Genomic DNA, 72,089 nt, shown 5'->3' with positions numbered 1-72,089 from the left:
CGATTTCTAATTTATTGTTAAAATCGAACGAATAGTGACAAAATGAAAGGGGAGAGAGTGCCGTATTTGTCCAAATTTATTTCTTAGCAAATTAATTAGTACTTACACGTCGATGTGAATCCTACAGATTACCTTACAATAGGTGGTTCCAGATCCAATTTCACAAGTTCTGCTAGTTTTAGACATTATGGGATTTAGGTCTACGTGCAAGGTTTACTTACATCCAAACTTGAAAATCATAACAATGTGCAGAACTGCGCATCTTTAAAATATGAATATCTGACAATGGAAGTGCCCCAAAACCACATATAAAACAATTTTTTGGGGCAAATAATTTAGTTTAGGTGAAATTAAAATAGTTATTTAGTAGTATGACCGTATCAAATCATTTAAAAAATGCTAGAAATGGGGATAATTGTTGGAAACTATTTTACTGCACTTGCCATACAGACCTGACCTCTCGCATCGGCAGCAATGTAACCAATTAAGATAATATATACATGTATGCCTTCATCTAATCCTATTTAGGCAATATATACATGAATTCATTCATCTAGTACTGTTTATGCAATTTAGACATTAATGAATTCATCTAAGTAATTTTCTACAAGATATACATACATGCGCTTATTAAGTCATGTTACGGCAATATGTACATGCATTATTATGTATATGTAAAATGTATTTAATTTGTGTGCAAGATTGTAGATTATAATGACTATGTGTCAACAAAATATTACATGCCTATTCTTTGTCCATCAAGCTATAAAGCTATACATATGTTGCTTCTATGGATATGAATTCTAGATCACAAAAATGTTTTCATTTTGGTTACGTGAAGTTGCGGGATTGGACAAGTGACGATATGCGACATGAATCGTATCAATTTTTAAAAGGAAAAAGAAATGAAATATTTTTTAATCCTAATACTATTCATATTACTGTTTTTTTCTTTCTCAGTCTGCAGAAGCATTTATTGTTGTGTTGAAATTTAATAAGAGAGGATTCATTTGTTTCAATTTGTTTTGATTTACAAAGTGATCTGTTTTGGATTAATACATATTTTCTGATTATTTTGTATTCATTCAAAGTAGTTCTGGACAAAGAAACCGGTGACACAACAAGAACGTTGCCACTTCAGAACATTCAAAGCCACTGGTACTTGACCAATTTCAAAACCTGGAATTCATTCAGGGCAGTCTTTTCGTCTGGATTTGTGATAAAACCTTTAGGATTCTTTTGGATTTAATTACCGTTATTGTAATTTTGAATTAAATTTTCAATTTGTAACTTAGAGAATTAAAATATGTATTTAAGTTTTACTAAACTTGCTGGCTATGCCTATTTCTGTTACTTAGTTCAAGACCATAAGGTAGGAACAATATCCATTAATCTTCATTTAATACCTTCATGTAATAATTTTTAGGCATAATATGCAAATAATATGCTGGACCATTTTCAGTTTCATATGAAATGCTGAAACATGTGTTAGTATCCTGTCTGATATTCTGAGATATCGTTCAATACAAAGTCTTGCATTTGAGATATTGTTCAAATACTCTAAAGATGGTGTCTTTCTTTACATTTATTTTAGCCACAATATATTTGTTGTTAATATCATATTGCCCAAGATGGTTTCTGCTTTTCTCACTAAATACCACCGATTACGGTTTGTTCTGTTAATTGTTTTGATATAAATTGTTATAGATTTTTAAATCTGGCCAGAATCTTTCTGTTAGGAAGAATCCCAAAATTACACACGGCATGATCCCCTAAACTCGTTTGAATTAAACAAAGTTTGTATTTCTAGTTGACGAAAGTTTGTCAGAGGGCCTTAGAGTTTACTCAGTGAAACTATCATTATATTGTTTTTAGTGAATGATATGACAATGCATTGTTATAGATTCTGGCACTGATTCAGTTGCAGTGGCAATTATTAGAGATTTATCAGTTGTAATAAACCGTGTACAAGTATTTGTAACTTGTACAAAGCTTACCATTTACCATTTTCATTAACATGAAAAACGGAATTATAATATTTGATAGAAGAGATGCTTATTTGGTCAGATATACCAGATTTCTGAATACCGGAAGGACATGTTACATTTGAACTAGAATTTTACAGATATTTCGGCTATCCAAAGACACCCTAGTCATCAAACCCAATCCTAATAAAAGTAGATTGTTTTAGTTTGTGTAATAGAGGATTAACAATCCGAAATTTACAAAATGTTCCTACCTGTAAAATGTAAAATTCACGAAGTGTGACACTGATTTCTATACTAGGATCTTCTATTGTACTGTATCGCAGGTTTACCTACAACCAAAAATATAAATCTTGACATAAACACTTAAAAAACAATACTATAAATTCTTTACAATCTTTTCGCAGTAGAGAAACAATCATACAAAAATATATTCATAACAGGACATATAATTTACATCCTAATAATCAGAACATATAAAGAAGGAGACATCATAATCAATATATCGAAGAGAGTTTAATTTAAAACAAATGTTGAAACGTCCCTAAACCGAACATTACTAATTTGATTATTTTAGCTGCTTTTTCAGATTGGTGTATATTGCAGAGGCAACTCGTCAGGAAAGTTTCAATTAAAATAAAAAAATACAGTCATGTTTATCGGGTCAGTTGCATACAAGTAACTCTTAAATATTCTTTATTTGGGTGAGGAAACAGAGTATTTAAGGTCATGTGTGATTAAGCTTCGTTCCATTCCAAGTAGTTTACTTTTTTCCTGTAAACAAAATTAAAGCAGGTAAATTAAGAGGACGTTAATGTGTTCCAAGACAACATAATCATTACTTACGCCATTAATGATGTGTGAGTATACTTCTCTGAGTTTTCTTTCGACCTCACCAGGCATTACTAGGGCATTATTTGTTTGCATCATCAAAGACGAATAGCTGAAAACAGATGGACAATGCCAGTTCATGGACGCTTGTATGAAATTATGGCATGATTGTCTTATTATCCTCCCAGATTGTTAGATGGATAAAACATGTCAACATACTTTGTTCTGAAGCATTGTCTGAGACAGATATGTGCATAGGTAAAGAGCCAAGCGCCAATGAATCTATATATCCGAATGACGCCTGCACAATGTTTGGTAATAAACTGGAGATAAATTATAAAGTTAAAGAATCAAGGTTCGATACAGTCCGTACAGTCTAAAAGTTTGTGTCAGCTCCTAAATGATTGATCTAGTATATTGCTTTTTTCTACTTGACCAGACGATGTTCTGCTCAATACGAATCGCTTTAAAATGTATACACTGTTGTTTCTACTAAAATCCTCATTTAAATGTTTCAAGTGCATTATTAGACGTAGGTCCGAAATTTAGTACCTCTGCCCTAGCACTTAGCTTTATTTCGGTTTCCGCAACATGTTCCGTTTTATAATTCATTCAGTTATATTTTGTTTATCACTTGAAATGTGATTTTTTTAAAAATGTACATGTTTTCAAAGTTTTTCTAAGTTTGATTTATTTAGGATATCACACAGTTACATGGGAACTTGACTAATGGCATATTCGTGACAGCATCTCTTCAAAGGAGTTCAAAATAGAGAATGTTGTCTTGTCTTCAAATAAACTACATGCAGATTTAATCAAACTCTTTTGCAGCACTCCTAGGGATGGATAGATAACTGTAAGTAGGGTAAATATGTAGGAAAGTAGTTATTGGTAGTCATATGTGAGGATGTAGATACATAAACAGAAAAACAATTATCCTAAAAACAGGTGATTTTATTTATAGATAACACTTACAAGTCCCATATTCCTGAATCGAGCATTACAGCGATCTCAACATAGTAGACTTGCTTTAGGGTATCTGTGAACAGATAAAGAAACATTCACTTTGCATGTTTCCAGTTTTCCGTTGGCCTAAATGATTAGAACGATGGTACCCCGACCGCGTCATACCAAAGCCTTATAAAAATGATACTAGCAGCTGCCTCGCTTGCCGCTCAGCATTAAGAGGTTAGTGTTAGGACTTGTCGGCCTGGTGTCATAATAATGTGACTGGGTGGGACATGATGCTACATGTCAGAGGCATGATACCCCAGTGCTAGACATAGCTATAAAATGCCACACTACAGACATCGTAGCGATATGACTGAAAAATTGTTAAAGCTACGCTAAAAATCCAAATTACACACACGTTGCTCCAGGCTTCAAACGGTATAATGTTTTAAGAGATAAATTTATCTTTATTTGTATTTCTAATTCAGAATGATTTGGTGTACTTGTGTTCGTAATAGTTTCCATGTAAACTTATATTCTTCCACACTAAGGTGTAGTATGAAAACTCATGTAATGTTCAAGAACATTAAAGCAATCTAACAAAACGGAACAAAATTCAATTGTTAGTTGAATTTGGCATTCTCATCCAGGGTTACCTATCCATCTTTATATCTAATAATATCATGACATCAACTTAAATTGTTCTCACCTCTATTATGTAAATTTGCTCCTTTTTGAGAAAATACTATGGAATTTGGGAAAGGAAATTGCTTTTGCACATTTGGAAAATGTCGGAGTAGGCCTGCAGCGTCTTGTTCTGCGTGATCCGCATTGAATGTTGTTGCATCTGAAAGATGAGATAATCCTTATTACGAACCAATATAGAAAAGTGAGATGAATTTTCTTTTCCTGCATTATGTGACTGAGTTCTATCTTCAAATAAAACAAAATCCAGCGGGAATAAAAACAAAGCTCCCTCGTTAAAGGAACAAATTTATACTCACACTGAAGTTTCCTGAAGTTCCCTTGATTTCATCTCTAATTTAAATGAAGAGGGGGAACCTAACAGAAACACGTTGCAAACAAAGTAAACGTAAGAATGGAATCATTATGTATATGTATTTATACTCTTGATATTTTTTATTACTGTAGCTGTGTTAAGAAAACATAGTTACCATTGTTACAATGCAATTAACATCTCAAAATATACGCATAGTTTATGCTCCAAATATGATAAAGTCGTACAAACCTTTATGTGTGACTGAAATATCTATTTGGCCATTTGGTTGATCACGCAGAACATATGGAGTACCAAGAAGATATGGAACATCAACCAAGTCTCTCGATGTGATATCAGTCCTCGCTGGTTGAAGATCGTAATTTCTTCCATCTATTAGTATATTTCCGTTCTAGTTGAAAAATTATATATAATTATGTGTCTCAATCAGATATATTTTCCCCTGTCTCTAGTTTTCCATTAGCCCTTTATCTGGTAGGTTTAAGCAATAGTGTCAGTGGAGCCCAAAGGATTGTATAATTGTTTCTTACGCTGTGACTGTAACAAGAATATGAAGAGGAAAGAGAAACTACAATCAAGCACTAGAAGAAAATGATAATTATGTACATTAACATTTATTATATCAGCGAAGAAAATGAGGCCGTTAAATTAAAATAATTCTTTACTGAAGTTTAACAAATGCTTTTTGAGGATACTAAAGACCTTAAAAAACGGCTTTTTCAAGTTATATGATAAATCTAATTTATCGCTTAGGTGTACACACACACACACACACACACACACACACACACACACTTCAGTTACGACTTTTTCAACACACTGTTATCCTAGGTATTAAGAAAAATGAATCACTTTAAATTGATTTTCAGGAAATTGTCATCTATCGCTCTGATCGTCACTGTCTGAATTCTTTGAAAAACATAATTTAATTTTATTTAATGAATGCCACTAATTTTTCTGCAAAGAGCATCCAGCGTTTATAAATTTCCCAATTCATGTAAACAAAAGGCTTAGATGTCAGTTTTACATTATTAGATGTGATGACTACACTACATGAAATATGGCATGTTTAGTACAAGTTGACCTAAGATTATTAACTGATTTGCGAATCACAATATATGTCTCCTAAAATAATGTTAATTTCTTAAGTCAGCATTTTTGTATAGGCAGAAATAAATATTCTATAATTGTTAAACCTGGTTTTCGGCAAAGTCAGAATTATGTATATTGTTCTTATTAATCTTAATTAATGAAATATCATGTACCACTAAAGTATCCAAAAGTGACCCTTTTGTAGATAACACATAACAACTCACATCCATAAATGGCACCCAAAGAAAGCAAAAGAAATACATGGAATATATTGAAGTACAGTACAAAAAAATGATAAAAATGTCATAAAATGAGAATAACACTATGTGCTGAGAAACATAGACATCGTTTCATGCGGACTAGAATCATCTTGATTTTGATGTCAAGAATGCCACGATATATCGTGTTTCTAAGCATGTTGATAATTTCTCTGCTGTGGTATCCAGGCAAATAATATATGTAATTCTCTTCCATCTAATATATCACTGCTGGTCAAATGTAGAAAATAGACTCAGATTTCAAAAGTCTAAATTCAATTAGTGAGATCTTCTGTCATATAGCCTAACTTAGATTAGATTTCTGGTGTAAGGAAAATGATATGCAATTATACAGAAACAAGATTGAATCACCAATGCTGACGTTGATTATAAATTTGACCATTCTTCCAATCTAAGTAAAGTTTGTAGGTAGAAAATGGTTTGTTAAAGAAGATATTTGACATAAACTGTTCGGTGAAATAAACACAATGGTAGGTGCAAACGAACTTGAAATATACAGTCTCGAATTAAAAGGTGCTTCCCTAAATTCAGTCAAGGAAGCCGCTCGTAATTCAGATATATTTTCTTTAATTCCGGGGTGCTGCAACCGCAGTGATGTGACACTTTCTCAAATAATGTAATAACAACAACATTCTCACGTATCGCACAAATTAATCTCGGGGGTGGGGGGGATGAAAAGTGGCAGTCCGATTTTTAAGCGGATCTAGGAAGAAAAAGCGTGCACTGAATAAAAATAATCCTCCGGTGAATATTGGTGATCAACTTGGACTTGAATATTCAGATTATCATTATCATTATTACTTTAATTGTTATTATTATTATTATTATTATTACTGGTATTATTATGAGCAGTAGGTATACTTGTAAATAGGCCCTTTGACCCACCTTGAATATAAATAGTTAAAAATTAATTGATAATTTTTTTTAAATAACATGCCAAAATACCTTATCACAGTAATTACATGTCATATTTAACTTATAAAGGTCTCAATCGAAAATCAATAAACTGTTGTGTGATGTTAGCGGAAACAAGACCAACCATACAATCATCGAAACCTCACATGATTTCTGAGGAGCCGACGTTGTTGATCAGACACCTCAAACAACTGGATACAAAGCTATTATAGCAAAGTTTTTTAAAAAACCACACATAGACAGAGTCCTTCGTTAACAGATTCGTTGTGTATCGAAATGTATTTTAATGCATTTTATGAAACCGAATTGACTGCTTCTGAAGAACTAAGACCAATTAAAATATCTGAAATTATATTCAGCAGTAAAGTAAAAAACATAATACTTGCAGAAGTATGTGTCATATGTGTGGAAAAGGTTTAAAAACCAACATAAACAACAAATATGTGAAAAGGCTTTGACAAGAACGAAGGCAAAACCATCAACAACTACTCAATAAGAGATCATGATCAGTATACTAAAGAATACAGATTCCGTTCGCCTCTAAAACGTACTTTTCATCATAACCATCGAAGGTGTATTCTGCTATGCATGCATTATGATTTACATGTGTTCTCGTTTTCTTTATTAAAGACATAATGTAAAATATATTTGTTTGTTATAATGCTTTAGTTTTGTTTTGAAAAATAGGCCTGTAAACACTGCTCTCTCTCTCTCTCTCTCTCTCTCTCTCTCTCTCTCTCTATATATATATATATATATGTATGTGTGTGTGTGTGTGTGTGTGTGTGTGTGTGTATGTATGTATATATCTATATATATGTATACTTGATGGATGCATAAAAAGAGGCTGACAAGGTTTTTGTAAACAAGAATAACTATGGGTGTAGAAAAATAATGGTCAGTGGGCTAACCAATAGAGCAATTTGCATGAAAGTATAAATGTAGACAAAGTGATGGAACAGTACAAATAGTTGTCATCAAAGACAATTGTGGAATAAATACATATAAATACACGTGAGCTATGTCATTATAAAGAATTAAGAAAAATTGAGCTACCACCTGAAAAGGATCCAGAAGTCAACAAATCAAGAATTAAGTGCAAGCGATTATCAATATGGAAGTGCCGTGAAGCATTTCAAGCTAAACGATCTTAGCGACCTTCACTGCTACAATATTAACAGCGATAATTTAATTTATGCTTAATATGAAGAATTTACATCGGTGTGCATGAAGGATTTTAAGCAAAACAGATCATACACTTTATCTGCACTATGACCAGCTCAAGGTGCTAGTTTGAAAATTATAAATTTCGAATTATAAGTGTTAACATATTATGTTATGTTTCAATGATGGAATCAGATTTTAGAGGAGGAATGTGTATGATAGCTACTCAGGTGTGTTATGGAGAAAATAAAGAACAATTCTAAAACGAGAAATGATAGTGTAAGAGATGGAGCAAGTTCAAGGTCACAGCATTATTTCTTGTACTTAAATACCAACTATAAAACTACTCGATTTGTTGGCAGATGTTCGTAAGACGCAAACGTAGGTAACATAAAGAAATGAAACACAGTTGAATATCTAGGCGTGGTGATTCAAAGCCTAATGCAATCTTATAATTAGCTTCACAACGACCAACAAGAATATTTTGTCTGGTACTTAAAAAGCTATTGACTAATTATTGACAGTACACAACAGGCAGCTAGGAGAAGAAAAAGGTAAATGATCTTACAGTATATAAATATCTTCAGTAAGGAATATAGCTAAATCAATTAATAGTAACGAAGCGTTAAATCAACATCAATAGAAACAAGTTATATTGAACTTAATACATCAATCTGAATAATGAATAACTCTGTATCGTGATATAGATGAAAGCTTAAGAATGAGAACTTACGTTAATGAACATACTGAAGAAAATAAACAGTTCTAAAGACGAATTAGAATTGATTGATTGAAGTAGTCTACAATAGACGATGGTGGATACCTGACGGATAACGAGGAAAGTACGTCGCAAACATTAAGTGTACAAGTGAACAATCCCAACAACCAGACCTACAATACCATGAACAGTACATACAGTTTGGACGTCAGGAATCACCGTAATGTACTTTCTGGAATATATCACTTAGCTAGCTCATTGACTGTCTAATCAGTAAACCAACTACTGATACGCTTTAATGTTAACCTCGGACCGAAATTATAGGCGTCAAATTTTAAGTCACTTCGTCTGAAATGAAGAAATACATTACAAATCTGTTTGTCTTTTGCATAAGGATCTACAATATATCTTAGTTGACTTACAAAAAAGTACTCAGTTTGCTTAGATGCTCTGTACAACAGGGCGTTGACTAAAACATAAATTCAGGCTAGGCTTAATTCTTTGAAGAAATCAAATAATTCTGCCGAATGTAAATTGCATATGTCTCATCTTTCATGAATCTGTTATTTTCTATACTATTTGGGATTATTATGCAGTGGACTTTACCCTCCACTACTTGGACCTGCACAAAATCAAAGGTTGTTGTTTGACAAGGATCTTTGAGATTTATTTTTCTCCTCCATGAGACAGAAATCTAGCTATTTTGTTAACCTTACTTTTCCTATCTCAGTCTAGTCATATCGACCAGTCGTCTCAGTCAAGGTGTCCACACGCTTAGAACTACTTTTAAAAAACAAAAGCTTGTTGTCTTCTGTCTGCCGTAGCTGTTCTAACATTAAACAACAACAACACATATATAACAAAAACATAGTAACGTACCTTCAATCCATCCTGGAGAACAACCTATACAAAAGTATTTCGAGAGAGACAAAGACACACGCATACGATGTCGCGTTTTTGGTATTATGCTTGTTCGCTTCATATAGCGTGGTCAATTGGATCCTATATGAAGGCCTAGCTCAGCACATTTTCAGGTTAGCGTCATTAAAAGTAGTTAAAGTTACCGAACTAGTTTTAAATACTTCGTGTGAAACAAAGTATATGCTGTTATCTACACTTAATGACGCTGACCCGAAAATTTACTGTGCTACAGATAGGATAAACTTCTCAATCCGATGTGAAATGAACTATGACAGAAAACACTGATCGATGCACATAGACTATAGACCTATGCACTTCATAGCATTCCAACGCTCATAACAACTATGGAAACTTAATAACGGCCAAAAACATATTATGTCAAACATGCTTTATTTCATTTTTGTTAAGAAATCATTTATCCGTCAACATATTAATTCATAAGCAAATTCATCAGCAAATTTCATTGTAGCACTTGCTTAATTTCCAAAACATAAAAATAAGTTTTCAAAGAATCCGTGAACTTGAAAGTTTAGCACTTGACTCTCCGCTAGGGTCAATATTTGGAGGGTATTTGATAAAACGGGGTTAATTTTACAATCAATACTAAGGACAAGAGAAATATGTCACAAGTAGTTTCACATCCTCTAAAGAAAAGGAGAGTTATATACAATAATGACACGGATCACTAATTACCCGTGAATAACCCAAGCACGGACTCTGATTCTAAATGTAACTTTTATTTATAGTAATAGGCTATAAAACTACAACATATGTGTGAGCCCAGTATCATTTCTTTATTTACAATATAAGTTTCTAAATTGGAACTGATGAAAATGAAACATGTTCTTGTAATAAATATTAACTACTTTGTTAACTTCATTTAACATCCATATATTAAATGTGATAATACCTAAATACTATGCAACGTTTTAAGTTGTTATTCTTTTGGCTCACACATAAAAAATGTGTACTTTATACGACACGGTCACGACACAGCCCCCATAAACATAGTTGTATTAATGCACCGCTTGAAAAAGTTTGCACGTGAACTATATTGCAAAATGAGTTCTCTTTGACTTTGTCAGCAATTATTGAGTGAGAAAAAGAATCTACGCTTGGTTTTGCACGGAGGCAAGGAAATCCCAGTCGCGGGGTTACATGATATGTCTCCCCCTCGGCAAGCTTCGAGGGGAGACAAATAATGCAAGCCCGTGACTGGGATTTCCTTGTCTCGGTCCAAATCCCAACATAGACTCTATATTTACCTACATCCAGGCTATGGTGATAGCTGGATTTATTTTTGTTGTTGTTCATATAATAAAGGACCAGAGCCCTCAGGATTTACAGCTAACAAATTCGTATGTACATTGTATGCTTGTTAATTTCAGAATATACATACGATGACTCTGTCACTGTCCATTTGATGATACTTTCTATGTCATACTGATGATACTTACGATGACTCTGTCACACTCTCCGTTTGATCGTCTGACACATCTGACGGTCACGAATGCTCCATTCTTTCTATCCTGATAGTAAGCCAGATCCTATTCAATCAAAGAGGTGTAAATTTAGATCTGACGAGAAACAGGAGGTAATTATTTCAAACTATCTATATTTCTTTAAGAGGAAAGGTAAAAGTGCATGAAAGTTGGATGTGGATAATTGAAGTTTACAGATATGGATTGATTAAATATGTGCTTTGCTAGATCAGCCGTATTTGAGAGCATATATATATTTATATTTTCTTCAACAAATTCAAGAGGATATCAACCAGAAAAAGTAGGCTAGAAGGGAAACGCAGAAAAGGGTGGGCGGAGGATGCGTTGGATACTTCTTTCAATTTGGCATTGCACTAGATCATTCAGAGAGAGAGAGAGAGAGAGAGAGAGAGAGAGAGAGAGATATGTAAACAACGACTTTAAAGTTCAAGGAACCGGGATGGTGGAAGTGGATTCAAATGGAGAAAGGACTTCGAGTCATCCGTTGAATCGGATTAACTCGTTAAAGAACTTTGAATTTGGTATTTGAGAGATTCGAAAAGACTCTTTCAATATGTCATCACAGGATCTATTTGGAGACAGAAGATGTAAGAAAGGAAATGAAGTGAGATAAAAACAATATATGTGGGGAGAAGGAAATAAAGTAGGAAGAAAGTAATATAAGTGATAAGAAATGAAGAAGCAAATGAGTACAAGAACGGTGAGAGAAACATTGACTCTTTTATAAATAGTCAGTGGACTTTCTTTTTATGAGCTAATATGCTAAATGCCAATTCGTTCGAACAACTATGTTCAACATTATGCAATGTTGTATTGAATAGAGATTGAATGTATTTACTAAATAGACTCTTTAAAATTTGTACTTTTTATATCTATTGAGTCTTGAGTCATTACATGCGTTTAGAGTGTAGGGTTAAGATCAATGGGGTCTCGGAATTCTTAATGCACCCATTCCTGCCGTCGTTTCGCAACAGCCAGCAGCCAGGTCGTAACAATTTGATATAGCTAGCACCTCTACAGTCCGATAACTGCTAGAAGTGAATATAGGTCGACAGGGTGAGAGGAGTAAAGTGCAACATATCGTCTTTATCCCTACCATTTTTTGCCTGGCAAGCAAAACTAGGGGAATATACATGACTTGTGCTAAAGATAACGTCATCTAGCTCGATCGTCGCGCATTCAATCAAGCAATGCCGCTCCTGTACGGTCACCAGTCTGCACAGATAAGTGCCTTACTGTAGTTGCAGTGAAAAGAGTGTAAGCATCGATGGTCCTTAGGTATGTTACGTGTTTAGGCTCGAATAAACAGTAACACTAAAAAGAGTGAAAACAACAAGCTTTGACAAAAATATAATAATTTATTTCCCTGGAAACTTTTGTTAAATTGAAAAGATATGAACTTACGGTTTCAAGCATCAAAGCCAGAAATGATCCAAGAATAATACAGGAATAAAATTTTGGGAGTCCTAATAATGAAATGTTCTAATGATTCAAGTTCGAGTCCCGACGAATAATCAAAAATGGAAGACGATGACGTATGATATAATCTGTAGAAACAAGAAACATCCCTCCGGATTTGGAAAACTGAATCAATTTTTATAAAAGCTATCCCTGTTGAAGAATTTCATGAGAACACATGTATTTACCATGAACAAATAATCATTTTGATTCCAAGTAATTTTAAATAGCTCCAAAAGGCACAACAGTCACTTTCCAGTGTAATAGCCTCAACTCAGAATATCTCTCCAAAATAAAGTTTATATCATATTCTAAAACACAAAAGGACATGTTTCAAAACCTCGTCGAAATTATTTACTTGTTAAAATACACGTATACCCAGTGTGGCCCTGACGAAAACCAATCACTTTACGTTAAGAAATAAATTAAAAGAAATTCTTTACATCGTACACACGTAGTCCTACTATGACCTCGACAACAACCAATTATTTTAAAATAAAAATAGAACATATTTAAGAGGTTGTTACTAATTCTGAATCAAGGTCAAGATCTAGGTCAACACCTGGTGTTTATAAAAGGATCAGTCAAGGTCAAACTATTTCCTGGAAAAAGTATCATCTCCAGTAAATAAATTTACATTATCATAGCATGTAATGAAAAAATAAATAAAATTTTAAACTGACAAACAAACAATTAAATTGAAATAAATATATATTAAATCAGATATAACTAAATCAAATATACATAGCATGTACCATTGTCCATATTGGAACTTTAACTGTCAGAGCACTGTTGGAATGTGGTGCTGCGAGAAGGCTAGCAATGGAACTTGAACGCATGGACTTTACAATATTGGGTCTGCAAGAAGGTACATAATTATGTGGTCAGACGGCGACCACGACGAGCCGAGACGTGGCTGAGTGGTCATGGTTGTCTCGCACGATTTTTCTTTCATGACTATAAATAAGCACAGGACATGTCGGTGTCATTGTCGTATACAACAAATGAAATTGAGCGAGATGGTTTAAATCAGATATTGGAAGTCACTATGCATGTGGTCAAATGAAAATAACCCATACGGAAGTGGAATAAGATTGACATATCTATACGAGAGGAACCTGATAATTCGTTGACACCTCGTTCAAGCGACCATAAATTCAACACAAGGAGTGGATTTTAAATGAAGATCAACAAGTACAGATATTAATCTCGTTCTCTTAAACATAAATTGAAAGTTATTCTTAATCTGCTGGGTCTTCCGCTCCTTTGAATTTAATGCTTCATTGCTATGATGTCAATCTAACTGAGATGTTGCCTAATAAGTTTACAAAAACGATCTGAAAACTTCCTTCGCCACTGTGTAGTATACGTCCAGATCGGATTCCGAAAATGAATGCAATTACAAGCTGTCTTTGACGAATGTAATGAACAACATAGGCAAACTACATTTGTGCTAAGTAAATAGCGGTGAAAAAGACTGCTGAATCTCGAGCAGGACGCTGGATGTCATTTAGTCAAGAACAGTTACCATACTCCAAGGTAGTTTAGCAGCCTATTGCAATCTCAACATGATCTGCAATAAACAACAAGCATTGGAAAAACAAAGCTGGGCTAATTGCAGGTTACAGAGAAAAGGGTTTAGCCATATGCTGTAGCAGAGACACTGTTGCTAAAATCAAGGACTTATTCGGACAGTGTTCTGGATCGGCACTTAGCAATAGAAAGAATCTTCGACTGCTTAAGAGGCATCTCGCCACCCCATGTCAGAGCTCGAGAACGCCACCAGTCTAGCTGTATCATGACATAGCATACATGTTAGTCCTCCAACGCAGATTGAAATAGAAGCAGCATGTTACAAACATGAAACGCGATATGCCGAAATATAAGCGAACTACAGAAAACAGTAGGCGAGAGCTGTATTAAGCTGCTAACGAGGGCATTGTATGTTTAACGATCGAAATGTCAGATGTAGAGAATTTTCGTGTGCTGCTATAAAAGAGAGAAAAGTTAGCGAGACTGCAGCAAGTAATGTGGTCTTACCATGCCGTCTTTATCCGGAAATACGCTCGACAATATTTTCATAAACAGAGTGAGGAATTGTGGGACCGGTCAATGATATGACAAATAAATAAACAGATCTACCTTACACAAGGGAGATGAACCATTGCCCAGCATCCATACGGTTAGCACACTAATGCAAACCTGCAAGAATTTCACTCAACGAATCTGGATAGCTCTCTTTGCCTAAAATGTTGATTTTTATTCGGGCGACTGAGCAGCCATTTGACTTTTAGTCAAGAGCAAAAGATTCCTTCCTTGTCGATACCGTTTGCTGCTTCGCTAGTAAATCTTCGTAATGTTTCAATATTAACAGCCACGTTCATTTGGGATGTAGTATAAGCCAGGACATCTTTTAAGTCACCAAAGGAATAGACGAATCATGTCGAAGTTAATCAAGTAATGCCGTTATTGATCATGCTCTACTGTATTGGATATCGCATAAGTTGGGCATCATGCAGGGAAAGCAACCATTGCAGCATCGAGATCAACTGAGTCAAGACCACATTTCACACGACCAGTCCACATACCATGATGACGGCAAAAACACAACAATGGCACAACATCGATGTATCTGATGCATTTAAACAATCTCCACTTAGTCTACAGCACAGCCGGTATCGAAACAGTTATCAAACACCGCATCTAAATTGCGTGTAAACGCCATGGATATATATCTGCCTCTCAAATATACACAAACGACTCTCATATCATAGATGTAATTGTCAGAGAAACCATTAAGGTCGGGAACCTCAGATTGCACATTCGATGGTGAAGGCAAAAACATAGTACATATAAGCATCTAAAGAAACGACGTCCGCTGTACGCTAATGATAAGGATAATGATTCCTGTCTGTTACACTCTAGAATAAACGGTACACATAATGCTGACAAAAGCAAATTCCTGAAAACTATAACAATATCATCATTTGATTATTAATTTGGCTCTCTTACCCGTCATAAACGTCCCTGAAAGCGACGACGATATTAAGCAGTAATGAGCTTTGATTGCACTGCACTTGGGAAATAGTTACTTCCACAGGCTTCAAATGTCAGGAGATATCAATTAAGTTATAACAGTACCATTAAGACCAATTCATAAAAATCCGTCCATCCATTCATCCATCCATCCATCCATCCATCCATCCATCCAGTCATCTATCCATCCATACATTGCATACACGCACACACAGTCCACACACACACACATACACACACACGCACGCACGCAGGCACGCACGCACACACACACATATATAAATATATCGTCTGGTGTATATTTATAATTCTCTATAATTAGTTATATTATTGATTTCTTGTATAGGAATCCGGAATGACTGTACATATAGATGAGAAATAATTATTGGTTTCGTCATATGATTGTGTCTGCTAAGCACGAGTGCATATAACACCGATTGAGTGGAATCATTTTTGCTGAAGTTTGCGTAGTCGTGAGGGAATATGGGCTTGTGTGTACATTCAAGGAGATGGGTGCCGTTTACCTGCGGATGTGGGTTCCAATCTCCGTAGAGTACGAATTAAAAATCCCCTAACCTGTACGATAGTGTTATTTCTATTAAATATTACTTCTGCCTACTATTATCACGCATTCTTGTATAGAATCCAGGGATAGCACTTTCCGTTCTTTCTGGTGTATTTTTTATTATTCTCTATAATTAATTATATATACATTGATTTCTTTCATAGAAATCCGGAATGACTGTGTAGATAGATGAGAATTAATTATTGGGTTGTCATGCCAGTGTGTCTGCTACACACGAGTGCATATAACACCGATTAAGTAGCGTCATTTTTGGTGATGTGGGCTTAGTCGTGATGGAATATGGGCTGGTGTGTGCAGGCAATGTGACTGGTGCAGTTTACCCGCGGACCTGGCTTTAAATCTCCGCAGAGTACGAATTCAATATTATACAGGTTAGAAAATGTTTAATACAAACATGCGTACATGCATACATAGATTGAGGCTTCTGAGGCAATTGTTGAATTTGTAAATCAGATTCCTGATTGTCATCGTTCATATTGCTATGGAGATTCAAGATATATGAAATATTAGATAATATAATATCTTAAGATAATTTTTAATAATTCGGTACAAGCGAATCCAGTCAAATCAAAATCTGGTAATGGTCCATTTATCGATACTCTGGACATCTCGTGTGTGGGATGTCCAACTCGCTCAAAATACTTAGAACACTCTCCCATTCTGAGGACATTTGCGGTATAACATGCAGCCATATCAACCGAAATAACATCCCTGTAATAGTAATTAGTATCCCATAATTCACAGTGTCCGTATTCTGCACAACTGCGTTGTATATCTTCAAGAAAATTGGTTTCCACGAATTTTTTTCTCTAGCAAAATGAGCAGCAACTGACGGAACGGTAAGACAATTGCTCAATAACTGTTCAACGTCGTCATGGGTATATTTCAACGCATGCTTTTCATTTCTTCATCGAGAGATTCGGTACGATAAATATCCCCATTAGGCCGTAAAAATTGATCATAGTTTCCGTTATCTGAACTTTCAAACAGCCACACGGATACAGGATCATTCTTTCTTATTTCGTTAATAAAATCAAATATATCCCATTGGTAAAATTTAAGAATTCGATTTCGTGGAAATCTTGTTCATGCATTAGTCAAATAATTTAAATCGAAGCTTTCGATTTATAGTTTGATTTGTATAAAATCTCTACAGTTATTGTTCTTACTCTTATCGGGAATTATAATTTCTTTCGTAGCTCAGATACTTCATTGACAGATGCTCCAGTATCTTTAACTCGTTTATTATTTTACGTATTTTATCCGTCAACCCATTTACACGTAGCGCGTTTGTAAATTGTCCCATTACTCGTTTGACTACACAATTTATTTTTGAAAATTGCATCCATTTTATACTGTTGCGCTGGGTTTATCATTCAGCGGACAAATTCAATAAATAACCGTGGTTACATGATACGCTCTTTCATAATATGGTTTGTCAATACCAGGTCCTAGTCTGTAATTGTGATTTAATACGGCAATTTAATAATTTGTTTTTCATTATGAAGGACAGGATCTTGTTTGTCATTGATAATCCAAGTATTATTGTCTGATTCTGCTAATACAATAAACTTTACTCTGAAAAATTATCTTCGATTGTCGAGATAATTAATAATCGTTGCCGCTGTTGGTCGTTCGTTATTGCATCGGTACTGTGCATGCTATTAAATGCTGACCCCACTTGGCATGCACCATTGTTGCTAAATTCTTTCTTGGTGTCATGAATAATATTAATCTAATTTGTATTCGTCGGATGAACCAAATCTTGTATAGGCAAGTCAGAGGATATTCTGACAAGATTGAATTTATCGTTTGAAAGCTTAATCTTAATCGCGGATAATATCTCATCCCTATTATAAGTAAGACAAGTATATATTTAAATTCACACACACACACACACACAAACACACACACACACATTTGTATATATATATATATATATATATATATATATATATATATATATATATATATATATATATATATATATATATATATATATACAATGAGTCAAACAAAGAACAAATGGTAATAGCTTATTATAGGCTCTACGACTCCTTGCGACAAATCTTGTGTAAACGAATTATGCAGATATCATTTACAATGTGTACAGAGGGAGTGTTTAGGAACTAAACCGTGTTTGAAATGTTGTGTTGGGGTTAGAGAAAACACGCAGTTGTTTGTGCAATGTGGTGGTAAAATTTAGAGAGCTGAAAAGATAATATGATAACAAAATAACACTGACAATAATAAGGTTATAAAAAATGTGAAAGGTTATCGTACTAGATGTTCAAAATAATAATTTAGACAAATAATTATTGAAACAAAAGATATTTATATATAAATGGAACAAAAGGAATTAGTGAAACATCCAATCATCAAAGCTTATGAAGCATCTCTTGATAGTATTACATGACACTGTCGTCTAAAAAAACCAGTCGGTGATGTCAATAAATTTGGATATCTCAGATTCAAAGTAGTGGGAAATAATATGCATTTCTGTTATATATGAATGTTGTCATGGATTAATCGAAGACGGCCTTGGGATCGATCATATTAATGGGTAAAAACTCAACAACTCTTTAGATAATTTACGAGCCATTACTCAGAGCCAATATTGTAGATCTGGTAATACTGGCTGTAATGATAAGATAGTCAGATCAGTTTTATCTTCAAATGTAGAGACGGGGGAAAAAATTAATTTCAATCGACATATGCAGCTGGCAGATATTTTGATATTTGCAGGTATTCAATATACCTTGTCGCAAATAATATTATCAGACAGACTTTCACTAAGAAATATAAACAAAAGATAATTTTTCATTACTGTTGAAGCGAGAAAACTCCGGTAGAGTAATTCAGAAGTTACTTTGGTTGTTACTACGTATTAATCTCAAGAAGGGAGATAACTCTGTAGCATATCTTTCTCCGGTAGAGCTTAAATTTTATTATCGTAACTAATTATATACATGTATTCAGTAATTTTAACAATCTGTGTGATAATTAGTATCAGTGAAGTAATATAATTTTGTGTAGTTCAGATTAGTAGGAGGATATTTACGGTTTCTAATTTATCGATAAAATCAACGCACAACAGTGGTTGCACTCGCCATTACATTTACAAAACAGTTAAGCTAATTTTTTATACTTCTAGGTAAGCAGTATACAGACCTACATGTATCTTTACCTTGACAGAGTCAAGGGCAGAAATATGCATGCCAATTGTTTTAAAACTGTGTTTTGAAACAAATAACTCCGCGCTGTAATTGTATTCATTACTGTATAATATTCATCTGCGTCAAACCAGCATAGTTACCTTTATAATAATTCATGAAACGTCTATCTGATTCTCATACTCGAGGTGCAACGATCAAATCCTGTGACTGACAACTGTCAATAGTGGCGATATTTCGCAACTTTTCATTAAAAGTGGGGGTCCACTCCAAAGCTCTAACTTCAACAGAAACAATACAACCTCCCCACCACGTCACCACGTCGTGGGTGATCTTTTGCACTCTCTCGGGGTTAATTATGGGTGTGATTGCGCAAAAATCTGCTGAACGTAGAGAATGTTCTCGTATATGTATTGTGCCGTCCTTAAAATTAAGACTATATGTATTGTGCTGTCCTTAGAATTAAGATTATATACATGGACACTATGTCAATTTCCTGACTGAACCATTGTCATGACTGAACCATTATGATAACTGAACACCATGAAAATAACATGGCACTATTTGATATTCCTGACTAAACCACTGACATAACTGAACCATTATCACACTATGTGGTGTTCCTGAATTAACAAGTATCATGACCCTATGTTGTATTCCTGACAACCATTGTCATGGCATTATTTGGTGATCATGTCTTAACCTTAGAATTAAGATTTTATATATATATATATATATATATATATATATATATATATATATATATATATATATATATATATATATATATATATATATATATATATATATATATATGTATATATATAAATATATGTATATGTATATATATGTATATATGTATATAATATATATATATATATATATATATATATATATATATATATATATATATATATATATAAATATATATATATATATATATATGCATATATACATATATATAGGTATATATATATAGGTATATATATATAGGTATATATATATATTTATATATATATATATATACATATATATATGTAGATATATATATATATATATATATATATATATATATATATATATATATATATATATATATATATATATATATATATATATATATATATATATATATATATATTTATATCTGGTCAGCAATGCTATTAATGTAATCGTGCTAGCGCTATTTCTTTTGCTGGAATTACAGTCGGAAAGTTAACATAAAATTCAGGATTAGTTGTGCTTACCGATATCATCGTTGTTTTTGAGTTGTGTTACCGATAATCTGCTGAAGTAGCTCTCCTGACGACGTCAGTGGATTTGTCAATTTTTGTATTAAATCCTGATTTTCTAAATTAAGCGTGGATTCTATCAAAGTCATTACTTGTAGATTTTAATCATCTACGTAAACTCAAAATCTGATATTTTTCCATCACGAAGACTTGTTTAAGATAACGAGGATAATTTAGAATATGCTACCGTCGCTGTGTGTAATTTTATTATATAATCATGCAATTTTGTGTTTGTACACGTGCATTTTTTTTGCAATGATGTTAAGAAAAATGGCAATTGTTGTTGTAGCTGAAACACAAACTGTTACAAATGCTGGCGATATCATTGTTATTGTTGATATTAATACGCCGGTTCCGCAATAACAGCAGACGCATCATATACAATTATGTCCATGACAACTATACGTCTTTGATATTTTTGTACTTTTACTGTATATTCGTCGATGATGTATTTTAGTTTTGTTTGCCTTTGCCATTCAAGTGTTTTTTTTGTATCTAAAACTTTGGACGTTCATTGGGGAGCTCATTATATTTTAAGTAGGTCGGATACCAATAAAAATTATTCTTGGAGATTTCAACTTTCTTCGAGTTCCACAGTAAATGTTTCCTTGTTGTTTTGTTCCAACATCAGTAACACAGATCAAGAAGATCCAGTTATTGGATAGCGCCGTGAAATTGTGGTAGATAATATAAATGCTGTAACACCAAGTACTGAGAGCCTGTATATACCGGTAAGCTCAGCGCTATGTTTAATGGTTGTATTGACTCGTGACTGCTTGTCTATATGCTACTGAACTGTCACTATTTTGCTTTATGTCAACTATTTTAATTTCAACGACTGGTGGGCTTCCAAAAAATTCATTAATGGATGTATTTATTTTTCTAAGAAACTTTATAAACAATTGTACATGATTAGAAGGATCGGTTTTAAATGACGTCATTTCATTATTAACTGAACCTAATGAGTTCATCATTGGAAGGTTAGCATTATCGATATATTTCTTCGTTACAGTGTCATTGTCTGATTCTGGTTCTCCAAGACCAGTAATTTTATTATTATTCATATTGGGAGAACCAGTCATTGTATCACCGATTTTAAGTACTCAACCAAGAATATTATCTGATATCGTACACATAGTAACAAGGGGTTTAATGTTTCCATTACTATCAACACAGCTACGGCATTTTAAGCTACTCCGTTAAGTCTAACAATCAGATTTTGCAACGAAACGTTACTTGTTTTAATTTTCCTTGTTTATCTTGAAATACAACAACTTCGTTTAGATCTTCATTTGCAAGATTTAATAAATCAAATATGTCCTCACTAATCTGTTTATTTATATTTTCATGAGTTATTCCGTCAGTTTTTTTGTTTTTGTTTAGAAGAAGATCTTCCTTAAATATATAGCATTATACTTTAAGATCTGTTTATAACGAGGCGTTCACTTGTATAATCGTGCACGACTTTATGATGTGGTAATATTGATAAAGATATAACACTGAGTACAGAAATTACTTCACGGTCACATATTTGAGGATCTGTTATTGCTTGTGTTCATAATGTTGAATACCAGACTAAAGTTTTTATTGTGTTTACGTAATTTAAAAATCCTTTTGTTGGAGTCAACCCATACGAAACGAAAGTAAACAATTCCATGTGGATCAATTGCGTATGCATTCCAGTGTGAACCAAAACTGTTATCAAGCTTGATGATACCGGTTTCAATATTGTTTGGTTTGAAAAGTAACTGATCACGCATAAAATCAACTCTCAATTTTTTATATTTAATGCTTTAGCAACATCAAGTAAATGAAACTTTGGCATCGAACTGATCAACAACCTGTTCCTGGAAGTCTCAGACCTTTTCTGTATCGACAAGGAGTTCCTGATAATGTTGGGCCTTTCCCTCATTTTTTTATTCCTTTCCCTATTACTTTGTCTGATAATTTATGACCAGCAAATCCAACACCACCAAGGAACAACTTCATTTCCAGCCAAATGTGCTGGGTTTTGATTTGCAGCCTGACTAAATATTTTACTGATATTTGCAGGCATAACTTCAGTGCTGGGCAATTGTACTGGTTCTGGTTTTCTTCGTACTAATCGGGCTAATATTTCTTTGATGGATGAAAATCCTTTACCGGCAACATTACAAACAGCACCAATACTTTTATCACGGATAGTTTCATTAGCTTTCATTCCTAATTGTTTTGCAATCGGTATAGATTTTGGAGCTATTCTCTTAAATAAACCTCGAACAACATCACCAAGTCCATCTCCGTAAATCGCTTTGGCAATCGTGAGTTTGTTACCCTAACTACTACAGGCCCACCTTGAGCATTATGTATGCTCATTTTTAAATTACATGTTGATTAAATAATTGTTTTCAGTCGCTGTAATAATCATCAGCAATTTCATTGATGAGAGAATGATACATCTTACGATCCTTAACACCACATGTAAATAATCTTCGGCAAAAATAAGATATTTCATTAATAATTTCTGTAGAATTATTTAATGCGCATTTTCGTCCGATCAGAATTTCTAGTGGGTCAACATCGGCAAGAACACTGTCAGGACAAATTCATGATCGACTTCCGGTTTTTGTAGGTTTTTCAAACAGTTCAGTAAGAACATCTACATTTTCTCGTTGTAATCGCTGTTCTTTGTTTCTTACTTCATTTCTAAATCTGTAAAAAACAGTTTCATAAGCTCTGAGAAAACTTTGATTAGTAAAGATGAGATATACATCTCTAGCCCAATCATCTTTTGTCAAAGATTTAACATGTTCCGTTTTTATATATTTCTCTATATCATCATAATTTGCAGCAATATTATAAGCTTGTACTGTTCTTGCATTCGCAATAGTACTAAAACTCTTGGTCGTAAATGTATCATTAAGAGCCACTTCAGTTTCTGGTTGTTTTTGTTTTTCCATTTCAGGTTCAGGTTTAGGAAACTGAGTAGTTGTTTATTTCGTTGTTGTCGTTCTATTTGTTGCTGCGGTGAAGGGAGTTGATATAACATGGCAGGGGAGGTTCTCGTTCCAGTGCCTTATATTAAAGTATTTTTATTTCACTAACAAAACGTCTATATTTTAGATCATTATATCTAGTTCGTTTTTTGTTGTAATATATACGATATACGCACTTAATGAAATTATCATCAGTTACAGTAGCATAATCAGGTTTTGGTGCCCCAAGTGGCCGAGTGATCTAACGCGCTCTCCGTTACGGATCACTGCCATGTTAGATCAGTAGATTCTCGTGGGTCGGTGGTTCTTTCCAGGGATTTCCCGGGTTCTTCTTTCACCATTAATACTGGCCGCCATGTATAGCCTACCGTGTGCCGAAAAATGGCGTTAAACCCTACAACTACAACAACAATAAGCAGGTTTTAAAAATGTAGTCTTGTTAAAAACACCCTCTAATATCTTCCTAGGCAAATCTTTTTCTTTAATATTTTTAAGTTCTGCAATAAAGTCATCTCCAAATGTTAGAATCAATTCAATATTTTCTTTTTTTACTTGACGTTAGGGTGCAAGATCTTATTTTGTTCACTAATACCTTCAGGTATTTATTCACTTACAGCAGAAGGCTGAGCAGCAGCTAATTTGGTTGGAAGAACTCGTAAAACCTTTCTTGTCTCTTTAGTTCTTCTTGCTGTATTTTCAGTTTGCTTAGCAGTTGTTTTAATGCCAGAAGAAGACCTTCTGTAGCTCCTGCAACTCTTTCAGTAACTTTTGTAATATGTTTAAACTCTTTTGCCTTATCTTTTGCATATGCAACTTGTGCTTCTTGTAGTTCGTGTTGTTTTTAATGCGTGCGTTACGAACGGGAATATATCTTCTGATTGCTTCTAATCTTTCTTTAGCTAATCTCTTAGTGTAAGATTCCATTATTGATATAATATTTTGATGAAAGACGGATCTAATTATAGCAGCAGAGAGGGTGCGGCCTCAATGAAACGTCCGGTGGGTAAAGAAAACGTGCATACAAATTTTGACAAACACGAACGACAAAGATAAAGTGACACAAAAAACCTAACCCAGTTAGACAAACTCTTGGTAAGTTAACGCTTTGGTTTGACGTTATTGACCTTCGTTTCTTCGTTTTCATAGGAAGCGTTATGTTTTTTTTTCACAAATGGCGTTCCAGCAAAAGGTTTGTTCACCCACTTTACCGCTATTATTGATAAGCTCTTTCATTCATACGTAGAGGGGTATTGAAGAAATGACGAACAACCAATGTCATTAGGACATTAAAGTACAAATGACACCAAGCAGAAAATGTTGGTAGAAACTATTATTTTGGTGAAGCGTTGGATAAGGGTGACTAATAAACCGTAAGCATGGTAGGCAGAGAAGTTCGACTTAGTACAAACAACTAACGGCGATTCAAATCGGTGATTATTAATTTAAATCCCATAACTCTATCTGCGATAATATGTTGAACTTTTACCTCCTTTTCCAAATGTAGTGCTTTCTCCAGATGGGATCGACCGTCATTCGATTTTCGCACAAAATAGACATCAGCATTTGGATTAATCCCATGATTCCTCTTCAGGTTTAAAACAAGAGATCGTGCCCCGCCTCTGAGTTGGAAAGTCACAATATTAGGGAGGTCAGGATCACTGAATTTCCGTTTGTCTGTCTGCAAACTTGCAGTCACATCTTTCAGCCACACCATTTCCGACTCGTTAGGTGCTGTAGAAAAAAGAGAAGACAAAAAATTCCAAAAGCGGATAATGTTCAGTCCGAAAACAAACAAAGGAATGAATGATATAAACATAAAGTATTCGGCAGTCATTGATTTTATGTCGGTTGATATTGGAAATATTAATTAATTAACTATCAATGTTTTATAGATTAACACTTTGGAAAAGAAAGTACACCGTCGGTCATTTTCCCAGTAATTTCAGTAAAGTATATAAAGTAACTTAAATTTGGTGTTGAAAAAGTCTTTGAAATGTGTGTGAGATAGAGGGACAATGATATAGATAGAGACAGAGAAAGAACGATGGAGAAAGACACAGAGATTGTTCAAAATAATTATTTTGATTCGATTCCTGCATTAAAAAGGTGTATTATTGATACAATCTAATAGCATATAATCTAAGTTTATTCAACGGTCTGACGAGCCAATAATCATATGAAAGGAGTGTCAATTACATGAATGTTTGACTTGGACGTTTCTGTCAACAAGTAATTTCAGTTCTGTGCATTCATTTAGTTGTCGCTCGGCGATATTTCTCTTTCTAACATGCACACACACGGACGTAAATGCGCATACCCCAGTTTTTTTTTTCAGAATGGGCAAGCTATATGTATTGGTATATTTAAAGACGGATACCCTTTCGGTAATTGTGTTCTTGTTGCTAAATCGGCCGTTTTTATCGTCATAGTTACCGTTGAAGCCTTTCTTTGTAAGTACCATTTGAATTATATTTTAAAATTTTACCGAGTAATTTTGTACCTCACATATAAAATAGAGTTTGCTTAGACGTACGAAATGTTTCTAGGGTTATACTTTTGAGTTACATACTTATTCTGCAAAATGTAACAATACAAGAATAACAATATGAATACAACGACCAAAAGAATGTCTCGAGAAATATATACTGACGTATTGTAATCTTAAGTGTAAACACTATTTCTTATTAAAGAAGGTTGTTGTTGTTGTTGTTGTTGTTGTAGGGTTTAACGCCATTTTTCAGCACACGATAGGCCATATATGGCGGCCAGTATTAATGGTGGAGGAAGAACCCGGGAAAACCCCGGAAAGAACCACCGACCCACGAGAAGCTACTGGCAAGCTTTCTCACATACCCACATTGGCTGATATTAAAGAAGGAAGGGTACTTCTGTTTGCGTGCGTATGCATGTTTATGTGTGTTTGTGTGCGATGAGGATATTTTGCCTTCGCCGCTCCTAGGCAATGTGTCTGTTAATACATATTGTCTACGCTGAATAATTAAATATTATCGAAGATTGTTCGATATATATATATATATATATATATATATATATATATATATATATATATATATATATATATATATATATATATATATCGATTAACCGTCTTGAAGCAGCTGTTCCCTTTTTTGTTTCGTTTACATGATATTTGTGCTTGTTGCTTGTCTTCGCCTAAGTTAGTGTGTTCATTATGTATTGGTTGTTCAGTTCGTACGTGTTTCTTCATCTCCTTGTTTTCGAAACGAGAACAATTAGACTTTTTCTCAGTTGTCTTGCTCCACTGCTACAATGTCCTTTGTTTTTTAACAAACCGCCATCACGTGATACTCGCCATTCAACCCGTATATGCTATGATAGACGCTCATTAATTCCATTAAATGACCAACCCTTGGCTCTCCACTCTACATTGTGCTCTAGACTAAACGAACTAGGACTACATTGTTCATTACTTAAATGTAAACAAAAGCGAAAAAAGAAACGTTGTTTCAAGCTGGCCGGTGTAGAACAGGAAGACGAATTCTAGTTATCTCCCATATGTCCTTTCCGACTCAACAATTTAAAAATTCGACCGTTAATTTAGATAACCTAATTCAAATCCCTATTAATTTTCAACCTTTGTGTCAACTATCCAAGAGATACCTTTGCGTATTGCATTATTCAATGCCAATCAGTAGGACCACCGGAAAAGCGCACATAAATAGTTTTTTGTATCAACGACCAGAATATCGACGTCTTTTCCTGACATAAGCATGGCTAACAATATCAGGCGATGAACCCATGTTCGTGGATCTAACACCCACTGGTTACTCCATCAAATCGTTCCCCCGTAACTCTCGCGGAGGTGGACTTGCAGTTATCACAAAGAACTCCATGATCAAACGTCTTAACCAAACCACAACATTCAATTTCGACCACACATCGTTTGAACTAGTCCAAACCACACCCACACTGGAGCAAAGGTCAGTCTATTTTTCTGCCTATACCGCCCTATTCCTAGTAGAAAAAAACAAGCTGACTGAATCTCACTTTTTGGAGCAGTTTCCGAATCTCCTGGAGTATGGAAAGTCGATAGGTTGCAACCTGATTTTTCCTGGAGATTTCAACTTTCACTTTGACTGTCCCGGAAACCCAAACACATCAAAACTCATAGATTCCATTAACGTTTTCAAACTCAAACAGTCAGTTAACCAACCCACCCATAAACATGGTCACATTTTAGAATGGATTCTTCATAGACCTGATGATAACATTCTTCGGTCCTAACTGGTATCCCATGAACTTGCATCAGATCACCAAAGCATTATAAGCAATATTGACGTGTCAGTCTCTAACCCTCCACCTGTATCTGCTATTAAGAGAAACCTCTGTATGATAAATAGAACCAAAGTAATACATGACATCCAAGCAAACCTAAAAACTTGCTTACCTCTACAGCAGAACAACTCGATAACTGCCTGCGTTCATTGCTCGACAAACATGCCCCAGCTACCAAGTCCAGAATATCAATTCAGAAGTGTTCTCCATGGTATAGCAGTGTTAGGGACCAGCTTCGCACTGCTAAAAGAAACCGCCGTAAAGCTGAGAGGCTTTGGCTTTCCACCAGACTCACTATTCATAAGCAAATCTATGAAGCCGCTTAGAAGAATGTCACAAATATAGTCCATGCAGCGAAATCAGCCCACTACACTACTAATATCATGGAGATTCGAGATTACTAACAAGCTTATGTCAAGGAACAAATCTACATCACTTCCATCTACCTTCATTCCTGTCGACATTCCGGACATGTTTGCAAATTCCTTCCGTGACAAAGTACAAACCATTAGAGATAAGCTTGAAACCACGATTTCAATCGACTCGTCGTCACCATACAGTTGCGATACAGAATTTGAGCGGCAACCATTAGTAGCATTTGAACCTGTCTCTATGGATTTCGTACATACAATCCTGATTAAGAGTGACCCAAAGTCATGTGAACTTGATCCAATTCCAACATCACTGCTGCTTGAGTACTTAGATCCAGTATTGCCTTGACTAACTGATGTTATTAATACCTCTCTCTCATCAGGGGAATTCCCATCATTTTTCAAAACTGCCATTGTAAAGCCTCTACTGAAGAATCCAACACTAGACCATAGCGATTTAAAGAACTGCCGCCTAGTTTCTAATCTCTCATTCATATAAAATTTCTTAGGAAAGGTTGTTCTATCCCAGCTTGTATATCATCTGAATTCAAACAGTCTTTTTAGCAATGTACAATCTGCATATCGCCCTTGCCACAGTACGGAAAGTACACTTCTAAAAGTAGCTAATGATATTCTCTCTGCTTTTGGATAGAGGAAAGATTACAGTCCTCACCCTCCTTGATTTGTCTGCAGCATTTGACATAATATACCATGATATATTACTTCACCGTCTCCAGCACGTATTTGGCATTCAAGATACACCCTTAGCGTCATTCAAGTCCTGCTTGGTCAACAGGATACAAATTGTGTCTGCAAATGGAATACACTCCAGCCCAGTTGATCTATGTTTTGGTGTTTCATATAGGTCTCTCCTTGGACATGTTTTCTTCATTCTATCCACTCATTCGCTCTCAAGTGTCATAGTTCATTATCCAGTGTCTCACCAATGGTACGTTGATGACACCCAAATATACAAATCTAGCCACCCAACTGAAGTTGATGCTATCATCCAAGGTGTAGAGAGGTGCATTTCTGATGTGAAATCATGGATGACATGTAACAAGCTGCAGATGAGTGATGATAAAACTGAGGTCATTCTGATCACAACACAAATACTTTCTCATTCGCATCCTTTGCCTCAAACAATAAATATCAGCAATACCAACATTACATTCACACAATCAGTACGAAACCTAGGTGTTACTCTGGACAGTACTCTCACATTGCACCAACATGTCATGAACATATGAAGGCTGTATATCTTGAGCTGAGACTCAGATCCACTCGCAAATATCTTTCAGTTGATGCCACGAAAAGACTTATGTGTTCATTAGTACTTTCAAGACTGGACTATTGTAATTCAATTATGTCTGGTTCATCTAATTATCTACTCCAGAAACCTCAAAAAGTTCAAGACACAGCTGCTCGGATCATACTTAAAGTACCATGATCAGAGCACACCTCCCCGCTGCTCTGTACCCTACACTGGCTATCCATTTGATCCAGAATCAAACATAAAATTTGTTCTCTGTGCTACGTTTCACTGACGGACTCCAGTCCAACGTACCTATCCTACCTCACCCATGTGTACACACCAGCAAGGTACTTACGCTCCTCTTCTGACAATCGTATACTCATTATTCCCACTATGAAATCAAAGTCATATGGACAACGTTCTTTTGCATACCAGGTCCCAACAACGTTGAATGAATTGCCCACTGAACATAGACACAATGACACAGTGATCCCATTTAAGAGGGATCTCAAAACTCACTTATGTCGACTGCAAGAACAAACGTAAAGACCTAATAATGTTTCCTACCTTAAATATTCTCAACATGTTCTTTTTTAATGTTTTCTAATTTCATGGTCTTTGTTTTTGAAATCATATCATATATATGTTTTTTATCTTATAGGTATTGTCTAATGTTGTACAGCGCTTATAGCTTCTAAAGATTAGGCGCTATACAAAGTCCTCATTATTATTATTATCATCATTTCCATAAGAGTTCTTCCACTGGTATACACACTACCAATATGTGACGAAAGCAGATTACAAGTTCGTATTGCAAGATTCCAAGCCATACAATTACGATCAGAATGTTTGCGTGAACTCTAGCAGCATGCATTTGTATATTGTCATCACTTAAAGACCTAATAATGTTTCCTACCTTAAATATTTTCAGCATGTCTTTTGTTTTCTAATTCCATGGTGTTTGTTATTGTAATCATAGCATTATGCATGTTTTTTATCTTAGTGGTGATGTCTAATGTTGTAAAGCGCTTAGAGCTTCTAAAGATTAGGTGGAATACAAAAGTCTCATTAGCATTTATTATATGCTCATTTTTTTCCCGGTTAACTTTACATTGTGAGATTCGTTCAGTATTCACCGATATTGAACGCGCGCGACAATACATATATAGCATTCAATTGAGTAAAAGAACCACTTTCTATTGTAAACAAACAATGGACGCAGACGCCAGCACTTTGTAAACAAATCAAGAGGCTCTTTACGTTGTGGTTGTTTAAATTTGCTTCTGAATAACTAAAACATGTTTCGTGGACTGCAAAAAAAAACCCAGCTGTTTTGGCACATTCCGCGTTGATGAAATGTTACGGATTTAGGCTAGCTACATTATATAAATGACGGAAGATTAGGTCCTTGCAAATAACATACAAGTGACAAGGCATATACTGTTTTCTTTAGCTGGTGATAAGAATGGCAAAATAAAATATACTTATAGTTTTACATCCTAAATTTCCTCAAAATGTATTTTTTTAATTCTGCAAATCCGAATCACATGAGCCATGTCATCGGTTTTCAATCTCGATTACACATTTCGAAATTGTGCTGTAATTTCGATGATAAGTGCAATTGCATCCTCCTTACTGCACTCAAAATGAAAACAGAATTAAATTCCATAGCGTCTTTTTGATAATTGCAATTGAAAGACTTCATATTTTTCCCCACATTATGATTTTAAACATTCATGACAGAAACAGAAACACATCTGCAGTCGTAAACACGCTTCTCCCGCACCATTTCAATCCGATGTATTTCATGTATAATTTGCACAGATGAATCCAGTCCAAAATCACAAACTTTCGTCGAATCGTAACAAAATACCAAAATATATTCATTCCAGATCAAATGGAACAGTTGTTGCAATGCGCATTCATTCACAATATGACTGCACATTTCAATTTTGACTAGACAAGCCATTTTCTTTCGAAAGTTATGTCGAGCGCGCGACTAAGTTCAAATTTATCTGGGCGGAGCTATGTGCGCATTAATAATGATGTCGTTTTGTAATGTCAAATCTGCGCTGGTGTATTTAGTTTGGAATACGGCATTCATTCATTTACGTTGTTTCTTGTAGTGTATTTTGTTTATATAATTAAACCTTATGTAGAATTTAAAAAAATGAACATATATTAAAAAGGTTACTGCATTTGTATGGGAAAATATGAACTCGTTTTATCGGAAAGATGTACTGCACTCACAAGAAAAAAATAAAATAAAATAATAAAATAAAAATAAAATCAGAAGATATATATATATATATATATATATATATATATATATATATATATATATATATATATATATATATATATCTTTCTAATTTAAATTTTTTTATTAATTTGTTTCTTTCTTTTCTTTCCGTTCTTTATTCTTTTTTCTTCTATTTATTTATTTTCTTTATCTCTAATAAGTGTGCATTATACATAATACAAATATTACTAAAACTGTTTATCTCTATTTATTAATAAATTTTATATATAGTTATCAGTAGGGATATATGGACCCAGTTTTATATCTTTTGATGTATTAAGATATCATTAATCTTTTGCTGTATATGCACATCTCCTTGTAAATTATTCGTTAAGGTATCAGATAATTCGGCTAAGATGTCATCTTGTTTATGTCATTTAGTTTATTTCATTGATCACTTAAAAACAACACTATAAAATGCCACACTGCAGACATCGTAGCGAGATGACTGCAATATTGTTAAAGCTATATTACAAATCTAAATCACACACACACTCTCTTCACTCTCTGTGTCTCTCTTTCTATCTGTCTGTCTGTCTGTCCCTCTCTCTCTCTTTATATATATATATATATATATATATATATATATATATATATATATATATATATATATATATGTCAGAAACTGTCATCTCTGTAATCAACGAGCATTATACATAACTGTCAAATGTGCAGAATAACATTAATGCACGCAAGACCTTCAGTTCGATTATAATTTACGAGGTAACAACCCAAAAATCAATAGCTCTCGACATCAAGAAAACACTTGTATAATCACTTGTGTTGTGTCCATCGAAACTATAAGAACAAAGAACAAAGAACTGTCGGAACAACGTCATTCTGGATCAAACCTCTATGTAATACGTTGAGGACTTTCAATGATAATACAAAGTGGCCAATATGTGCCTCTTTCCTGCATACTTAACCTGTTTTCATTTTGATTTAAATTTCATATCTTTTCCAGTCTACCTTCTTTTCTAAACATCATTATTTGTTTTATTACTTCAATTTCATAACATGTTAGGTCAGTATTTAATAAGTGAAAAAAATGATAGTGGGCATACAAGCGCTGGTAAGAGTTTGAAATATCTTAAATTTACACAAGATTTTGTCAAGAATACACTCAAACATATTGTCATTTGAATACGACCTGCATACCTGCAGTAACAATACATGAATGTTTAATTGCACATCCATCTAGAATTATGTTACCTTGTAAAAAATACTTTTTATTGATTCAAAATATATGCAAACGCGGTAGATAGTATAGACTTTCATCTGAGGTTGAATACATGATTTATCTTATACTTATTTGATATTTATGGAAATATAGGCAAATATTTACACAGGAGAGCTAAGTCTTCTAATTCGAGTTCATTCTAGACCTCATTGCTACTTGCAAGTTGACAGGGTTTTAATACAATCGATAAAATGGGTGGAATCTCATCCCACTGTTCGAGCTAAACATACAAATATGCTATGAAGAAAAAAAAGAGACATACCTGATCCAACATACATCGAGAGACAGACGACAATTAGTAACACAACTTTCGCCATTCTCACTCAGACAAATAGTGGCAGGCGTCTAGTATAATACTGACAGTATTTGCCATTAGCGTACATCTAATTTATAATCTAAATTTTGGGTTTGTTTGTACAGGTGAGAACTAGTTTTTTTCTGGCCACGTTTCAGTTTCTGATTGAAGCTATTGGTCAGAACTGCTAAACTTATATTGAGTAACTGTATTATGCAATAACTAATGTGAATAAACATTTCTTATTGCCTTCTTGGTTACAAGGCTGTACACGTTAGCGCAATGTCTGAAATTATATAACGGTAAACTTGTTACGTATGTTTACGTGTCTGATGTAGTAGACGACTAACTAACACAAAGAAGTATAAACAATTTATGTGGAAGATATAATTAACTTAAGAAATATAAATATTGGTTAGTCTTTCTAACCAATGTCCGTACAGCTTTATACCCGTGCATATCTTAACTTACCTTCTCCCTTACCCATTGATTTTGCAGTGGCTCAGTGGCTAGCATATCAAAATCGCTACCAAAAAGGTGAGGGATCAATTGTACTATCAGACCGTCCTGAATCCGTTACCTTGGTGTTACTTTTGACAAGACATTTTTCTCCCAGAGCATTGTCTTTAAAATATTCTGATTGTGTCGCCGTTCCGTAAGCCAAACCTGTTCTCTGCCAATCTATATACTCTACTGGTCGTCATAATTATATAAATAGCTGCATATATTTGCCTGTTAGAAAATAAAGACTAATTGTAATAAAAACTATAATCATCAAACATCATGTATATGCGTGCATAAGACGTTTTGTCTCTCGTATGTAAACAACTACGGGACGGAACGAGAAAAGGCTCGACATTCACGCGTATTCTATATCAGTCTTTTCCATTAAATTCTAAATGCGAACAATTTAAGAAAAAAAATGTTAAATAGAGTGTCGCGAAGCTTGTTGAATGCTTTACCACAATGTATGTGAAAGAAATAAAATACGCAGATAACAGAGGCAATTAAATACAAGATATTAAGAACGATACGTATTCACAGGAACAAGTAGAAATAATTCATTTCATTCTCCTTTTCAAGACAAATACAGTTTATACATCAAAATATGCAAAACGAAATGCTGGTTTGATTTGAAAAGAAAAACGTCTACCGAAGCGTTCCGAATATGCGGATTGTTTGCATCTACGAAGCTCAGAACAAAAGTGACCTTTCACAACTTACTTAAACTTTTGAACATCGACAACCAGATAGTCTAACTTTTGTAGCTAAAATCTGTAAACTGTATGATTATATACTTTATTCAGACAATACCAGTCTTGAATAGGAGAAGGATCTTTAATTGGGTAGCATGTTTCATTTGTTACGCATCAAATGATATATGTATAATTTATATATTATTTGAGCTGCGATAAATCAGATTGCAGTATAGAAAACTCTGGGAGCAATCCAACCTTTAAAAGAGGCTAGTCACTCTTAATTCTATTTTATCGTTACATTACTAGTTGGTAATGGACACAAAACGGATTTATAGCAAGCATAAATTTAGTAAATGAAGTTATGTTAACATTCCCCAGCTAATGAATGTCAGAGGTAAAACCTTTGTGTTAAATATGCATAGGTAATATTTGAATTTTCGTTACTTTTATTCAAATAATTGTGCAATAGCAATGAAGAAAATTTAATTCAAATAATTCAAATTATTCAAATAATTGTGCAGTAGCAATGAAGAAAAGTGAATTAAAATAATTCAAATTATTCAAATAATTGTGCAGTAGCAATGAATAAAATTGAATTCAATTAATTCAAATTATTCAAATAATTGTGTAGTAGCAATGAAGAAATTTGAATTCAAATAATTCAAATTATTCAAATAATTGTACAGTAGCAATGAAGAAAATTGAATTAAAATACTTCAAATTGTTCAAATATTTGTGTAGTAGCAATGAAGAAAAGTGAATTAGCACGTTACACATCTTAGCGGGCGACATAATTCTTTATGTAATGGCATTGCCTAAGGGTACAATGACATTGCCTAAGGTACAGCAGTTTTGTAAGAATCCGATCACAGTTGTTGGGAACTATAAAAGGACAAAATTAACGAATAACGTAGGTTATCCATTAGCTAGTAAGGTGGAATACGCATCTTATAATTATTATTTTGTTTAATAACATAACAGTTAGAAAGAAACAAACCTAAGAAACTTTCAAATAAACTTATTATTTCTTAACTCAATTGTGAAGCTAAATTCCTGGTTTGTAATATTCAGAAAACTACTTAGAGAAAGTAGGATTTATTGAATATATTCATGATATCATTCTTTTCTCATCATTTCATTTGTAACTTATTGATTGTTTATTGATGGATTTTAATCTCCTGGCTGATAACAACTATTTTGAGTAAAGAACACCGGTAGATTAGCAAATTAAAGATGTTTGGCATTTATTCAGAACATTTCTTACCTTGGCACTTCGGATCATTCAGAATTTAATTCACCATACTGTGAGTTTATCCTAAATATTCACTTTGCAACAGAGGGAAATATATAATTATTAATTCGACTTTAAAGGTTAGTTGCTGAGCTTCTTTCTATTATTTGGGTCAAGGCCATAAGTCGTAATACTGGAAAAATAAATAATCTGAAAAGATAATTGGTTTGGATTCAAGCTGAAAATGACCAAGACCTCAGGAAGTGTTAGCTATGTAACTAAACATTTGAATATTACAATAGCAGCTGGAATATGCAAATATGTCATTTGTGAATATTAACTTCAAGGAGCTGAAAAACCTTTTGAACAAAAAGTCAAGACAGATATGTCAAGTATTTGCAAATATATGATTAGCACGAATATAAAAGCTATTGTAAAATATTATTATCATAGAATCATTTTTGTAATTAGAAAATTTGGTAATTTTGGCAAAGTTGGCATGTTTAACATTAAACACACCCAAAGTGACATCTGTGTAAAGTGATAACCTTACATACGATTGCAAAATAAAATAACAGTTACATTAAATCTAAATAATTTGACATAAATACCTTCTTTTGATTAATGGTAAAGGATTCGAAAACACAAAAAGCAATGAAACCTTGACTGTAAATTTCTTGTTTTATTTGTGCAATAATCGCAAAACCATCTCACATATAGTATGAAGGCAGCGAACAAATAGATGTTAGTATTTTTCAATTTATATGCAGTGGTAAAAATGTGTTTGTGTTGATTATGTATAGCTGGGGTTTTATCTAGCATGACGATGATAAAAAATTGTTTCACTGCAACAACTGAGCGAAAAACACATAGTAAGATAATCAACACATCTCTTTGGCTGCCCTCGGTCTTTGCCTATTGAACACATATTCAGCAGACATTGATGGGTTTTGAATAGTACTATCAAAATAAACAGTTAATAAACAGTGTATGTACTCCTTTGGCTAACACAGTATGAAGGCACAATTGCAAATATTTTTCTTGAGCTTGTCCCTAATGTAAACATGAAGGATTTAATATAAAAAGTCTTGAGTGTTCATGTGTGCGTATTTGTGTAGAGCGGTGAGGGGTAAAGGGTAAAGTTGATTTCAGATTGGTGATTCCTGATCCATCCGAACAATAGAATATGATATGTGCAAAGAAATACATATACAATCTAATAAGATGAATTCCAAGTCTTGAATTATTTTAATATTAATCATATTTCATTCTTCTTCATATATTAATATTGTTTATACCACTGAAAGACATTTTATGGAAACTGCTAGCAGTCTGAGCTATGTTCTTTACACGTTGACCAGATACCTTTAACAATTAGCAAATATACTACACACAGTATCTATTTTGAAAAATGAATATCAGTCTAGGCCTACATGCACATGCTTATGTTAGATTTCATGACTCATTTTGGGTTTGGGTAAATGAAAAAAAGAATCTTGCAAGAGACTTTCACGATAAATAATAATATCAACGATGCAGCTACAGAAAATATGTTTGTTTCTTTCCTCTGTTTAAGACCAAAGGGTCATACAAATTGGAATGTTTCGGAATGTGGAGTTCGTTGAAAGATTTCAAAGATATAAAAAAAACTTGTCTTAAGATTTTGAAGTCACTATGTTTCGAAATTTGTATTGACCCTGGGAAAGAGTTTTCTTTTACATATTTGAAAACATTCGTTACTGAAACCAGCAGGCCTTCACAATATCATTAAACGTTTGAAAGGATTAAAATATTACCCACGAAGTGTCAAAGTCGTTGACGTGTTGCTTGCGTTTGTCAGTCATTGTGATCATTGAGCTCCAAAACAAAACAATAGAATAGTTACAATACAGTAAATGAAATTTTGTATAATAGCGCATTGGGTTTGATGAATATGTTTCTCAGGTTTTGAGAAGAAATTTAAGGAATTACATTTAAAAGACAAGAACGTATATGACTTAACAAAAAAATAATGATGAAAACATAAATTCAGAAAGAGCAAACTGAAAGAAGTCATAAATACACAGAAAGAGAGAGAGAGAGAGAGAGAAAGAGAGCAGGAGGAGGAATATGCAAATGCAGATACCAAGATAGAGAAGAGTTAAACAAATATAACTGCAGAGAGGAGGCAAATGTAGATGTAAAGAGAGACAACGGAGAGGCAAAGAGAAATATAAAGAAAAATACAGTTGTAGAGAGGAAAGACAGAAAGAGAGAAAGCGAGAGAGGCACATAGAAAATGCAGAGGGAACATACAAATGTCAAGAGGGACAGAGAGATATGCAAATGCAGAAAGTGGGAAAATATAGTAAAATGCTGATGCGGAGAGAGAAAATGGAGATCCAGAGAGAAGAAGACAAAGAAAATACATTTGGTGAGAAACGAAAGACAGGGACAGATTGAAATAGAAAAGAGATGGAGAAATGCAAATACAAAGAGAGAATGGGAGAAGAAAGGATAAGTCAAAGTAGAGCAAAATAATTGGACCTGGTATGAGGAACACATACCCACATTGCAAACAAGTTAATGTCCCAATTTATATCATAATAATATGTTTGTTTTCAGAAATTATCGAAACCTTGAAATGGCCTACGGACGGCCATCAAAAGGTATATATTTCTATTTTTGTTTGATTGTAGACGCATTGCACAATCAACGTCTCAAGTGCTAATTGCCATTTAAAAAAATATAAAACACTACATTTTTAATTGCTGTGACTTCATTCAAAGATTCTGAAATATGTCATTGTGGTATATTAAGAATGTTTGTATATCAACCTTTTTAAGACTGCTGATACATCAGCACATACAAGACAAATGTATTTCATTCGAAGTATTTTTTATTTTTTGACCTGTTATATACATTTCGAATTATTTAGGATTTAATTAAAGAAACTTTGAGTTAATCCGAAATGCTCATATTGTAGCTTAAAAAAGCTAACGAAATTCATTAATTTGTTCATTTCAATACACTTGTTGATTTTGCTTCTTTCATTGACTTCTTTAAGACCACATATTATTAATAATAAAAAAATTTTAAAAATTGCTGTGTTTCATTTCTGCCGAAATTGACAATAGCATCACTTATGTTTAAATGTTAAGTAGATATCTAAACATTTGTGTGTGTGTGATTTGGATGTTTATCGTACCTTTAACACTTTTTCAGTCATATCGCTACGATGTCTGCAGTGTGGCAGTTATAGTGATGTCTAGCACTGGGGCATCATGCTGCAGACACATTATCTTGACACCAGGACGACCAGTCATAACACTAACCTCCTAATGCTGAGCGCCAATAATCTTTGGTATGATTCGACCGGGAATCGAACCTATGACTTCCCGCGGCAGATGCTCCCACCACTGGGTCACCGAAGCGGTCGAAACATTTAAAGATTAGAAAAAATAGAGATCATGTGACTAAATGATTAATGAATATTAACTTGAACGAGCCGCAATTATATGAATACCAAATCAAGACATATAAGTCAAAATTTTCCAAAGCACGAACGTGAAAGCCATTCTCATATGTTACCATTTTAGCATCAACAACTTTTTGTTTGGTTCATTTATACAGATAGATAATTCGAATACATTACTGAGATAGTTAAATTAAATTGTACTATCTATTTACTGCATTAATGTGAAATAAATAGACAGGATGTTAACCATTTTGTTCTAAATGTTTACTTGAACTTTGACATTATTTTCTGGACAATTGTATATATTATTTTCTACTTCTATTGTCATCCCTGCACTGTTGACTGTGTCTGCTAATTTAATTTTAAAATTCTGAACTGAAAGAAAGAACAAGCTTTTGTTAGTCTTTTTGCTTTTGAAAAAACCTTCGTTTCCATTATGACTGTTTTTCTACTTTAATCACTTAGTGTTTATGTCAGAAATATTTAAATTATTAGTCGCGTCAAAGCAGATGTTTACAGAATTAGTTTCATTTTTTTACAAGAAATATTTTATAATAGTAAAATTACTCCATTTTTAGATTTGTTCACGATGGTTGTTTTAGATCATTTTCTGTTGCACGAGGTTTGGATAATATTTGATGCCATTTTGCTATTGACAAAACCTAAAGATTAAGATAGAATGTAGACAACTTGTTTTGAACCCCTTGTAAAGAAATGAAAACAGTGAATACATTTATTTATATTAGTCACACAATGTATTGTAGTGTGAAATAACTGGGTGTGTTGATTACATTTAGGTGGGATTGTATTCTGCGTAACGGTCATTAACATAACTCTTTAGCTGTAATCTAGATCCAAACAAAAACAAAAATTAAGTAACACCCTCCACACAACTCAGCAGATGTTGTCACTCTTTATATACTGGTATTACGTAAGAGTATAAAACGTTAATGTGTATTGAAAGGATTCGATGTTTGTTAGAAAAATACAGAATGAAGCGTTTAGGTGTTCTATTTACTAGCAAAGAAAGAAGTTACGCTTTCAAACAACATTACTGCTAATTTTGTTCGAAACGTAAACAATAAGTATTAAATATACAACTTTGCGTACTCAACTCAGGTGTGTAAAGAGAGGGAGGGGTCGTATTGATATTAATTGATCCGAACATTTGGAAGAAACAAAAATAATCTGCAAGATGGGTTGCCAATATAGAATGCTAGTCTTCCTCGATATAGTTTAAATTTAAATGAACGAATTTATATTTATATTAATTGGATTCCAGGGATCGATACCAAGATGTGTGCTGTGTAATGTATCGCCATGTTTTGCTAATTGACATGTTTACATTTAAGACTACAATTTTCTTGAATCAATAAGATATTTCGATTAAGAACATGTGTACGTTTAGGCCAAGAAACTTTAACTACCTTTATAGGTTCCAATATAATTTACTGGATTTAGGAATCAATAGTACGGGGTGCGAGAAAATCCAAAATTCAAGATAGAGGAAACTGTCAAGATTATATGATACATTGACAACAAATAACAGTGATGTTTCTGATTCCACTAATTTCTTTATTATAGAATATATCATTAATCACAAAGTGGAATAAAGAACACGAATAAATTGCACTAAGGCCAAGCGTCTTCTGTCCATGAACGATTTTAAAACAATGAGAAATTCTAATTTAGCAACACAAAATAGTCAAATGTTGAGCATATATGGTTCAGCCTTTTTTAATAAAGTGATTGATAAGGATGGAACCATACATGGACTGTTCTAATTTCCTTGGCCCGTTGAATAATGACATCAGTAATAAACGGAATAGGCTTCAAAGCTATGAAATAGCCAGAATATTCAGATAACGATCGTTATATATATATATATATATATATATATATATATATATATATATATATATATATATATATATATATATATATATATATATATATATATATATATATATATATATATATATATATATATATATATATATATATGTATATATATATATGTATATATATATGTATATATATATATATATATATATATATATATATATATATATATATATATATATATATATATATATATATATATATATATATATATATATATATATATAAAATCTTGTCTATTGTTTTGCTGTCATTGAAATTATGTGCTGAACTTTTGTCCATGATTTTGAGTTGTAAATAACATGTAACTTTTAAGTTTAGAACAGTCTAGCAACAAACATATTTACGTATCAAGAGAAATCTTGTGTGCAGTCAGTCTAGGAATATTCATCACAAATTTTACATATTTATAAGTCCCAAGAAATGTGGTAGCAGACAAAGAAACGATCGCGCTAGAATCCAAAAGATTAAAAGAAAAATTCCAACTATGGACTTGTCGAGTCTAGACTGTCAATACATATTCGGTCCAGAGCGTTGAAATGTGTTATGAAAATATGGAATTTGGGAGAGAGCACGTTTCCGCCCACTGTAAACACTGTAAATACGGCTAAGCAAGCAAATTCCACAATACGTCTTGCGTAACATATCGGTGGCTCATATTCATTTAAAGAGTGTCACATAAGTGTGTTCTTATTTAGATAAAGTAAATGTGTTTTCCATTTTTAAAATGATAACATTTCTATAAAGCCTAAGTTTGTTTCTCTGCGACCTGCGCGTAACCAGGATAATTGCCTAGATATTCATTGCGAGAGAGTAAGATTATAGTTTGGCTGGAGCCTAAAAATATATAAAACCAATTTTCATAAGCACGGAAAGCTTTTTACAGGTGTTGATTTGTAAGATATTAAAAAGACGAAAAAGACGATATAAACTTAGACGACCTTCTCAAAAACTTTCAAATGCTTATTCTTAAACAAGAGCAACCTTGATGATTAATAGGCTAAGTTAAGAAACGACGTTGATTACTTGATAAGTATAAAACAAAACGATCAGGATCAAATGGTTTCACAGCTGACTTTTTAAAGTCTTTCGGACTGACATTAGGGAATTTGTAGCTAGAACAAGTAATGAATGATATGAACCCGGATAATAAAAAACAGTTTTGACACAAGATTTTGATAACTAGTTTACCTAAGGATGATAAACCTAAGCAGTACCTGAGGAATTGGCGTTCATTGTCTCCACTTAATATTGTATGCAAATTAGCATCAGGACGTAATGTCAACGGAATTAAGCCAGCACTGAATGAAATCATATAAACGATCATATTGATTTTATGAAAGGAAAATACATTCGTGAAAATACAAGTATCATATATGATATTATGAATATTACAGGACAGTTACAAATTCCGGTTATATTAGTATTAATTGATTTTGAACAAGTTCTTGATTCTGTTCCATGGAAATATATTCATAGTGTTCAAACTTTTTAACATTGTTGGACCATGTGTAAGACATTGTGCTATAACGTTTTATTGTAAGATATCATTGTCATATTTCAAATGCCTTTGTTACAGATTTGTACAAATTTCCAGAGGTTGTCGACATGGTAATCCAATATCTGATATATACCTTTTTATCATATGCATACATATTGTCTATACCATTAATGTAGAAGGTATGAAACTAAATGGAGCATAATATTTACTTGTATTATATAATTCCTGAAGGCAATGAACATTTACTTTAAGTTATAACTTTAATGCCATGACCTTAACAGTTGTATGCAATGTTTTTACCGTCTCTTGTTTTCAACAACTATTCATCTGTCTTTTTAATATATACCATTTACATTCCATTTGATCGGGAAGCTTTGCATATTTCCCTTAGCCATCTTATCGTTTTACTTTCAAATATTTAGTCTTGATATCGCTGGTTGATATAAAACCTTTTATCAATTTTAAATGATCATCCGTATAGCCATTTGTATGGCGCTAAATACCTTAACAGTGCTGCTGCGTCGTGAAATAACAATCAATCAATCAATCAAACAATCAGTCAATCAATCAATCGATCGATCAATCAATCAATCAATTAGTGTTTTCCATGGAAGTAGTTAATGGGGATACTATACGTACAATGGGAATTAGCATTACAGACCCCACCCCCGGGTCAATATACGTACAAGGGGAATTTAACATGGCGAAAAATCGTGGGTCAATATACGTACAAAGGGAATTTAACATGGCGAAAAATCGTGGGTCAATATACGTACAAGGGGAATTTAACATGGGAATAAATCGTGGGTCAATATACGTACAAGGGGAATTTAACATGGGGAATAGAGTTTGGGCTTGTTTAGGGACAAGGGGAACTGAATATGGGATTTTTTTTAAAAACAATTTTTTTTAAAAAAAGGGGTAGGCAATTGAAAAGTCATTCTCTTTTCGAGAAATATGCGTGGCCCTGAAAAGGGCCTTTGGGTTTCTTCTGCTTCTTCTTCTAATTTCTTCTTTTTCTCCACCAACTTCTTATTTTCTCACGTACACTCTTTCTCTTCTTTTTTTTCTCCTCCTCTTCTTTCTTCTCTTCCTCCTCCTCTTCTTTCTTCTTCTTCTCATTTTCTTCTTCTTTTTCAATTTTTTCATTCCATTTTCGTATTCTTATCCTTTCCTCTTCATCCTCCTTCTCCTCCTTCATTTCCTTCATCACACCACTTATCTTATCCTTTGCTTTTCTTAAATTGTTAATTTCCATTTTTACTCTATGCGGACTATAAGAATAGTGGTCTTCATTGAGTCGTACTAGCATTTGTTCTGTCGTTCCCAAATTGTCAAGGACGTCTTGCAATGTTTGAAACGTGCGGACGTGAAGGAAAACATCCCCTACTTTTCTCATGTCATATAATCTACTATCCACATACGTTAACCAACAATCAACAAACCCCACATCTACTATTTACACACGCAAATCATTAAAACAAAATCCATAATCTACTATCCACACAATCATACATGAAAGCACGTACTTGAGCGCTTACAAACACAAACACATACCCTCACACTGGAAAAAAAGAGTGAGTGTTTATATTCACACTACTCTACCTACACACATTGGCAAATGGATGGTTATTTCTTTTCTAGAGTATTGGGTAGCCCTTAAAAGGGCTGTTTGTTTTTGAACTCCAGATACACCTATCTAATGACGGCACCTTCCTGGCCTGGCGCCACACACGCATCTTCTTCCCCAGTCTCCTTTCACCTTTCTTCTTGGGAGCGCAGAGGGAGGATGATTCGCTTCAGCACCCCAATCCTCTGTCTCTGGAATATTGTACGACATCCTCTCTCCTATTTTCTTTTCCTCCTCTTCCCTCTGTCTTCTCTCCTCCTCTTCCTTCTTTATTCTTTCCTCTTCTACTATAGCCTCCGCGGCCAGTTCATTTAACAGGCGCCTGACATATTCCAGATGTATCTGGAATTCAAGAAGTTTGCTTATTCTGCTATTCATTCTTGTGTTGATCAATCAACAAGGGTAGCTAGACTGCCCAGCGAGTTTCAATTTATAGTGAAAGCGCGGACGTGAAGGAAAACATTCCCTAAAACTTAAAATTGATCTTACCTAGATCATGACCAAAAAACAACAACGCGCGGACCTAAAAGAAACACTCACTCACTTTTTTACTGCTCATCACTATTCTAAAACATTTTCATTAATCACTTCAATAGACTATTCACATACGCAAAGCAATACAATCAAACCCCCAAATCTACTCTTCCCACACCTCAAACACCAAAAAAGACATCATTTTAATCTACTATCCACACCAACGTACTTGAGCACTTACAAACACAAACACACCAACACACAAACACATACCCTCACATTTTTTTAAAAAAGAGTCAGTGTTTACATTCACTCTACACTACCTACACACATTGGCAAATGAATAGTTATTTCTTTTCTAGAGTATTGGGGTAGCCCTGAAAAGGGCTGTTTTTTGTGTTTGCTATGGCAATCTTTTTTAGTTTCTAAGAATGCGATGTCCTCTGAGGATAGACTTTCTGGCGATAGGTCTGGTTCTTCGGAAAGAGAAGAAGAACTCTTTGGTGTCGATACGGCAATCGACAAAGCCTCTGTCAGGTTCAGGTTGCTGCTGCTGCTGTTGTTGTTGTTGTTGTTGCTGCTGTTGCTGCTGTTGCTGCTGTCTCTGAAGTCTGTACTTCTCTGTCCATTCTTCTTTCTCCCTGTTCACTTCTTCTCTGAAGAGCTCTTCTATCAGGTCTTCAGTGACTTTTAACATTCTCACATTCTCTATTTCTTCTGGCTTCGGTATCAGACTGTGTCTGACCCTATGCAAATTCACGTAGGCTTCGTTGAGCTTAGCTAGTGTGGAGCACATCTTCGTAGGAGGATGAGTCGACAATGGATGGTTAGACTGGAAACAACCCCGGTTCTTAAAGTCAAAGCGCGGACGTGAAGGAAAACATCCCCCACACGGTTTTCGAGCCGCAACGTTCAATGAGTGTCATGAGAGGGATAGAGAGAAGTCAAAGAGCATGAATCAAATTATTCTTATACCTAAACAAAAGACAAAGGCATTTTTTCAAAACACAACATTTTTTATTCAAAAATCACTTAACACTAAACAACAACTCTAACATTTTTTAACAATAATCCATCATGATAGCATCAAACATTTTTTTTCAAATGACAAACATTTTCTCAATTTACAATCTACCTTAAACAGGGCTGACAACGTTGTGAATGAAATTGTGATTTCCACTGTTGGAAATCATTAGGCCATTGATGGACACTACGTTTCCTAGCTTGAGACAAAAGATAAGCATAATGGTCACAAAACCATCTATCTACTTTCACATCGTTTCTTGAAGAAGAACGAGGATCAAAATGAGTCACTAAATGTTCTAAGGAATAGCCCAGGCTGCGACGATGCAGAAAATACACACAGTATTGTCCACACACCAAGGAATCTGTGCCTTGTAATTTCACATTATTGAATCGGGTGGTCTGAGCATTTCTTCTCATAAAGTCGATGATATCGTCTTCCAAAGGGGGCAATCCGTACGAATCGAAATATTCCACATATCCTTCTTGAGGAAAGTAAACGGCTACCCAGAGGGTTCCTGGGAGATGACTGTCGTCCGTGTTGATCACGTAAGCTTGATGGTCTTGAGGTTTGCGATGAGGGAGTTCATCTTTAACACAGACGACAGGATTCCAAGAAGCTGTATACGAACTGTGGTTCAAAAGGTAATAAAGTTCCCAGGTATCCATTTGTGTGGTTCTTTTTTTTCTTCACAGGTAATAATAAGTCGTCAATTCGATCCTGACTTTTTGCTTGAAAATGTCTGACAAATAACCGTTTCTTCGTTTCGTCTCCTCACTCTGATTCAGGAGAGCTTCGCTACGATGGATCTCTTGAGTGGTTAATGGTGGACAATAATGTTCACGCAAGTCTTTATACCACTGATGCAACACGTCTTTGTCCGAGATGAGACTCCAAGCTTCGTCCAGATACTCGTCCAATTTTTCTTCTTGACTCAACATCAGGCATTTATCGTGTTGAATTTGACTGGGATGATCGTTTTGACATCCATAGCAATTTTTCTTGATCAATTCCGTGATTTTTTCGACCAAGTGTTTGGCAAAACAGCAGACTAAATGGGCTTCTTGTTCTGGCCATCTCGACTTCATCATGATCACTTCTTCTTTTTCCACGGTCTCCTCACATTTCATGTCCAAAGTTTCTCCACTAGGTAAAGAGGGATAACAGTCTTCCATGGCTTCTAATAGTCTAGAATGACTTCTCTCAAACTGTTGATTTCTATCGTATTATCAAATTCTGCATACAGGATGACGTTCACTGTGTTCCCTGCATCCAGTGCACTCGCAAACTGAATTTCCACACGAATTTGGCCGGATTTTATAGGGTGGAAATGTCCCTCGTCGCTGCCTTGGTCAGGAGTGAAATCGAAAGCCCACAAAGCGTAGCCTCCTGCATAATCGTCGTACGTAATGCCGTGACTAGTGTTGGTTCCTAACTGTCCGGTAGCTTCGTACAGGGACAAGTACGATCTCAAATAATTCTTCGCGGCACCAAAGTTAGGCTCGAAAGGTCGGGTACACAAGGTCTTGCCATCGCGACTGGCTTCAATCTTGGACACATTGTAATGATGAAAGTTGAAAGGATTTTCGTGGTAGGCTCCCTTGAAGGCTGAATTCTTGACGATACCAACAATCAAACGCTTGGGTAACTGTCCTTGGAACAGATGATCTTCGATCATGGATCGCTGTCCAGCAGGAATGGTGAAGGTTTTCACTTCCACGCGTCGGATCGGATACTTGGCGGTCGTTCTGCTCAACGGCTGACTGATGTCGTTTCCCACTTTAGGTAACACTTCTACGCGACGCACGTAGAGTCTGGCTTCTTCGATTTTGGTTTTGTAAGTGGAACCATCAGCAGCCATCAAATGGAAAGCGGCACTGCTGCGATTCAGTCTCAGGCGGACATCCACCCCGTTCAGCAAATACTTTTCTTGTAACCACATGTCCAAATGCAAGCGATCCATCAGTTCTAAACTACGACTTCCAGCAATTTTCTTTCGGCGTTCTACAAATCCCGATAAATTTTGAAGCATCCCCAGCAATTGTAACGGCGTTGAATCTATTCACTTGGTCAGGTTTCCATACCACGCAAGCATCCAGATGAGTGTTCTTGGCTTCTTTTCCGTACGTCAAGAGATTTTCCAGGTAGGCTAGGTAAGGATAAGTATCCATGCTGCTGCTGACTAGTTTGTTATTCAAGTACAAGTCGACCTCACTAAACAAGGAATGCATGAAATTGTTGACGGGAGCTACTGCATCATCATCGGCTAGGTTATCGTTGAGTGGTTCGAACACTTTCACTTTTAAGTATAGGTAACTGCTATTCAGATCGATGTAATCTTCGGGCTGTCCTTTGATTTCAAACTCGATGGGAGCGGAATCGGTCAATGAGGAGACGGGATGAAATTCCACCCACTGGGATTCTTGCATCGTCATCATGGTGGGGGGGCATGGCAAACATATCCAGTTCCGTCTTGGAACAAGCGCAAGACTCTCGGTGCATCATTCTTTTTTGTCTCTTTCTCAATAATCGAATACGTCTAAGTCTCGAACGGTTCTTCTTTTCTTGGCCTTTCTAGCTTGAAGTCTGGTGAAAGGGTGTTTTCTTCGTCGTCTCTTTCTGCCTTGTCCTTGCTGAATGCCTGACTCGGTAGCGTGCAGGGCATTTATAGGTGTGTCTCGTCGGCCTAAAATGCCTTTACCCGTTTGCAGCAAGACATTTTTGCCTGCCCTCATGAAGGCTTCTTTAGGGTTTTGTTTGTCGATGATGACATTTTGGAGAAATTCTTTGCCTTGCGTCAGTGCCGCATCTTTCAAGGCGTGTCACCATCGGTTTTAACACCGGGGCCACCGAACGAAAGGCCGATTTTAATATATCTCCTAAACCGTGTCCTCGCTGTCGTGCAACCCCTCGGTACACTGGATACATGACTTACGAGTCGTGAGAGAACCGTTTTCGAAAATGGAGTTTCACCGTGACTTTTCCTTTGGTGAATGAAATATTTTGTCCCAAATCTCCTTTTATAGTAATGTTGACCGTGTCCAAATACGACTTGCTGACAGGCAAATAGTGAGGATGGACAAATTCGTGGTGGACGTGGTAAGTGTTTCCACCTTCCTCGTCAGCGTTCGTGGCAGAATCCACTTTGAAAGGAATGACACGCAGTAATGGTACGGAGGTGTGTCCCACCACGTTGTATTCCACCACATCGGAATAAACGAACATCAAACTCAGTCCTTGATTCAGTTCTACTGGGGTACGAAAGAACTTGCTAAAAGTCTCGTTGTCGGAAATCACTGTTAGCTCACCTTTTTGCTCAAATTTCTTTCTCATCTCCATGTCTCCGCCCAACATGTCAAACAATTCAGGACAAAATAAGAAAGACATGATTTTACGCCCCTCAGGAAATTTCATCAGGAAGCGACGAGCTGTTTTGTGGTACTCCAGGGTGACGACACCTTTTTTGGTTTCCTCCAAAGCTTTCAGAAACACGCCATTAAACCTGGTGGCTATGATGCTGACCAAATGTTGACCGCTAAAATAATAGCCTGGGGGAATAAACAAGTGGTAGGTCCACGTTCGAGTTTTGTCATTATAGGTTTTCTTGTCATATTTGACATTATTCAAGTTCTGTTGCACTTGCTCGTCATGAACTTCCACATCAAATTTATTTTGATTGGGAAGGACATTGAGGACTTGGGTCGGGTGAATCATTTCTACTAAAGCCACTTCCCAATGGGCTTCGTGATCTAAGGGGATGGCCTGAGGTAATTTGGCCGTGTAACAGCACAACGTGTTGTGGGGAAACACCTCCATGGAACTGTCACTGGGTAAGGTTAAGTAAAATTGGTTTTCGTGACTCATAATTCCAGAGTTCTGTGGCTCTCCGAGGGGTTACTGGCGTGTCTCCGCCCAAAATGGGGCTCTGGTTGTGGTTGTTGTTGGAGTGGTGACTGACAGTGGCACTGGACACAAGGTTCCCGTTCGAGGAGAATTTCAGGGAGGGATTGGGAAGCAGGTAACCGATGCAACTGCTCAATAAAATGGTCCACAATTGTTTGTCTCCTTGTTGCAAACTCAAATTGGCAATGGCTGCCCCGATGACACAATACGCCACGAAGATTTGGCAGAAAAAGACGATTTGCGTTTTAGGCACACGTTCTCCACACCACACCCACAAGGGTTGTTTTTGTAAATCTTGCACAGAAGAACTAGGTGAAGGAGGAGTGGTCGACGTAGCTGCATCTGCTGTGTGAAAGGGCATGATGGTCACTTCTTTTTATAGTCGATGACTTGCGAAGCGTCGATCCAAGAATCAAAACTGGGTGGATATCCTTTCCAACGTACTTTCACTTCTTTGACACGTCGTTTGCCCACTTTACGGGTTCTGCGTTAGAGAATGCTTTCGATGTCGTACACGTCGTCTTCTTTTTTGGTGACACGTTGTAACTCGGGCAAATAAAACGTTCCTTTGAGCACTTCTCCGTTAATGTCTTCCAATTTATAGACGGTAGGATGACGGCCATGCACTCGTCCAGTGACGCGAAACAATTCGGTCGTCCAGTTAGGTAAGTAACCTTTGTCGAAAGTGCGTTTGGTTTTGCCAATGCGCACCCAATCTCCTACGGCCAACTCTCCACTTTTCTTGGGGACAGCCCTCGTCAGGGACGTACCAAACAGGCGCTCAAACACCAACACTTCGTTGTCGGGAGTCACGTCTTGCGGGGCACGTCCGATGCTTCGATGGTAAGATTGGTTGTACGCTTGCACCAGGTGCGGTAAGATGTCGATGTACTTCAGAGTGTGGTGATGCGTAAAATATTTCCACATGCGTTCTTTCAAAGTGCGTTGAAAACGTTCCACGATGCTGGCTTTGGTTTCGGGATTCTCGGTGGTAAAAAAATGAATGTCACGTTTCTTTAATTCTTTTTGGAAAGCTTGGTTCAGAAATTCGGTGCCTTTGTCCGTTTGCCATCGAAGAGGGTGACGACCACTTTGTTTCAACACCCGTTGCAGGGCTCGCACTAACTCGCTGCCCGATTTGGAAGTCAAGGGCACGACCCAGGCAAATTTGGAAAAGACGTCGATGACACAAAACAAATATTTGTAGCCACGATTATAGCTGGCCAAATGAGAGACATCGGCTAAATCGGCTTGCCATTGATGATCGATGCCTTCCACTCGGGTGCGACTTCTGGCAAACTTGCGTCGAATGGGTTTGTGTAAAGTGTAGGTAGCTTGTTCTTGTAACCATCGTTGCACTTGAGGTAAACGGAGACTTTTCAGTCGCGTTTTGGCAGCACGATACAATTTTTGAACTCCTGCGTAACCTGCACGCTAAGACTTTTTCCATTTTTTTAATTTTTTTGTGTTGATTGGTGTGTTAATAAGACACCCACTCTTGTAGGATGCTACTTTTTTTCTCTTGGGGTATTTTCTTGGATTGCAATGCTTTGCGTGTGCGACCGGCAATAGGTGTCAAAGAGGAGGATGTCTGAGCGGGGTATATCGGTTCTTGTTTCACTTCTGTCTTCACTTTCTTTTTATCTTGTGATGAAGAAGGGGTGGCCATCATCTTTTTAATCCATCCAATTCTGGAAGTAGGTGGTGTTGTTAACTTGCGTACTTCTTCTGGTGGAGTTTGAAACCCTTCCTCTTCTTCTTTACCTTTTTCTGTCTTGGTCACTGGTAGTGGAGGTACTGGTACTGGTACTGGTACTGGTGATGGTGCTGGACTTTTCATCAAGGTCTTAAAATCTTTCAAAGTGGGTAGAGCTGTTTCGTCTAAAGCTTTCTGGTGAAAGAGTTGCAGTCGTTGCAAGAGTTGACCGTACTTTTGCGATTTTTCTGTTTCGGACAAATCTTGGCGATCCATCAAGGACTGCAATTCGTGTTGTAACTGGGACATCTCGCTCAAATTGGGATTGGGAGGTAAATGCGGTGTGCGTTATTCTTGCCACCGATGGTATTCCATCCATCGTTTGTAAGGCACTAAAGCTAGTTTTCTTCCTTCCATTGGGTTGTCAGGGGTCGATTCTGAGATCTTGGGACTTCCGAGGGCCTTTTTATCTTGCTCCCACCAGTCCTCCCAACATGGTTCCCAAGACTCCTTTCAGTATGGGGCCTAACAAGAGAGGCAAAATGCCTCCACGTTGGACCAACATCTTTTTCTTTTGACGAATGGGAATTTTCTTTTGAACCATTTGCCGAAGAACGTGACGATGTTTGCCTAAGCATTGTTTCTGGTGTTTGGACAAAGGGATCGTACCTTTCAAGACGTTCAAACAACATTCACACACGGTATTGATGACCTCTTTGGAGGCCGATTGAATGAGTTTTTCTCGTAGAGGTGGAGAAGCTTTGGACAGGATAGATAACATGTCCCCATGTTTGACTAAACGTGGTGGTAGTCCTTTCCTTTTCTTTCCTTGGGGTTTTCTGGAGGGTGACATCTTTGAGTCTTCAGGAGTACCAAAAAAAACACTGATACCCCCGACTTGGTCACAGGCCTTTTTTATACTGGAACGCGTCGCCACTGATTGTCTTTACGTCGTATCAGTTTGAGGACAGGCATGACACGTCGTGCAGGGATACGCAACGGACTAAATCGAGCCAGTTCTTGCTTGGACAAATCCAGTAAACTTTGTAACATGCCCGATCTTTCTTGAACTTTGATTTTGGGAGAAGGTACTTTGTGAGCAGCAGTCAGTGCCACTATATTGGAGGGTCCTGCCACTGGGGAAGGTCTTTTTGGGGTCATCAACGGAGAAGTTCTTGGTGTAATCAACGTCTCCAAGTACTCTTCAGTTCTTGGTGTCATCAACGGAGAAGTGGATGAACGTGAGGATGCCGGAGACGCAGTCACTGCCGTGGCAGGTCGTGGTTTGCGAGTGTAAGGTTGCGTCCTGGCCGAAGTGCCTCTCTTGCGACTAGTTCTCTTCTGTGGGATTTTCTTTTTCTGGGGACTTTTTCTCTGTTTCTTTTTCTGGGGGCTTTGGCTTCTTTTCTTTTTCCGGGGTGGTGTCTGGTCAGAGGAGGGTCCCGCCACTGGAGAAGTTCTTCGTGGGGACCTGGTCTTTTTCTTTTTCTTCTTGGGGCTTCGTTGGACTTTTTTCTTGGGGATAACTTTGGGGGCATTAGGATCCCATCTTAAGAGAGAGCGAATGATGACCCCTCCTAGAGTACCGCTCCCTCCAGGTTTCAATATGATTTGTTTTTTGGTTTGAGTGTCGATGCGGGGATCGGCCAGTTGGACCAAAGCGACTTTGTTTCGATCGAAAAAGCGTTTGGTTTGATGAGGAATCTGAATGATTCCTTGGAGTATTTGACGTGCCGTCACCGTGAACCATCGTAAGACTTCTTTGAGACTAGCTTCTAAGACACGAGCTCGTATTTGTGGATTTTTTTCTCGACTGAGGCCATACAAGGCACGAATCAATTTGACGGGAAGATGCGACTGAAGGGACGTCATGTTCACAGTGTGTGAGACAGACGAAAAAGGGTCTGAGGTTTTTATAGATTTTTTTTATGTGGAGTGAAATGAAGTCGAGGACGGAGACGTGTACAGGACAGGCCCTCCGTCTTGGCACCAGTGGTGAAACAAGTGGGTACGAAATCGCAAATCCTCGGGGGTCGTAGGTTTCAAATCGACGAGTAAATAGGCGTGTGGCGTTTGAGTGGCATCGTCGTACGCCTGAGTCAGCCAAGGCGTTCCTAACTGTTTGGCTAAGACTTGCACTTGCGATTTATCTCGAGGGCTTTTAAACAAGACCACGTAATGCGCATTGAGACTGATGGTGCGATGGGCTTTACTTTGTTGAAACAAATTTTGGGTGATGTAAATGACACTGGCATTACGGTGATGCCCTTTGCGCGTGAACCACAGTTTAATTTCTTCTTCGTCTTCTCCTAACATGTCGTCAAAAATGACCAAATGGGTTAGACGGGAGTCAGAGACGATGCCGTCGTCTTCTTTAGGAATGCCTTCCACAAACACGATGGAATCGCCTTGACTTTCTCGCAAGAGGTTGTACGCCGATTGCCACTCTTTGTAACACCACACGATCCGCTGAGGGGGCCAATCGATCAAATGATGTTTATGTTCGATCAAACGTTTGACGAATTCGGTTTTGCCTGAACCGCTAGGTCCAGCAATAAGCATGTTAAAGGAATAGCGAAGATACAAAGCTTCCCAACTGGCACGATCTAAGTGTTCGTCGATGACTTTGACAGTAGAGGAAGAGGGAGCAGATACAGCAGAGGTAGCCATTGTGTGAGAAATGTCACTTGTGACACGAAAACAAACAAGACAAGAGTTTATATACTTTCTCAGAACACGTTTATTGAATGTTTTTTTTCAAACATGAATACGAAAGACAAAAATACATACAAGCCAAAGACTTAAGTACAAGAATAAAGGAGTTTTTCGTGACCATTTAAGGCCATTGAGGTGGTAAGTACTGATCGTAAAGAGTCCACAAGGAATCGGCTGGTAAACGAAATCCCAGAAAACAAGTCACTAAGACACACACCACTTGTCGTCCCAAATTGAATGGATACAGTTCTTGTAATAATCGATGGTAATGATCCACGGTTTGAATATGGTCATTGAGTTCCTTCCACGGAATCTGTTCAATGACATGTGACATAAGTCGTGGCATGGCAACCTGTTTTTATATTCTCTTTTTTTCGGATGCAATACACGTACTTTCTAGCCAGAGATCTTCGTTCTCCAGTAGGGAATTTAAATGTTACATACTGTAACCGAAACGTCAGAGTTCGTTTAGAAGTTTCGTCTTCCGCTAAGCAGATTCCACGTAACAAATGTTGGTAATCCTTTACCTCGTCTTCCTCAATACGTTGCAGTAAGTGAATGTCGAAGTAACCAAAATTATGAACATGTACATCATTGGCGACCTCAAAGTTTTGAACAATGTCTGACCACTGAAACAATTTCTGACGAATCAGTTTTCTTATACCATTCAAGTACCAGTGGTTAAAGATCTGGTGACGTAACGGATGCAATTGTTCTTTACATTTGAGTTGTATTTTCACCAGTTCTCGGTAAATCCTTTCTCTCAACTCCTCAGGCAAGCCCAAAATGTTCTCTTGTAAAGTATCCATAAGTATATACACTGTTTTTGGAATCGTTGGTTGGTGGCCAATAGCCTCGTTTACCTTTGTGCCTAATGTAATATCCACTCATAATCAGTCTTCTTATACTTTGGAACAGAGCATAATTTAAAAACGGTTGAATCACTTTGAGTTTGCGTTTCACTTGTATTTTGATCAGTTCTCGGTAAATGCGTTCTCTCAACTCCACAGGCAAGGCACGAATATTCTCTAGCAAAGTATCCATGAATAGGTCATACTAAATCCTCTTTGGTCTGACACAAGACATGTACTCTTTGCACAGACATGGTTTCAATTCATTGTCGAATCTAAATCGTTTAGTTACTAATTTACACGTTACAATTCGTTCAGAAGTTTCCTCTTTCACCAAGTTGACATTGTGTTCAAGATGTTGGTAATTCGTTAACTCTTCCTCTGGAATTCGATGCAGTACGTTTACAATGTAGTAGATAGAATCGTCCATACCAAACCATTCCTTTTTAAAACCAGGGGGTCGTTGATCAATGTCTGTCCAATGGAACACTTTCAACTCAATCAGTCCTTGTATAGCCTGAAGGTACCAGTGGTTCAAACACCGGTGACGTAACGGATGCAATTGTTCTTTACGTTTCACTTGTATTTTGACCAGTTCTCGGTAAATCCTTTCTCTCAACTCCACAGGCAAAGCACGAATGTTCTCTTGTAAAGTATCCATGAACAGATTATGGTAAGAAGTTACTTCAATGTCTTGGTCCCACTAAGGGTAAGTAATGACAATTCGGTGACCATCAAGCATGTTCTACGTAGGCCGAATCTTGCGGTTCCCAGTGGTGAAGTGACACACCGCAACTGAAGCACTTGACTTTATCTCCTTCGCCCAAGTAGAAAAATCCGGCTCTGGCTAATTCTTCGGGGGTCGGTCCTCCCAGATACTTAGGCCATTTTCCTTTGAACGATTGAAGACGATTTTCAAAGTCGCAGTATTCCGACAAACGCACAGGAAACGAATATTCGTCTTTCACAGGTTCGTTTCGATGAGGGTTGAGTGACATGGGCAGGAGTTTGCTCAGGGCTGGATGACATCCGTAGGGAGGTAGACGTGAAGGTGAACATTCCCCTTTGAAACGAAACCCAGTAAAATGTCCAAGAGGACGAGCGGAATCACTTTCGCATCCCTCAGGTTTGACACGCACAATATCCCTTTCCATGATAGGGGTAGTGACACTAAATTTCCCATGATGCTTTACGGCATCGCTAAGGTCACAACGTACAGCATCGTACCCATCGCAAGGTTCACAATCGCATTCCACTTCCGAAGCCTCACACTTAAATTGTGCCTTTCTAAACAACTTGTTCTGTGTTTCTCTGAAAGTATTCATCTTGTTCGGTCGGTCTTGGTAGTCCCAATGAACTATCGATCTTGCCTAGAGTTCCTTTTTATATACAGACCAATACCGACGTGTCCATAGGGTAAGGTGAAATGATTGGGAAGTCGAACTCGCTTCTGGTACACGATTTGATAGACTTTTTCCAAGGGCCGACTGACGATGTGGTGAGTGGATAAACGTACAATCTTGTTCGGTTGGTAAGTGGTCACTTTAAAGTTTTCATCCTCTCCCGATTGCAAGGCTTCTTTCAATACCCCAAAGTTGACCACTCGACTGGTACGATATTTCAGAGTCAGTCCTTTCACTTTGCACGTTGTGTGCACTTCTCCTTGTTTGTCACGGTATTCGTAGCCGTAATTTTTGGGACCGCCACTGACGAAACTTAGAATCTTGTCGTCGGGATGCTCGTCTGTCCAGGCTCCTAAACGGTCTCCTTCGATGTGATGTTGAATCGGGTGATGGATGTAAATGCAACTGTCCGTGTCAAAGTACAGGACGCGTTCCCCTAACAGTTCTAAAGCTTCGTACAATTTTAAGCGAGCATGAGCTGTCACGTAAGCCGCAATGATGACATTTCCAAAAGGGTCGTCTTGTACAAAGTCCAGATCTTCTTCGTAATTGACCAAGATCAAATCCTCTCGAACGACGTCCACGTGTTTCATGTATTTGGTTTTGTCGTGAATCATCTGGAAGTAGCGGGAAGGTTCTGTCAAATATTCCGTCTTGGGTAAACACGGTCGTTGTGCCATTTTACCCCACAAGCAATTTAACATCACTTTGGCAAACGATCGCCTGCCTTCGTTTTTCTCGATGTGGTCTAAAGAGATGCCTTCTTGTTCATAGTATTTCTCTTTGAATTGTATTTGGTCTTCGGGAGTGTGACACCAGGACGGATAGCCGCTGGCTTCTTGTTTCAGTTTCAAAAAGGCATCCACGTAGTCGGCGAAAATGCCTTTCTGAGTAGGGTCACCCTTGTGGTACTGTTGTGTCTTGGGAAAGTGGCAAATTTCGTACACTTCTAACAGTTGGTATCCCATGTCCAGAGCTTTGAACAATTCTACGCTGACCCAGGTTCCCGTCAAGGCACGTTCTTCCTGGCTGTGATGGCAAGGCTGATCTTGGTTGCACGTTTCGGCACAAGTACGGCACAAGGGAAACATCAGTTTGCCTTGACAATGGCGAGGTAAGACGGGATGGTATAGGTTCGTGGGAGGCAAAACTTTACACTTGATCAAGCCTTCGTATTGTCGAATGTTTTTCAGGTCGATGTGTTCCGTTGACAATTGCGGGTGCCCTACAGGAAAGCGACAATATTTGCACACGTAGGGATACAGCGAACACACGTCCAAGTATTTGATTTCTTCTCCTTTCTCTTCGTCGGCTTGGTACAGCAAACAGGTGGCATTGGTCCTTCCTCCGTACAAACTATCCCTCGGGTTCAACTGGTCCATGAACTGGTAACTTTCCACGAGGCGTTTAAACTCGGGATCGATTTTCAAACGGTGATCGTATTCGTACATCATTCGTCCCACATTTCCACCACTTGGTATCCTTGCTGTTCTAACTTCAATCGTCGCTGACAAGTGTCCTGATACAAGTCTTCCATGGTTCGTTGTAAAAACTGATTTTTAGTGCTACGATCAGGGTAACAGACGGGACATCCGTGAAATAAGCAACCGTTAAACTCGAACACGATCTTGGGGTTTTCTAAGTCCCAGCCATCTACCGAATACGTTCCGATGGTCTTTTCGCCTCCTCCGTTGCGGGTATGCTGAATCCATTTGTCCTCCTTGTCGCACAAGTAATGTAACCAGCGTAGGGCTTTGACCGAGTATTGACGTTTGACATAGTTGGTCGTTTGAGGGCTGATGACAGCCACGGTGTTTTCAGGCATGAATCGTTGTCGATACACTAAGGAACAGGCTTTGGCAATGGTGCAAGCTTCTTTCAAAGGATCGACCCCTCCGTGTTCCATGAACAGTTCTCGAAATTTTCCACAGCAACGCCGTAAAATGTCCACGTCGGAACGACAATACTTTAGCATTTCTTCCTGAAAGTCGAAAGGGTCCGAGGCGTGAGCCTGGTACCAAACGTAGAAAGCTTCTCGTTGTTCGGTACGCATGTTGTCGGGGTCGTAATAGTGAGCCTCAGGTAAATGGGGTAGAACGGCGTGTTGATTGGCTTCCGTATTGAAAAAGTGAGGAAAGTACCCTTTAGCCATTTCTGTCATTCCAAACGTTTTAGGCATTCGACTCAAAGGCATGGCCAAGTAACTCATCGAATCTTTAAACTGCACTTGTCCCACTTGCATGAAAATGATTTTGGCTCCGTTCAAAGTCACTTTAGGACGCTAGGTGCCTTGTTCCGTATAGTATCTGAGAAGAAACTGTCCATCGTATCCGGAGAAATTGTAAGCCATCACTGTGGCATGACGATGACAATCTCCGTAACGTTCGATGTCCTCTTGGCTCCACGTCTTGTCGATGGGGTCTAAGACCCATTGGGCAAAATCGGCTAACGTGTTCGGTCCCCGAAAGATTTTTTCACGCCCTCCAGGAATCTTGCTGCAGTGAGGGCAATGACTGAAGATAGGTTCTTGAATGCACTTCTCGCACGCTCGATGAGCCACGCAGATATTAGGGATGTGAATGCCGGTCTCTTGCATGCATTCGAAATCGAAAAAGATGAAATTGCCTTTCTTCTTGTGACCGTCCTCTATCTCTGGTGGGGGTTGGTATTTTTGCACGTAGCATTGGTGTTCTAAGCCCACGATGTGGTGACAAATGTGACATTTTTTTTCCTGAACATACGTGTGCCTTGGTACTATTGGTACGTAGGCCTTGTCCACAGGTAGGGCACAATCTCAGCAGTTGACAAGCACATTTCTGCTGTGAACCTTGTGTTTTCAAATGTTGTTGGTAACAGGTAGGGCTGACAAATGTGCGCAGACAAGTTGAACAAGGCACTGGTTCTTCGCTCAGACAGGGTGGAGAGGCCAAACATCCTGGACATTTCATTCCACAATGCTTGTGTTGCTCTCGATTGTTATAACCATAATCACATTTCTCACAATAATAACCGTATCCCAGGAATCCGGTGATGGTGGTAATGGTATCGAAATGGTCATCGTGATAATAAACATGAATGTATTTTCCGTCCTTAAAATCTTGGCCTCGAAACAACAGAGGCCCACGCAATTCTTGAGGGTGCACTTTCAAGGTGTAGCGTGGAGTTAGGACATCTTGCAATTTTTGCATTTCAGGAATGCCACAGGGTGTGTCTTTGGACAGGCCAGCTTGTTGCAACAGGAGTTCTGCTTCGTTTCGTTGTTTGGCTCGATCGGAACGTTGAATAGTGTTCCAGGTTCTTTTCCATTCTACCGTGTCGTTCTTGTTGGCATAGGTTCGTCCCACCACGATGGCACGGGCTAAACACATCTGGTCATGAGGATTGTGAATTTGGACAAGGCTACGCTTAATGCTGCGAAGCTCGTTCACCAATAACATCTTTTTGCGTCCGGTCCCTTGAGGAGGAGAGACGTGGGTCATGTCCAATGTGGCTTTTCCATCGGTGATGTCAAACTGGTCATTAGATTGTTGCACGTGTTGAATCTTGTCCATGACTTTGGAAGCGGTCAATTCTGCAGGGGTGCTAAACTCGATCCAAACAGGGGATTTCAAACCGTCGTGTTGTATGGAAAGTCTCAAGCGATCGTCTTCTTTGGGTTGACATTGTCGCTTGAGTGCAGTGAGCAGAGAATCCCACACCCCAGTGATAATCACTTCTGCTTTCTCTAACGGCACTTCAGCCTTGAAATCTTTAAACTTCACCGTGTATTTGTAAGCCGTGGTTCTAAATTTTCTAGAGGAGCGCTTTTCCGTCTCTCGAATGGAATAGTATTTTTCAGGGTTGACTAAGGGTGGTGAACTTGGTTTAGAGGTTTCAAATTCTGGTTCACTCATGTCCTCTTCAAAATCACTGGCATGAATTTGTGCCAAGATTTCAGCCCTGGTACGAGGCGATAGATCACGTTTCCGCCTCTTACTTTCTTCTTCTTCTTTCTTCTCGAATGAATAGGATCGTTTCATCTTGAGTGCAAAACGTCAAATGATTCAAGTTTAAACACCATAGACTAATTTATAGTCATGGCAGACTAGCGTATATAAAAGGGTGTGTGTCTTGTCGTTTCACTATTCATTTCACTCTCAAGCCGAGCACAACGATGGAAGAGACTAACCAAATCGAACGTTTCGTCAGAGCTTTGCGAGGGGTCATTAGAAAATTCTCTTCAGACCAGCCTACGGACTACTCTCCTTCCTTTCGAGATAAAAGTCAAAATGCTTGCTATGTCTGTCAGAAGAAAGGGCATTGGTCTTCAGAGTGTCCAGACCGTCAAAAAAGAACAAAAACAGGGACTAAAAAAGACAAAAGTCAAGATACCTGTTAATACTGCAAAGAAAAAGGACATTGGTCTCCAGACTGCCCAAAAAAGAAACAAGAGGAGTCAGAAGAAAAGAGGAATTCTTCAGAAGAAGAGAGGGATTCTTCGGAAGAAGAGATGGATTTTTCAGAGGAAGAAAGCAGACAGGTGAAGAAAAAGAAACAGGAGAAGAAAAGAAGAAGGGAAGAAAGTGAGGAGGAAGAAGAGGAAAAGAGTGTGACGCTGAAAAAATTTAAAAAACAGAGAGACTAAACAAGGAGAAAGAAGAAGTCAATGAACTTTTTTTAAAGTGTTGTGAATTGGATTGTAACAATGCATAAAAGAATAAATTAATGATACAAGGTAAGTGTCTTTGAGTTTTGATTTTAAAATAAGAAGCTACACTCACGCACTCATACACAGACACGTACTATAAGGGTAAAATGGGTGGGTTTTTTTTTTTTTGAGTTATTGGCAAACTGAAAGGCTATCTCTTTTCGAGAAATGTGGCTGGCCCTGAAAAGGGCCTTTTTTCTTTATGGTGTAGGGGTGAGTTTAAGCAATCAACTTTAACTGCCTTAAGCCTTTGCCACGGCCAAGGCCTACTTCTGGACTGCGTAATGTTGCTGATGATGATGATTGGGTTGAAATCACTAAGGGTGGTACGGTAGGCTTAGTCACAGGGTTAACGTGTTTAGCTCGGGAAGGTCGTATTCTCTTCGGTCGTAATAAAGAAGTCTGATACATTTGTTTCAGACTTCTTAACTCCGCTAAAATGTCCAACAGTACCGTGACCGTTTGATTTTCACCCTCTTGTTTCTTTGCTGCTACTTCTTCTTCTTGCTGTTGTTAATTTTCTTACCTCTTCTTCTTGATGCTGTTGCTGTAGGAGAAAAGCTTGTTCCGCTTCCTTTTGTCGTTGTATAAATTTCTCCAATTCTTCTTTCTGTCTCTGTCTAAAATTCTCCACTTGCGGTAATGAAGAAGGTAACGAAGGTTCCGGAACAAATTCTTGCGAGGAGAGAAAATCCACAAAATCCCAATTCACCTCTTCTGAAAGTAAGTCCGGGTTCCCTTGGGCGGTCTCCCCTGCTGGTGCACCCCAATGGATCGTTTTCTGAGTTTCCGTGATGTTGAATCACTGTCGCATAGATTGACTGCACACAAGCGCTAGCGAATCTATATAGACCACGTCACGTCACAGATTGCTCTCTTCGGATTGGATGCGGGCTGACTGAATTTTGTAACGCGTGTTCGGATTGGTGAATGAACTCAATCCGTTTCAATCCTTCCTCTACCTATAAATAAGTGCAGTTCACTGCATTGATTCACCTGTTCTCGTCGCTTCAAGATGTGGACCGATGTGCAATCTTCTACGCTTGTGTCTTCCATGATGTTCAGGACGGACATACCCATGTATGTCCGATCCAAGTGGACCGTTGTCCACAGGACGGACACCAGCCTGTGGATACGTAGGATTTACGTGGAGAGGCAAGGATGCCTCAAAAGAGTCCTGATTTACGGGCCAACAGTGAGACGCAGCCTAAGGACAAGAAGAAGACCAATGCGGTGCCCTTTATGTTAATGGATACATTAACATAAACCCAAAGGCCCTTTTCAGGGCCAGCCATATTTCTCGAAAAGAGAATGACTTTTCAATTGCCTACCCCTTTTTTTTAAATTTTTTTTTAAAAAAAAAAAAATCCCGTATTCAATTCCCCTTGTCCCTAAACAAGCCCAAACTCTATTCCCCGTGTTAAATTCCCCTTGTACGTATATTGACCCACGATTTATTCCCATGTTAAATTCCCCTTGTACGTATATTGACCCACGATTTTTCGCCATGTTAAATTCCCCTTGTACGTATATTGACCCGGGGGGGTGGGGGTGGGGTCTGTAATGCTAATTCCCATTGTACGTATAGTATCCCCATTAACTACTCATGGACATTAATTCAGAGTGTTCTTTTAAACATTTTTGACCAAATATAATGACATTGTGATATAACGTTTTATTGTAAGATATCATTGGCAGTTTTACAAAAAGAACCTTTCTTAGAGTTTTGCAAATTTGCAGAGGTTGTCGACATTGTAATCAAATATCCTGAGGTGTCTTTTTATATGCAGAAATATTGTCTATACCATTAATATATATTAAAAAGGTAAAATTTACCAAACTAAAGGAAACATAATATTTACGGTCACAGTTTGCAAATGGCATTACCTTAATTCTTGATGGTTATTCTACATCCTTGGAATTTACCACTGAAGAAATACATTTCTTTACAAGGATTTCAGAACTGACACTTATAAATGAAACAATAAAAGTAATTTTTGTAGTAATCATGTACAGTGCAGAAAATGAATGTACTCGCTCGTAAGGGTCAACAAGGTATCCATTTCTGTACGGAATGGTTTGAACATGATGTAATATTTATTGGTGATATGCTTTTATATCAGGGAACTATTATTGATTTTGAAAAAATGCAATGATGCATATCTCCTCAATACGAATTTCACTGTATACTTCAATGTATACTTCAATGTGTACTTCACTGTATACTTCACCGTATACTTCAATGTCTACTTCAATGTGTACTTCACTGTATACTTCAATGTGTACTTCACTGTATACTTCAATGTGTACTTCACTGTATACTTCAATGTATACTTCAATGTGTACTTCAATGTATACTTCAATGTATACTTCAATGTATACTTCAATGTGTACTTCACTGTATACTTCAATGTGTACTTCACTGTATACTTCAATGTATACTTCAATGTGTACTTCAATATATACTTCAATGTGTACTTCAGTGTATACTTCACTGTATACTTCAATGTGTACTTCAATGTATACTTCAATGTGTACTTCACTGTATACTTCAATGTATACTTCAATGTGTACTTCACTGTATACTTCAATGTGTACTTCACTGTATACCTCAATGCATACTTCAATGTGTACTTCACTGTATACTTCAATGTGTACTTCAATGTGTACTTCAATGTATACTTCAATGTGTACTTCACTGTATACTTCAGTGTATACTTCAATGTGTACTTCACTGTATACCTCAATGTATACTTCAATGTGTACTTCACTGTATACTTCAATGTGTACTTCAATGTGTACTTCAATGTATACTTCAATGTGTACTTCACTGTATACTTCAATGTATACTTCAATGTGTACTTCAATATATACTTCAATGTGTACTTCAGTGTGTAAAGTCCTTATATAAAAAGTTACAGTATTATACAATTACACCGGTACGACCTTTTATCCCTTCTCATTTAAATCGTTGAATTTTATAACAATAAATGATGTCAAGAGTATTACAAATCACTTTTGCTAATGTATGTTATAACCAACTGTTGATAATAAATGGAATGAAAATTTTAATTTGAATAATGACTACAGATTTTTAAATAACAAGAAACATAAGCGTACAATGGTTTCAACTTCGTGTTACTCTCATAATTTTACCAATCAATTCATTTCTGTATTAAAATAAAATTGTCCAATACTGATAAAGGTATTTTTGTAAAATATCCCGGAATACTGCAGTTGGTTTGGAATATAATGTGATAATGTTGATGTTGAAAGATGTGCCCCACTGGATTCAGAATGAAGTGAACATAAATATTTTGCCTAGTACAAAAACTGTTAACTGGGAGATAAACATTAAAAATGGAATATATGAACATCCTTTTCATTTTTGAAATCTCCTATCCAAAAACTATATAAATGTTAAACGAAAGCGGTTTGCCTAGATTATACGGGTTGAAAGCTTTTCTTAAAGGCCATTATAACCTGGAAAAATACATTGCACTCAATTCCGAAAAGAAAAAAGCATCTATATTGAATTTGGAACACTGGGAACTTCTACTCCACAAATACGTGTCTAATAGCATCATGTTATAGTGTATAATGTGTTTGCATTGTTTTATATTGTCCATATATTTTGATAGATTGTAAAGCCAACTGAAGGTATTTCTCTCACTCAATGATTAATCAATTGCGTGGTTCCAAACAAAATATAGTTTGTTGCGTTTCTTTTTGACGGTATGTGTTATTTAGATATATTGAGTCTTAAACGTTCATTTCACAACTTAGTGAATTACATTATTTGTCAAGTGTTACAGCACTTGTGGTTCTAAGCTATATGAATATAACGGCTCTAATGACCGACACATCCTGACAAATATGAAATCTAAGAAGTATTGCATACATTTGTTATCACTGATACCATATATGACCTTGTAAATAACAACTAGACTAAAAACTTCGTTCTGCTATACAGTGTACCGTGTGTATGAGAGCTTTGTTGGATAACATACAGCTTATTTAAAAAGGAGTAGTTTCAGTTGCACAAACGACATGTCGGTAAAATTTTAATACTTTTACATGAGCATCCGATCGAACTCAGTTCAAATCGGGTAGTCGCTTTATCTCTTATTCTTTCAACTAATTTTGATGTTTATGAAACTTGTAATTTTGCAAATAACAGAAGTCGATACAATTAACACGCTTTTTGTGTTGTAATCATGCTTGTTATGCTATGAATGTTTGTGGACGTCCATTGAATCATGCAAATAACTAGGTTTAATTAAATATACGCAATAAACATAAATACGCATTTGAAAATTACATCTTACTGTAGGAAATCGAAGTAACCTTGTAATTTAGTTCAAAATATGTCAGGATTGTTGATTATAAACCGTTTTGCAAATGTCTTTTCAAATGATATTTTAATAAGCACAGTCATATAAATGACTTTTAGTGAGCACAGTCATATAAATGACTTTTAGTGAGCACAGTCATATAAATGACATTTAGTGAACACAGTCAATGAATTTGAGTGAGAACAGTCATATAAATGACTTTCAGTGAGCACAGTCATATAAATGACTTTTAGTGAGCACAGTCATATAAATGACTTTTAGTGAGCACAGTCATATATATGACTTTTAGTGAGAACAATCATATAAATGACTTTTAGTGAGATCAGTCATATAAATGACTTTTAGTGAGCACAGTCATATAAACGACTTTTAGTGAGCACAGTCATATATATGACTTTTAGTGAGAACAGTCATATAAATGACTTTTAGTGAGCACAGTCATATAAAAATGACTTTTAGTGAGCACAGTCATATAAATGACTTTTAGTGAGCAGTCATATAAATGACTTTTAGTGAGCACAGATATATGTATGACTTTTAGTGAGAACAGTCATATAAATGACTTTTAGTGAGCACAGTCATATAAATTACTTTTAGTGAGCACAGTCATATAAATTACTTTCAGTGAGCACAGTCATATAAATGACTTTTAGTGAACACAGTCAATGAAATTTAGTGAGCACAGTCATATAAATGACTTTTAGTGAACACAGTTATAAAAATGACTTTTAATGAACACAGTTATAAAAATAATAGCTTGCTAATCAGTACTTAACTGTTTTTATCTAATGCTAAGTAGCACAAATATATTATCTGGTTAGTTACATTAACAACGTATTGCCCTAGAACTTTGGAAAAATCTTTTTGACTTCATTTTCAAAACAATGAATTATTCATTTACTGCACTGATTGTTTTTTCTTTAATATTCTTATTTGTTGAAATATGTTGTGCATTAAGAATAGATTGTATTTATATGTAATGAATATATTGCGGAACACTTTGCTGGGGTTCTTCAATCCAAATCTCATTCTCCCTTGTTAGCTTAGGACGATATTCGAGTCCAAAATAATACGTTAGAAACTTACAAGAACGGACGGGACGATTGCTTCATAATGTGGTAAATGTGAACCCCGAATACACTATTGAGGAGAGGGTCTCTAACTATTGATATGACGACGTATTACTTGAAAAAATGGAACAGAGGTCAGTAAAATGATAGTGGGAAAATTATCAAAAAGGGTTGCTGTCGCAAAATCATGTATTGCCAGTCAAAACAAATATGTTATTGATGACCACTTCGTAAGCATTGGGTGATTGATAAAGAATGAGAGAGAATCGCTACTCAATCGCCGAGCTGATGGAAATACAACCTAACAGTGGACCGACCAGAAGGAATGTTTTGATCTCTTTGTAAAGCTCCTGCAAGGCATACGGAACCCTGTTTATCAGATTTTATCAGCTTTGTACATTAACACAATCTATCATAATGATTGCATATTTCCATTTCCATTGTGCAATGGTTGCAACGATCACATAACCTACGTTGAGAGAAAATAAATTTAGTAAATAATTTTTGCTATAAAGTAATGAAGTGGTAAATAATTATTGGGTATTTTATAGCTATATTGGATATTATTCGTAAGGATTATGAAAAGAAACGCCTGACTGCAAATATCAAACGAAACAAGAATGAAAAGTAAGTAACACAATCAACAAATATAAGCTGATATTGTACTCTTTACGTAATGGTATCGCCTAAGGGCACAAGCTGATGAGACGTTCATTGTATTCGAAGAGTACTTGCAAAATAAATATACGTGTCGAATAAAAACTGCATCATAATACTTGAACCCAGTTACCTAATATTTCGTTAATTAATGACTAACTGTCATTTTAAGCCATGACGTTGTTTTTGGAGACATCGTTTATTTATTTATGTAGCGCATTCAGCTGTCACGTTACAATTGCAAGGGTGTCATGGTGTACTAGGAAAACGATATACATTCCCTCTCAAGCAGGTAAATAAAATGAAGGGACAGTATATGTTTCTAAGATTGTTATTACTGCGGTCTCAAAACATTGTTCAGAAATGTTAATAAAGTATATATGGAAATAAATACATGCATTTGGTTTAGTATATCGAGTTTAAAACAATCACTAAACAAACAAGGCAATCAAACATTTTGTACACTCTTAATTATATTGTAAACTGCATTTCTAGTTTGTAATGTTTGCAAAAAGTAAGGATTCGGTAAATGAATTTATGTTAATATTGCTCCCTCAATGAATTTCATCGGTATGTAGTTGAGCGTGTTCATTATGCATTAGTGGAATTAGTTTTCATGACTATCATTAAAATTATCGTGTGAAATAAAACTGGGATAGACTCAACATGAGGCAAGTGCGTTACACATTTAACCGGATCATATCACTCTTTAACGTCATTGCTCAAACGGATTACAGTTTGATAAGCTATCGACCACAGCTGTTTTGTATTAAAATATAAAGAAATAATGAAGAGTGTGGGTGCACCGTTTGCTAGTAATTTAATGTAGTGGAATTCTATATCTTATTCGCTTTGACTAATAACGTCACATTTAGAAAGACACGGAGCGAATGACCGTGTTAATTCTTAATTCAATTGCGAAGTATTATTTATAGATTGCAATGGTTGTACAAGCTACGTTCAAAACGTGCGAATGAAATCATGTTAATATTCTTTCCTCAACGTTTCAGTGATAAGTAACTGTTCCCGTCGATTATGTATTCATGTGATGTTAATCTTCGTGACGTTAATAAAAGAATAATAAACTAAAAATTGTAGACTAAATACAAATACAAATTGAGTAACATAATTAACACAACACCTTGTTCTTTGCATTAGCGCCACATATTTATGAGACTTTGAGAGATTTAGAAATAGTAGTAGCAAAATAAACAATTAATGAACAGAGCAGGTGCTCACTTGGTTAGAAAACTATAAGGGCCAAATTGCAAATAATATTTTTCTTGAGCTTCTTCGTAATGTAAACATCAATGATTTAATATACAACCTTACGTATTCAACTCAAGTATGTGAGTGCTTGTTTGTATGTGTGATTAGTGGGGATTGGGCCGAGAAATAAAAAGGTGAAACTTGATCCAAACAATTAGAATAATTTGACATAATCTGTGCAGAGGAATACGAATGGGTCCTTTTGAAACTCTTACCCCAATATCAAATCACAGATGTTCAGTAAGTGACACAAAACGTATATATTATGAAGACCAGACTGTCATTCCTCGTAAAAAGCGGAGAATATGACCAATTTTATACATTTTCTCTGACGGTCATTTTTTAATAGAGTATTAACAAAAACAATCTTGCTGAACATAGGATGAATAGGGTCGACAACGTCGAAGATAGGGGGTATTATACGTTTTTGATACCAACAAACAACTTGTATATCAGCATCTTTGAAAATGAGCATTTGAAACCTTAGCTTAATATAAGGACTTGGGTATTTAATTTATTCAATCGAATTATGTGCAACATTTGAGGACTTCAGTGGTTGCCTACGTTCATGAGATTGCATTGAAGTAATAACATAGGATGATTAATGTTCTTGCATTCAGAATTAACACGATAAGACATAAGCGATATACATGCTTCTTCGGAATATCTAAGAACAGTCTCCGGATTAGTGACAAATTAATAGTATATCATTAGGATTACATTCGCAGAGTTCATCCAGGCACAGTAAATTATTTTATTTCTTTTACATTGTTTGAATTTATATTTTATTTAAATAGATTTATATTTTGGAAAACTTTAAGACCTGTTGGATTTACTTGATTTCGTTAGCTTGTCTTGTTAAGAGTGTGTTTGTTTGATTTGGATTTTTAACGTAGCTTTAACAATTGTTCAGTCACATTGCTACGATGTCTGCAGTGTGGCAGCTTATAGTGATGTCTAGCACTGTGGCATCATGCCTCAGACATGTAGCATCATGTCCCACCCAGTCACATTATCCTGACGCCAGGCCGACCAGCCCTAACACTAACCTCCTGATCTTGAGCGCCAAGCGAGGCAGCTGTTAGTAACATTTTAATAAGTCTTTGGTATGACTCGGCCGGGGATGGAACCCACGACCTCCCGGATCCTAGGCGGAGGCTCTAACCACTGGGCCACTGGAGCGTTCGTCCTATTAAGTTGAAACAACTAGAGGCAAGATATTCTCCCATATAAACCCAGTTCTTCATGGCATAACAATGCATGTGTTTATAACTTGGATGTGAGAAATTTTGTGTGAAATAACAGTTTAATTTCTTTACATAAAAATAAAATTCATCACATCGAAGGTAGTAGGCATTGTAACAGATGTGCTCTTTTGTGTTTTCGTGTATCACACTAACTCTTCAGTACTAAAAACTATCAAAAGCATACGTATTCTCCCAAATACTGCCTTTTTGTAACGTTATTTATGCACATTTTCACTTGACATACATTTTAATAAAACATTTGATAAAAATAATGATAATAATAAAATTATAATAATAATACTGATATTAATAACAAATAATAATTAATAATAATAAATATTATTACTATTATTATCATTATTATTGTTATTTTTGTTATTATTACTATTATTATTATTATTATTATTATTATTTTGTGTACATGTGGTGATGGTTGCTTGGGTACGAGTTTTGCAGGAACTATTCAGCTGAAATTAATTGCAACATAAGTGAAATAGAAACCGAAGTCTAAAGTCAGACCCTCACGGCAAAACATATTACCATTTTAAAGCACTCACACGTGTATAGTAAAGAGCTTTAGAAATAATTTAGCTTTGTTTAATTGTTTAACTTGTGAATCAATTATCACACAGAACATTATGTGATATAATAATATAATCATATCATAATTTTAAATCAAACTAGTGTTTTTATTTCTGAAAGAAACCCAGTACACACTTGTGCGGGATTGAGGACATCAAGGTCAAATTCATTTTCAAATTAACACCGTAATTTACCCTTACCTTAGTGGTAAGGGTTCAGTAGCAAGCAGGGCCAAGTCCGTAAGAAAGGGACTAACCACAATGTTTATTTTAAAACCGAAATGGAAGGGGTGGGAGTGAGCAAATATTGTTTTTTATCATCACAAAGGTTGTTATCAAGTAGACGTTGGTGACAATTCTGCCTGCTCTAGAGCAAGCGGACATCCCGACAACCCTAAAATTATTTGGAATAGACATGGGAAAACAGATGCCCTAGAAAACGGAGGCAAGGTTAGATACATTTTATACCCAAACGATTACAATAAACCAATATTGGAACAGGAAGACAAAGTCAAGAAACAATCAACACATATTACAGAAGCCTCCTCCCGATAATAAGAGAAGTGTAGGCAAAGTTCATATATATATACTATTATATATATATATATATATATATATATATATATATATATATATATATATATATATATATATATATATGAGGTCTCCATATGGAAATTAAATTAGTAGGGATAGTATATATAATAGAGAATGGGATGAAAATCCTAGTAAAACAGATTAGATTGGCAGCAATATGGGAGTAACAGGAAATTAAATTTGGTGTCCGAATTATTACAGTTTTAAAGGAGGATGCCCTGAAAGTAGAAACGTTGTTTAAATTTAATTGGATTCAGACCTCTTAAAGACTAGGTATAGGGATCGGACATGTGCCAAAATAATGCCATGTCCCACTTGCAAAACCAACATTTTAAGGGAAAAAGCCTCCCCCCGCCAAACGGAGGGACCCATTTCAATGAGAATTCATCCCAGAACATGGAAGAGGTCTTAATACTTAGTAACAAATAGTACACCTTTCAAAACCTAATTGGGGAAACGGACAACTCATTCTCAGATGAATAGAACTGGGAAACCTCGACAGGCGGTGAGCACCTGACGAAGAGACAGTGGTAGATTGGACTGGAATCAACCCTTTAACGTTTACCCCGATCGTAAAAGACTGTACAAAGAAGAAAAATTCCTGCTCAGAAGAATGTGCCTCAGGAAGAGAAACTCTCGAAATAAAAAATACACCCATACCTCAGATACCACCGTAAAAGATCAATATTCTGAGTTGCATAAAAAAAGAAACGAAACAGGCGATGCACCAAAGACAGACTCAGACCAGACATTATAAAATAAAACTGAACAACATGAACCTACGGACTCGTATGGACATAACGACTGACAACAAACGGATATTACAACGGACTCAGGAGAATTACGAACCAACGATTCATATCAGAATGGAACAGACAATGAAAAATGTTTCTACCTGATGGAGCCGAGGCATAAAAAAGCCACATTAAACGACCAAATTATTAAAAAAGAAAAATCTCTCTCTA

The 72,089-nt window shown here is 36.2% G+C and overlaps 1 protein-coding gene across 1 annotated transcript; it reads right to left on the bottom strand.

The window, feature by feature from the left end:
- Nucleotides 1-19,805: 19,805 nt before the first annotated feature.
- Nucleotides 19,806-33,729, bottom strand: LOC149804262 (uncharacterized). Its single transcript, XM_089932093.1, has 3 exons — nt 33,643-33,729; nt 25,382-25,626; nt 19,806-20,051 (listed from the first exon to the last, which is right to left on the bottom strand). The coding sequence occupies exons 1-3, from the start codon at nt 33,695-33,697 to the stop codon at nt 19,806-19,808; spliced, it is 546 nt and encodes a 181-aa protein (XP_089788219.1). The 5' UTR covers nt 33,698-33,729.
- Between the last annotated feature and the right edge of the window lie 38,360 nt (nt 33,730-72,089).

Source organism: Sinohyriopsis cumingii, chromosome 2 (genome assembly GCF_028554795.1).
Source record: "Sinohyriopsis cumingii isolate HCF-2022 chromosome 2, ASM2855479v2, whole genome shotgun sequence".
Taxonomy (NCBI): Eukaryota; Metazoa; Mollusca; class Bivalvia; order Unionida; family Unionidae; genus Sinohyriopsis; species Sinohyriopsis cumingii.
The sequence above is the reverse complement of the archived record's forward strand: the minus strand, read 5'-3'. Positions and strand labels throughout refer to the sequence as shown.

What these genes read in the sequence shown, in the direction of transcription:
- LOC149804262 (XM_089932093.1), bottom strand. Translation starts at nt 33,697, where the DNA reads ATGGCGAAAGTTGTGTTACTAATTGTCGTCTGTCTCTCGATGTATGTT. An exon ending in CTCGATGTATGTTGGATCAG is followed by an intron (nt 25,627 to 33,642) that starts GTATGTCTCTTT and finishes TTTTTTCTACAG; the next exon opens with CACCTAACGAGTCGGAAATG. An exon ending in CACTACATTTGGAAAAGGAG is followed by an intron (nt 20,052 to 25,381) that starts GTAAAAGTTCAA and finishes CTTAATTTTAAG; the next exon opens with GACGGCACAATACATATACG.